Raw genomic sequence first — 72089 nt, forward strand, 5'->3', positions numbered from 1 at the left:
GATAAACGCCAGGGGTGCATGATTCCATTATGGGGAGACCTTTTCCTACTCTACAATGCGGTGTCTAATACATTTTTTATTACGCAGATGGAAAAGGAGAGCTGAGCAACTCTCTCTCGATTAACCACTGTGGGAATACAAAACCAAAAGGGATGAAGATAAACTTTTTTGAGCTGAAAAGTCATCCCCCAGCTTGTTGGAAAATGCTAATAACTCAAATCTACCAGTTTTGAGGATCATTAGTGTACTTCAGAAAGTTCTGCTCTTTCCCAAACGTTGCTCTTAAGTGAAGCCTCACTAGAGGGACCAGCTCTTGAGGATGCCCTGAGAGAGAGGTTCGCAGTGGGATGCTCCATGTTGCTGCCTGCCTGTCTGCAGCCTTACTGCTACTACAAAGAGACCCACATTTACACACCAACTCAAGTAAAAATTACAACGGCATAAAATTAGACATTAATTCGACCAACAAAGAGGGTCTCCGATCGTCCCATGATGTGTACAGTGTGTTGTTAGTAAAGTGTGGTGCTGGATGAGGTCCTGGGAATCCTCTGGTCCAAAGGGCTTTGAAAGGAACCATTCGGAACATGGCTGAACCGGGGCCAAGCCAAACGACGCCTGCTCCTTTCATCACAACATCTGGGGTGCCCCAAGAACATTCCGGAAGGGTCCAGTCAGCAGACAACCAAACAGCTCCCAGCACATCCGTCTCCATCCCTCACCTCCTCCTCCGGCCTCATCCTCCTATCCTTCCCCCATTCCGTGCTGGACACAAGCCTCTCATTCATACCATACTGGTACGGTCAGTTCTGTTCATTGGTGCCAAGGAAACTGTTGTTGTAACACCCCTGCCATCCCACCACTGACAGACAAAGGCTGGTATTAAGATGTCTGTGTATAAACTCTAACTGCACACAGTGCTGTAAGTCAATGTGGCAGGTTAGCCCTGAGCTTCCCTCTGCCATCCATGCTTCTGATGACAAGAGTATGTATGCATCCATCTAGAGTCTGGCTCCTCCAGTGGTTCCCTCATACATACTGAACAAAAATATAAACGCAGCATGTAAAGTGTTGGTTCCATATTTCATGATCTGAAATAAAAGATCCCAGAATTGTTTCATATGCACAAAAAGCTTATTTCTCTCAAATTTTGCATACAAATTTGTTTACATCCCTGTTAGTGAGTATTTCTCATTTGCCAAAATAATCCATCCACCTGACAGGTGTGGCATATCAAGAAGCTGATTAAACAGCATGATCACTAGACAGGTGCACCTTGTGCTGGGGACAATAAAATGCCACTCTAAAATGTGCAGTTTTGTCACATAACACAATGCCAAAGATGTCTCCAAGTTTTGAAGGAGCATGCAATTGGCATGCTGACTGCAGGAATGTCCACCAGAGATGTTGTCAGATAATTGAATTAATTTCTCTACCATAAGCATTTTAGAGAATTTGGCAGTACATCCAATCGGTCTCACAACCGCAGACCACTTGTAACCACGCCAGCTCAGGACCTCTACATCCGGCTTCTTCACCTAGCGTTTGCCAATTTCCTCCCAAGCCCACCCATAACTGTGTCCTTGCCCAGTCATGTGAAATCCATAGATTAGAGCCTAATGAATTTATTTCAATTGACTGATTTCCTTACATGACTGTAACTACTTTAATGGAAGCTATTCCGGCTTACGAAGTCCATTGTTGCCAAATGACAGTGGTGTAAAGTACTTAAGTACAAATCATTTAAAGTACTACTTAAGTACATTTTTGGGGTATGTGTGCTTTACTCTTTATCTTTTACAACTTTTTATTTTACGTGACTACATTACGCCCCAGACCATAACGGACCCTCCACCTCCAAATCGATCCCGCTCCAGAGTACAGGCCTCGGTGTAACGCTCATTCCTTCGACGATAAACGCAAATCCGCCCATCACCCCTGGTGAGACAAAACCGCGACTCTTCAGTGAAGAGCACTTTTTGCCAGGCCTGTCTGGTCCAGCGACGGTGGGTTTGTGCCCATAGCCGACGTTGTTTGCCGGTGATGTCTGGTGAGGACCTGCCTTACAACAGACCTACAAGCCCTCAGTCCAGCCTCTCTTAGCCTATTGCGGACAGTTTAAGCACTGATAGAGGAATTGTGCGTTCCTGGTGTAACTCAGGCAGTTGTTGTTGCCATCCTGTAGCTGTCCCGCAGGTGTGATGTTCGGATGTACCGATCCTGTGCAGGTGTTGTTACACGTGGTCTGCCACTGAGAGGACGATCAGCTGTCCGTTCTGACTCCCTGTAGCACTGGCGTCTCAGGCGTCTCACAGTACAGACATTGCAATTTATTGCCCTGGCCACATCTGCAGTCCTCATGCCTCCTTGCAGCATGCCTAAGGCACGTTCAGGCAGATGAGCAGGGACCCTGGGCATCTTTCTTTTTGTGTTTTTCAGAGTCAGTAGAAAGGCATCTTTAATGTCCTAAGTTTTCATAACTGTGACCTTAATTGCCTACCGTCTGTAAGCTGTTAGTGTCTTAACAACAGGTGCATGTTCGTTAATTGTTTATGGTTCATTGAAGAAGCATTTAAACAGTGTTTAAACCCTTTACAATGAAGATCTGTGAAGTTATTTGGATTTTTACGAATTATCTTTGAAAGACAGGGTCCTGAAAAAGGGATGTTTCATTTTTTGATGAGTTTATTTTACTGGGTGACATTCCCTTTTTTCTTGAGTCATTTTTTATTAAGGTATCTTTGGGTACTTTTTCCACCACTGCCAAATGACCATGTAAAAAAAGTCTATCGGATTACACTTAAAATTCCCCAAAAATGTACCTGTGTGAACACTTCAACCATTAGGCTAGCTGGTGGAGCTATGGAGCCAGTCTGTCTACCCCAGATATGATCCCTTCACTGCCTGACCCTGTTTGTACACTGGCCTCGCTGGGAGATGCTGCATATTTACAGAAAACCACTTGGTTGGACCCATTTCAACATCACCTGTGGGGAAGTGCTGATTCTACAAACGCAGCGTTGGTTTCTTCCTTAATTTTCAACAAATGCACTCAGCACAGACACACACTTTGGAACCTGAAAGTTTGCAACGAAGTTAGTAGTGGTGCATGCTGCTCTCTTGTCAACACGAGCACTGTGGGTGTTCAGGGCTTTTTTAATCTCAGAGTTGGAGACCTGTTTTATGGAGGCGGTTTTGTGTGTATGTGTGTGCAGTGTACGGTTGGTGTTTGGTGGCTGTCTCTCGCAGCGTGAGACGCCACAGGGATCTCGCAGGCAAGCACTTACAAGTAGCAAGGGAGAGAGGCAAATAAAGAGACAGAGCAGAGAGCAGACGCAGCTGGTGGCACGGCGAGGCTCAAACGTATTCTCGCTATCTGTGGGAGGAGAGCTGCACTGTGAGAAGAAAACAACAACAAAGGATCATCCCTCCCCCTGCCTCACACCAACACCATTACAAAAATGACTGGCATAGACTCTACGATCACATTCAGTAACTTTAAACATTTCTCTAGATTCTAGAATGTAAAACATTTGGAACGTACTCTGTAGAGTGACACTCATTACAATAAATAAGGCCATTGACATTGTGTGTCTGTGTAAATGTGGATAGTAGTTTTTATTTTAAGCCACTGCATTATTTCAATGATTGATGGGCACTGGACATCCAGCACAAACAACAATAACAATGTTCCTCCCAGCACTCTATTGCCATTGGGATTCATTTGAAATTTGGATGAAGATTCACCAGTTTATTTGAAGGCAAACAATCTGCAATAATATGATCCTGGGTGTCACGATCGTCGTAACAATGAAGAGAGGAGGACCAAGGCGCAGCGTGATAACAGTACATATTTTTATTTGAAGACGAACACGAAACGAAAACTGACAAAATATACAAAAACAACAAACGAACGTGAAGCTATAAAACGAAAGTGCAGACACACGCAACTAACATAAAGACATAGACAATCACCCACAACCTACCTAATGACTATGGCTGCCTAAATATGGCTCCCAATCAGAGACAACGATAGACAGCTGTCTCTAATTGAGAACCAATCTAGGCAACCATAGACTTACATAAACACCTACAATGAACACAACCCCATGAAATCTACAAACACCCCCTAGACAATACAAACACCCTAGACGAGACAAAAACACACAAACATCCCCCATGTCACACCCTGACCTAACTAAAATAAAGAAGAAAACAAAGATAACTAGGGCCAGGGCGTGACACTGGGTTTCAGTATAACCCAAATACAAATATACTGTACTTTTATTGGCCAGAATCGATGGATTGAGGTTCGACACATGAATAATGCATATTTTTTATTACACAACACTTCCAGTTATTCATTGCACATTCAGCATAAAACAAATAAATTCAAAACTGAGCTAAAGTCCTCTTCGAAAGATCATTCAACTTGGAGTGTGTCGCACTCTTTAAGAATGTTTGTTAAATGGAGAATAGAAATCTAGGCTTTCCGTTAATGAAGAAGTGAGACTCTGACTAACCCAAATGTATATTGCATGAAGACAGAAAATTCACTCTCAATCCCTACTGTATTAGCACACGGTCTTTTGTGGGAACTCATATTAAAGTGGCCATGATGATTTAAAATTAGAATTTCCTCGTCCGAATTTTGCTGCTATTAAGTCGGGTGGTGCAAAGTGTTACATTATTGAAACTGGGCCTGTTTCCGGAGGCTAAATTGGGCCGAAGTGAATGTGGAGATTAATGATATTCATGCTTCAAATCTCGACAAGAGTCCCTTCTAGGTCTCTGCACCCATTATTTCATAATAAAACCATAAATGAAAGGAGTGGAAGTGTAAATGAGACTACCCAATGTGGGCCACCAAATAGTGACGTTGGGTGTCTCACTTTCTCCCCTTTGGAGGTAAAATAGCCCAGGAAATATCACCATCTCGCTCTATTTCCCACTCTCTCTCTCAAACATGCACTCACACAAGTTCAAGTCCACTCAGTACCCAGTAGGCATTCATCTCCCATGAATGGTGTTCTCCTTAAGGTTCCATACTAATTGTATAGAGTTTCATGCCGAGTCACTGACGAAATGGGAGGTGCATACACACTTCATCTTCCCCGCTGACAATCCACACACTGACAATCCACCCAGAGTCAGCCTCTTTGCAGGTATGGTGTAGTAAAAAGAGTGAGAGAGAAGAGAGAGGAGAGAGAGAGGACGGACATGGCAGAGAGCTTGGAGTTAAGATGTCCTTGAAACTTTAATGAAGCAGCACAGGCGTTTCTGAACATGTGAGACAGGAGCCAGCTGATATGACTTAATATTGGGCCAATACATTCAGTATGGCAAAGATGGTTAGGAGTGAAAGATAGCAATGCATAGCTCAAACATGATGAAGGTGATACAATCTCTCAAACCAGATCATGATATTGCACGATAACAATTCACCAAGGAGGATTCATCACGCAGCCTAACTTTATTAGGTTGGATGGAGTGTAAGGTTTCTACCATCCTATGCTTTTCCTCTAAAATGCCTTACAATCTCCCAGGATTTGAGCCAGTTAGACTATAAAGCTCCATAAACTCAGAACAAAAATAACTCCCATTCTAATAGTTATTTGAAATGATCGGTTGCTATGATATGGAGGATAATGTGATATGTAGGTGTCTCTCATCAGATAAATAGAAAATAATACATTCAGTACGGCAAAGACGGTTAGTAGTATACACTGATTTATAAGGCCATATTGGGTAAAATGCCATTTTATCTCTGTTCTTTTTTAGTCAGGTCGGTAAATAAATATCAATTGTGGTCCCATTCTCATTTGCTTCTAACAGTACCACAAATTAGAACAGGTCATGGTAGAAATAGTTTTAGTTACTTAGCTCCGTGGTCCTGGAATTCTCTCCTGAACATTTTAAAATGTGATGATCTAGTTTCGTTGGTGGAGTTTAAACACTTGATCGATGTATATATCATAGAAGAGTGTAATTGTATTTAGGACAGCTGTTTTTAGTCAATACTTTCTTGTTTTTAACGTAAAATGTTTTTGTTGTTGTGTATGTGTGTTTATAGTTTAGTTTAATGTTGTGTTAGTGTATGTAAGTTGTTTTGTCTGAAACGTTGTTACCCCTGCTGCTATTGGACCAAGTCTCTTTTGGAAAAGAGATGTTATCTCAATGAGAAAAACCTGTATAAATAAAGGTAAAATAAAAAATGTATAAAAAATCATATGGTTGTGAGTTCCTGAGATCTGACTGAACCAACCACCGCCTTCTTTGAAGTGCAAATTAGTTTATAATTAGATTTTAAATGCAAGATACAGGAGAAACCATAAATCATTTTTATTGAGACCAAACTGTAAGAACACAAAACTCAAAGTCCACAATTATTAATATTTTTCCAACAGCATGCACAATTAAATGTTGTTTTTCAAAAAAAGGAAGATAAACAACTCAGAATTGAAAGAAGACGATATCTAATGGATTTTTACCTTTTGGAACGCTTTTAGGGAAGTAGCTAACCCATTAAGTTAATGATGGTGCATGATGGTACATAATCGTTAAATGTTAATAAGCTATTATGGAATTGATCTTTAATGACTGCACTTAGTTTTAATTAGTACCTGTACATTGGGTATCAAAATGTATTTGGAATGAATAGAGTAGTGCATTTACCTTATGTGTTCCATTCTATTCGGCTAAACAGATTTAGCACTCTCGCTATCCCTCTGCACGTACACACACATACAATCTCTCTCTGTCTCAAGCATCTCAAATGCACTATGACAAACTCCTTCAAAATGCCTTGGCATTCTGAGAGCATAATACTCCTGTAATATATGCCCGATATCCTTCACAGAGCCCCTTGCAGTGCCACACAGCTAAGACGCGGCTGGCCCATCACAAGGTGTCATGTATTGTGGCATGCCATACAAATGGCCTGATCAACCGACATTTCCAACGCAGCCTTAAGTACTTTTCATAAGCCATGGGGGCTGCAGTGCAGCTTGGACCTCGTCCAAATATCATAGCACCATTGTTTTTATAATTGGCCCCCCATGCTCCCGCGAGGCTGGAACATACTAAGATTCTTAATATCAAAATAATGTGAATATTTTAACTTTTGTTTACTTGTTTTTGTATCACAACTTGATAACTGCTTGAGGTCACTCAATGGGTCCTTGGATAATTCAAAGGGGTGAAGTAGTCCCTTCCACCTTTTGAACGCCACACAACGTTGGCAATTCTCTATTGTTTCTCTCTTTTTTTCCTTCTGCATTGTTGGCAGGGGCCCGTGAGTGAGCATTTCACTGTTGTTCTATACCAGCTGTTTCCGAAGCATGTGACAAATACAATTTCATTTGATTCATGTGGGCTCCCAGCAGCGCTGAGGAGAAATATAACTGCATTCTGGGGACAAGAGAGGACACCGTGACACAATTACGTGCCAATCTGGAAGAGACATGAGGATTATTGTTCCGAGGTGAGATAAGCGGGGCTTGTTTCCTCGCCACCCAGGTGAATATGGCAACACAAGGAGAATAATAATGAGGCTATTAATAGATACATTAAAGGTCTTGCTCACATCGATACCACGGTATGGTGTCTCCCACCAGCTGTTAAACAGGTCACCATTCAGAAGGCCGCGTGGCCAGACGGATTACCAGGACGTGTACTCAGAGCATGTGCAGACCAACTGGCAAGAGTCTTCACTGACATTTTCAACCTCTCCCTGACCGAGTCGGTAATACCTACATGTTTCAAGCAGACCACCATAATCCACGTGACCAAGAAAGCAAAGGCAACCTGCCGAAATGACTACAGCTCAGCGTTCAACACCATAGTGCCCACAAAGCTCATCACTAAGCTAAGGAACCTGGGACTAAACATCTCCTTCTGCAACTGGATCCTGGACTTCCTGACGGGCCGCCCCCAGGTGATAAGGGTAGGCAACAACACATCTGCCACGCTGATCCTCAACAAGGGTCCCCTCAGGGGTGCATGCTTAGTCCCCTCCTGTACTCCCTGTTCACCCACGACTGCGTGGTCAAGCACGACTCCAACCCCATCATTTAGTTTGATGACGACACAACGGTGGTAGGCCTGACACCGACAACGATGAGACAGCCTATAGGGAGGTGGTCAGAGACCTGGCAGTGTGGTGCTAGGACAACAACCTCTCCTTCAACATGAGCAAGACAAAGGAGATGATCATGGACTACAGGAAGAGGAGGGGCAAACACGCCTCCATTCACATCGACGGGGCTGTAGTGGAGCGGGTAGAGTTTCAAGTTCCTTGGTGTTCACATCACCAAACTATCACGGTCCAAACACACCAAGAATGTCGAGAAGAGGGCACAACAATGCCTTTCCCCCCTCAGGAGATTTGGCCTGGGTCCCCAGATCCTCAAAAAGTTCTACAGCTGCACCATCAAGAGCATCCCGAACGCTTGCATCACCTTCCTCGTATGACAACTGCTCGGCATCCGACCATAAGGCACTAAAGAGGGTAGTGAGTATGTCCCAGGACATCACTGGGACCAAGCTTCCTGCCATCCAGGACCTATGTACTAAGCGGTGTAAGAGGAAGGCCCAAAGAATTGTCAAAGACTCAAGTTACCAAGTCATAGACTGTTCTCTCAGCTACCGCACGGCGAGTCTAGGTTCAAAAGGCTCCATAACAGCTTCGACCCCAAACCATAAGACTGCTGAACAATTAATCCAATGGTGACCCATACTATTTGCATTGACACCCCCCCACCACCCTTTGTTTTAACACTGCTGCTACTCACTGTTTATTATCTGTGTACCCCCTGTACATGTACCCCCTGTATATAGCCTCATTATTGTTATTTTATTGTTACTTTTTAATTTGTTTTACTTTATTTTCTTAACTCTATTTTCTTAAAACTGCATTGCTGGGTTAAGGGCTTGTAAGTAAGCATTTCACGGAAAGGTATTCGGCGCATGTGACAAATAACATTTGATTTGAACTAATGAGAGAACTCGGTGAGCTAGGTTGAACGGAGTGGCAATGATTCTTCCTTTCATTATTGTTCCCCTCACACTAAGCAACATGCAGTTGTATTATATATGTATTTCTAAGGTCCTCAAACAGCAGTAGTGGAAAAAGTACCCAATTGTCATACTTGACACAGATGTCAATTCAACATCTATTCTACGTCTATTGCACATTTTCAAATTGTGATTTCCATTGGTGCAAAAACAACCCAATTGTCATACTTGAGTAAAAGTAAAGATACCTTAAAAGAAAATGACTCAAGTAAAAGTGAAAGTCACCCAGTAAAATACTACTTCTGTAAAAGTCTAAAAATATTTGGTTTTAAATGTACTTATGTATCAAAAGTAAATGTAATCGCTAAAATATACTTAAGTATCAAAAGTAAAAGTACAAATCATTTCAAAATCCTTATATTAAGCAAACCAGACGGCACACTTTTCTTGATTTTTTTAAATTTCTGTTTAGCCAAGGGAACACTTCAACACTCAGACATAATTTACAAACGACGCATTTGTGTTTCGTGAGTCTGCCAGATCAGAGGCAGTAGGAATGACCAGGGATATTCTCTTGATAAGTGTGAATTAGACAATTTTCCTGTCCTGCCCAAGCATTCAAAATGAAACTGGTAATTTTGGGTGTCAAGGAAAATGTAAGAAGTAAAAAGTACATTATTTTCTTTAGGAATGTAGTGGAGTAAAAGTAAAAGTAATCAAAATATAAATAGTGAAGTACAGATACACCAAAAAATTACTTAAGTAGTACTTTCAAGTATTTTTACTTAAGTACTTTACACCACTGTCAAACAACCATCTCTCCATCTCACAGGTGCAGTGCATTATAACCATGAAAGAGCCATGTAACCTAGTGTACATCCTTGGTTTCAAATGAACAGAATAGCTAGTAGCGTGGCAATGACTTGTGTTGAAATGAAATATGTTTCCTATACCTACAACCAGGAAGCTGTTATTATCATTGTATAAATCAAGACAGCCGGCCAACAGTGCTGTCCTCGAGCGATGGAAAATTGCCACCTTACTCAAAGTGGGCACCAATCAACACACCTATAAAGTATTTGCCCCTCCTCGTTGACCCCATTAAATTTCTTATGATTTTATAACAAGCCGACGCAATGCAAAAAGTACACAACCTCCTGACAGATTTACTGGTTCCCAACCAGGCAAGATTTACTGTGGTTACATACCAGGGCCCGGTTTCCCGATGCAATGTAGGCTTACAAGTGGTTTAAACAATGCATCGTTCCTAAAACATATGTTTCCAAAAACCCACGCGTAATTGGAGCATGTGCCGATACTGACAGGATCGAAAGAAAGGCAGAGCTGTTCTCGGATCAGCTTTTTCCATTCACAACTTACCTCAACATTATAATTATTGCACACAATACTGACGAAGGATCAGCTCAGAGAGATATATTACCTCCTATACAGCAGCGGCGGTCAGTGCTGTTTATGATGAGGGAGGAGCATGGCCTTGTTTCTATTACACCATATTGGATGACTGTCATTCATATTCCATTCACCCACTTCAATGTAACATCGATAGGTTTAGGCTACTACATGATACTCAAATTTTCTAGCTGATCTAGGGTGTAATCATTAGTCCAGCAGTTGCAAACAAGAGTTTCTATTGGACAAATTCAGGTATGTTCATCCCCGTTTTGTTACGTTTGCTTCCGTTTAAGAAAAGTTTTTCAACAGAATCGGCGGAATGAATACAGCCCTGAGCACATGTAAACTCAGTTCACTTTCTTAGCAGCCACGTTGTATTCCTTCTGGCATCTAAGCACTCTCCTCCTCTCACCTTTTCCCTTCGCTTGTGGACTAAAATAACTTTCTAAGCCAAACCATATCATAACCTCTACATATAGCCTACATCGTTGTCCCCATATTTACAAAAGTAACATCAAAATCAACATGGCTAATATAACTAACACGCTATTAAACCCCGTACAATCATGCAGTACAGTATATAGTTAGTAAGCAGTTAAGCAGTTATACAAGTGGGCCAAGGTGGAAATAAATTTGTCAAACCAAAAGCTTACCTTGGCTTGGAAGAATTCCAGTGTTGTGTTGGATAGTTATAGCCAGCTAACTAACATAGCATCCCTCTGCTTGAGTGGGGTGTTTGAGTAGGCTAAACTAGCTAGATGCAATTGCTAGCTCCCTCTCTTTGCTTCTCCTTCATTTTTGAAGAAATTAATTTGTTCAAAACTGTTCAACTACTGTCTTTCTCTGTCTTTGAGTCAACTACTCACCCCATTTTATGCACTGCAGTGCTCACTAGTTGTAGCTTATGCTTTCAGTAGTAGATTCAGTCTTTGATCCAATGATTGGGTTGACAACATGTCAGTTCATGCTGCAAGAGCTCTGATAGGTTGGAGGACGTCCTCCTGGAGTTGTCATAATTACTGTGTAAGTCTATGGAAGAGGGTGAAAGTCATTAGCGTCCTAGGTTTTGAATTGAAGTCAATTTACCCAGAGGAGAACGGAAGCTAGCTGTCCTCCGGCTACACCATGGTGTTACCCTACAGAGTGATGTTGAGGCTACTGTAGACCTTCATTGCAAAACATTGTTATTTAATAAATTTTTGGGTGACATGGAAATATATTTAGTGTAGTTTTATCTAAAAATGATAACTTTTTAAATGTTTCACAATTTTTATTTTTGGGTGATTCTGCAACTTCGGGCACTTTGGCCCTGCAACTTTCAGAAATTAAAACTTATTGAAACACCATTTTAGCAGTATTATAATTGTTTTTGATTTGTCTAGAAACAATATCTGATAATGGCTGCGATCGTACTTTTCAGCAATGTATATATTTTTCAAATGTTTCGCACACAGTCATAGACAAATGTTATTTCCATCACGTCATTAAAACATCCCTTTTAGTTGAAAATGAAATATCCTACATTTATCACACATGTCTTATACATTTGTAGATGATCTTGTATTGAATATTATTTAAAGTATATTTTTTAGGTTTTCCTAATATTAATAATTCAACATGACGCCTGAATGTATAAACTTGACTTTGTGACAGCTGAAAACATTTATTTATCATGAAAAATAAGATATTTCCACCCAACCTTTTTTGAGATTATGATAACCATTTGATTTCCCTATCTAAAACAAATCAATCAATGTAAATTAGACATAATATGCTAATTTACCTCAAAAATGTTGTGGAAATGACAAGGTGTGGTGGAAATAACATCTACGTAAAAATGTATGAAAACAATATTTTATTGCAAATATTTTGAACAACCACTGTTAAACATTTAATTAATATAAGACAAAGTAAGATTCCAAAAGTAGCCAACAGCCAAAGCTCAAGGAAGTAGGCTTGTGTTTTTGAGAGATTGGCCCAGATAACAGAGGGGTCATCCGCATAGAAGAGCTCAGTGAGCAAAGTGAAACTGTATAATTTTTGGTATATCCAAAATAGGTGTGGAGGGTCACCTGCTTGTGAGAATCACCAAAGTGAACTGCCTGGATATTACGAGTGTATTTACACAGGTAGTTCTCTGCAAAGTCAATATGTGCAATGATCTACTCTTTCCGCAGATTCTCTTTTAATTCTCTCAGTTTGGAGTATTGGTGTCGAATGTATAAACACCATGGGACCACGCAGCCGTCATACCGCTCAGGAAGGAGACGCGTTCCGTCTCCTAGAGATGAACGTACTTTGGTGCGAAAAGTGCAAATCAATCCCAGAACAGTAAAGGACCTTTTTTTTTTTTTTAACCTTTATTTAACCAGGAAGGGCTCATTGAGATTTAAAATCTCTTTTTCAAGAGCGTCCTGGCCAAGATAGGCAGCACCAAGTCATTACAAAAAATTACAGACAGACAACAAAAAAAAACTACAAGTAATCTAGTAAAAACCATTGAGTTCACAAGAGTATAACAATATCAAAAACAGCAAATTAAAAACATTGACAGGTCAGGGAATCAGCCTCAAAATCCTTCATCAGTGATTTAAAAACACCAATCGGGACAAGTTCTTCCAGTTTAAAAGTATTTTGTAAGGTGTTCCAAGACGATGGCGCAGAGTACATAAAAGACCTTTTACCAAATTCAGTTCGGACATTTGGAACAGTTAGCAGGATAAAGTCTAGCGAACGAAGAGAGTACCCACCACATTTCTGAACAATAAAAATGCCCAAATAAAAAGGTAGTAAACCCAAAATGGCTTTGTAAATAAAAGTATACCAGTGACTGAGCCTACGAGTGACTAGAGAAGGCCAGCCAACCCTGGTATACAAAGTGCAGTGGTGCGTAAGGGTTTTGCAGTTTAAAATAAATCTCAAAGTGCCATGGTAAAGAGTGTCAATTGATCTCAAACACTGAGCGGAAGCATTCATATATAAAATATCCCCATAGTCTAGTAAAGGCATAAATGTAGCTGATACTAGCCTCCTTCTGGCTTCAAAAGAAAAACAGGCCTTATTCCTAAAATAAAATCCCAATTTCAGCTTCAATTTTTTTGTAAGTTGTTGAATATGCAATTTAAAAGAGAGGCCGTCATCAATTAGAATTCCAAGATATTTATATGAGGTTACAACCTCAATCTCCTTGCCCTGACAGGTAGTAATAGGTGAAAGGTTCAGAGGTCTATTTCTTGCATTAGAAAACACCATTAGTTTAGTTTTGTCAGTATTGAGGATAAGCTTCAATTGACACAAGGTATGTTGAACAGTATAAAAAGCAGTTTGCAAGTTCTGGAAAGCTTTTGTAAGAGATGAGGCACAACAGTAAATAACAGTATCATCAGCATAAAAATGAAGTTGTGCATTTTGGACATTTTTGTCTAAATCATTTATATAAATAGTGAATAAGAGAGGACCAAGTACAGAGCCTTGGGGCACACCATTCAGGACAGACAATTTAACAGACATAAGCCCATCAAATTGAGTGCACTGAGTTCTATCAGACAGATAGTTAGCAAACCATGCAACTGCATGCTCCGAAAGACCGACACTCAACAATCTCTGCCTTAGTATAGCATGATCAACTGTATCAAAAGCCTTAGAGGAGATGCTGGAGGAAACAGGTAGAAAAGTATCTATATCCACAGTAAAACGAGTCCTATATCGACATAATCTGAAAGGCTGCTCAACAAGGAAGAAGCAACAGCTCCAAAACCTCCATAAAAAAAGCCAGACTACAGTTTGCAACTGCACATGGGGACAAAGACCGTACTTTTTGGAGAAATGTCCTCTGGTCTGATGAAACAAAAATAGAACTGTTTGGCCATAATGACCATTGTTATGTTTGGAGGAAAAAGGGGGATGCTTGCAAGCCGAAGAACACCATCCCAACCGTGAAGCACGGGGGTGGCAGCATCATGTTGTGGGGGTGCTTTGCTGCAGGAAGGACTGCTGCACTTCACAAAATAGATGGCATCATGAGGCAGGAAAATTATGTGGATATATTGAAGCAACATCTCAAGACATCAGTCAGGAAGTTAAAGCTTGGTCACAAATGGGTCTTCCAAATTGACAATGACCCCAAGCATACTTCCAAACTTGTGGAAAAATGGCTTATGGACAACAAAGTCAAGGTATTGGAGTGGCAATCACAAAGCCCTGACCTCAATCCCATAGAAAATTTGTGGGCAGAACTGAAAAAGCGTGTGCGAGCAAGGAGGCTTACAAACCTGACTCAGTTACACCAGCTCTGTCAGGAGGAATGGGCCAAAATTCACCCAACTTATTGTGGGAAGCTTGTGGAAGGCTACCCGAAATGTTTGACCCAAATATACCAAATACTAATTGAGTGTATGTAAACGTCTGACCCACTGGGAATGTGATGAAAGAAATGAAAGCTGAAATAAATCATTCTCTCTACTATTATTCTGACATTTCACATTCTTAAAATAAAGTGGTGATCCTAACTGACTGGAAATTTGTACTAGGATTAAATGTCAGGAATTGTGAAAAACTGAGTTTTAATGTATTTGGCTACTTCCGACTTCAACTGTAGGTCCTGGATGGCAGGAAGCATGGTCCCAGTGATGTACTGGGATGTACGCACTACCCTTTGTAGCGCCTTACAGTCGGAAGCCGAGCAGTTGCCATACCAGGCGGTGATGCAACCGGTTCGGATGTGCTCCATGTTGCAGTTGTTGAACCTTTTGAGGATTTGGCTACCCGTGCAACATTTTTCAGTCTCTTGAGGGCGAAAAGGCATTGTTGTGCCCTCTTCACGACTTTCCTGGTGTGTTTGGAACATGCTAGTTGGTTGGTGATGTGCACACCAAGGAGCTTGAAACTCTCAACCCGCCCCACTACAGCCCTGTCGATGTGAATGAGGGGATGTTTGGCCCTCCTTTTCCTGTATTCCACGATCATCTCCTTTGTCTTGCTCACGTTGTCTTTGGGGAATGTTGTCTCTCCATTTTCTTCATCAGTTGATCATACTTTTTTTTGTATTTCTCAGGTTTCCGTAAAACTCTAAGACCTCTGTATGTTTTTGGGCGACCTCTTCCAACCTTCCAGCAAGTTTTTGGCTTCTCAATCCTGTTGAAGACTATGAGGAAGGGGTGTCAGAGCGTGCATAAGGGGCAGGTAAGTTTGGGGCAGGTATGTTGGCCTCATGTTCTGGCTGCAAGTCATCTGGTGACTGAGGTTGTGTGTTGCCTGATAGATAGGTGTCCATTTCAACTGTTCTTTTTAAAGTCTGTCTTCTAATATGCCGGTTGCCTTTCCATTGCCTTCTCTAGCTTCTTTGTTCTCGCTTTGTAAACTCAGAAATAGATTTCACTTCTCCCTTCTCTTTTTCTTACAGTAGCTCTCCCTGTCTTTTTGCAGATGTTCCTGGTATCATATAGGATATTTTTTTATTTTGTTTCTATGTCTGTGACCTCTGTGCTGTTTTATGTGGCATCTTCTAAAAAAGCAGAAAAATACAACTTAAGTTTCAAATTGTGCACACCTTGGAGCATTTTCTAGATTAAATTAATTTAAAACATGATTAAATAAGCCTAAAGTAAAAAAACAAAATTAAAACTAATAACAATGGATTTTTGTCATTTCCACCACAGTTAAGTTTGTGATGGAAATGACGCTTGTACAGTTTGAGATAAATAACAGACAGCTTAGCCTTTTCATACATGCTGTGGCTAGTATTACAGCTGGCATATAGTTTATACTAAATCCGTAAAATATATACACTACTGTTTGGGGTCACTTAGAAATGACCTTGTTTTTGAAAGAGAAGTACATTTTTATGTCCATTAAAATAACACCAAATTGATCAGAAATAAAGTGTAGACATTGTTAATGTTGTAAATAACTATTGTAGCTGGAAACAGCTGATTTTTTTAATGGAATATCTACATACAGTAGGTGTACAGAGGCCCATTATCAGCAACCATCACTACTGTGTTCCAATGGCACATTGTGTTAGCCTATCCAAGTTTATAATTTTAAAAAGCTAATTGATCATTAGAAAACCCTTTTGCAATTATGTTTTTAACAACTGAAAACTTATGTTCTGATTAAAGAAGCAATAAAACTGGCCTTATTTAGACCAGTTGAGTATTTGGAGCATCAGCATTTGTGGGTTCAATTACAGGCTCAAAATGGCCAGAAACAAAGTACTTTCTTCTGAAACTCGTCAGTCTATTCTTGTTCTGAGAAATGAAGGCTATTTCATGTGATAAACTGCCAAGAAACTGAAGATCTTGTACAACACTGTGTACTACTCCTTTCACAGAACAGCTCCAACTGGCTCTAACCAGAATAGGAAGAAGAGTGTGAGGCTCCGGTGCACCACGGAGCAAGAGGACAAGTACATTAGAGTGTCTAATTTGAGAAACAGATGCCTCACAAGTCCTCAACTGGCAGCTTCATGAAATAGTACCCGCAAAACACCAGTCTCAACGTCAAGAGAGAAGAGGCGACTCTGGGATGCTGGTCTTCAAGGCAGAGTTGCAAAGAAAAAGCTTTATATCAGACTGGCCAATGAAAAGATTAAGATGGGCAAACGAACACATACACTGCACAGAGTAACTCTGCCTATAATTGAACAGTGAAAATGTAGGTATAAAATGCATCTGAAAAGTAGCTAAAATACTTGATAGAGGTGATAAAAAAAATCTGGGGTGAACTTAACATATAAACATATTTTTTTAAATAAAATCCTAAAAATGTACCCTGAGGACACAGAATCAGCCTTTTTTTTTTTTTTCACCACGGGGGATTATCCTCCCCTTCCTCCTCTGTGGAACCTTCATTGCTATACAGTATGGCTGCAAATATTGAGATGGCTTATTTTAGCTCAATTGGAATAAAAGTAATAATATTCAACGACACTTACTTGTAAAGAACAAGTGTTTTCAAGTTTAACTTTAGCAACGATTGTTTTCAAAAAGATCATACCTAGCCTGAAAATCTACCCTGCACCACATCCCCAAAATGAGTGCAGAGCACAGGCAAATTAAAATGACTTAGTTTTGGAATATTACCCGACACTTTCCCAGTACCTCTCTTTTCTGTTCTTGGATATTTATACCAGTGGTGGAAGGTTATTGAACTGAAACAGGTTATTCAATGAATTTCAGCTGAAGAAGGAACACACACAGAGAGAGCAAGTGAGAAAGAGAAAAACTATTCCATCCATAAAGCTATAGCAAAGAGCAGAAGGAACTGGATGTTTCGGTTCATGCCCTGCATTCAAATTGACATTCAATTTCAACGCTAAATACATTTAAGGCTTTTGGCAGTAGGACAAATAGTTCCATTTTATAACAACCCTCTAGGCTTTCCATACCTTCTACTGAATTTAGTTTTTGACAGACCCAAAAATCTAAATCAGTCTTATCTAATTTAGTGAACATTGAGATTTTTCTCCAGACTGAGTCAATCATCTTTTGTGAAATTCAATATTCTGAAAGTGTGCTAGCAGCATGCTATTATTGAAGCAATTTTGTTCACACCTCAAGACATAATTCTATGGACCTAACATCTCAAAGGCCAACTGCTTTCTTCAGTTAAAAAAGCATTCATTTGAGATAAACTCTGCATTCAGGCAGTCTCTATGGCAGACAGGAGATAGAGCCTCCTTCAACTGCATGGAAATACAGATAACTGCCCAAATAAAGGAAATACCAACAAGTGTCTTAAAGGAATATTTCGGGATTTTGGCAATGAAGACATCTACTTCCCCAGTCAGATGAACTCATGGATACCATTTTTATGTTAGAGGTAGTTTCCCAAGCCAATGCTAACTAGCTAGTGCTACTTAGAAATTAAGCTCATGCTCTATCACAAGAAATTCCATCATTTGGTGTTTTGCTGGTGGGAAACGCAGTCTCAGGCGCTGCTCCAGAATCTCTCAATAAGTATTCAACTGGGTTGAGATCTGGTAAATGAGACGACCACGGCATATGGTTTACATCGTTTTCATGCTCATCAAACCAGTCAGTGACCACTCGTGCCCTGTGTATGGGGATATTGTCATCCTATGGGGCCATAGCCATGGTAGCCAAAATAATGGCCTGCCCAGTATTTTCATACATGACCCTAAGCATGATGGGATGTTAATTACCTAAAAGGTCCAATGCAGCCGTTTTTATCTCAAAGAAGGACAGTGTTATTGCTTCTTTAATCAGAAGTTTTTCAGCTGTGCCAACAATTGCAAAAGGGTTTTGTAACACACCGTGCCATTGGAACACAGGAGTGATGGTTGCTGATAATGGGCCTCTGTACGCCTATGTAGATATTCCATAAAAAATGTGCCGTTTCCAGCTACAATAGTCATTTACAACATTAACAATGTCTATACTGTATTTCTGATAAATGTTATGTTATTTTAATGGACAAACTCTCAGAAACAAGGACATTTCAAAGTGACCCCAAACTTTTGAGCGGTAGTGTATATTATGAAGTCAAATACACACAGAAAATACCACTTGGAAACAAACCTAGTTGACAACTTTTTGTACAGTCGGCACAAAACAGAAAATAAGTCTCAGACATGCCTTCTCCCCATGCCTTCTCTTACATTATTCTGAAAACTCGCATAAAAATCATTACTCCATGAGTGACACTTCTGGAGATGCGTATGCTGAAGCATGGCATCACAGTCTGGACCACAAACTCAAGGTTGTCACTAGCTTCTATAGCCACAAAGTCATAATCATGGCTAAACTCTGCCCATTTCCACAATGTATCTTCTTAAAATCTGATTTTAAACAAACACACTGCTAACCTTATGCCTAACCTTAAATTAAGACCAAAAAGCAGATTTGTTTTCATGAATTTTTACAATAGCCAATTTTTACTTCGTGGCTACAGAATCTAGTGGAAACCCAAACTCAAGGAAAAAAACGTATTTGAACAATATACATTTGAGTGAACTTTATTTACAAACACAATTAGGGATTTCCATTCTCCGAAGCGAATGGATTTCTGCTGGATAAATATGTTCTGGGCGCAGACCTGCAAAGGACACAAAAGACAGATTGATAAGAAGGCTTACACAAAGCCGATGACAGAAATCCAATTTCTGAGTAAACACTAGAGATAAATGTGACAGTGACGATTGAAATTCAGCCTAACATCAATCAGATATGTATCAGGGTTGGTAATAAACTATCACATTACCATGCTAATGTGCAAGCTTATCTTAAAAGCTGAACTGAAAATAAACTTGCGTGACATTTGTAACTGTCGCCCACAGACACCGATAATTTACTTGAGGTCTGCTGTAGAATAAGATACAACTACCGACTGCGTGATAGATGTCAAAGTCTGGTAATTGTTCCAATCAGGATGCATGTAAATGCCAAACAGTGCTGACATTCAGATGAAAAATAGAGCAGCGGCAATTACCTTGGAGGTTACGTGGCATGCATTGCCACTTCACTTCTTCAGGAGCTGGTGTCTGACGACGATGAAGGGGAAGGCAAAGCCACTGCCGAAGAACACCACCATCATTGCCAGCAGACGCCACTTGTTGTCCACTGAGAATGGCAGGTTCTATCAAACATAAACACAAAGACAACATAGGTATTTAGAGAGAGCTGACCATGTAATAAGCTTATCACAGTTCCACGTGACTGAATACATGGACAAGGTTATGTCCGTCTAAGTGGGACTGCAGCCAACATCAGCTTGAGGACAATCAGTGTCAACCAGTACAATTGGAACTCAATGCAAGACTTTGAAAGTAACGTTAGCTGTCGGTACTTGCTATTCGGGATCCTACACCATCAATGGACTGGCAGCCATTGAGCCAGGACTAAATGCAGGAAGTGTGCCCTTCAATTGGTGCTGTGATTTGTTGAGTCAACTCAACTGACATTACAAAAATGCAATCCATTGCAAGAGCCACATCAGCTTGCAAAATTTGAATGAACATTATACATTACCATTGTAATCCGGTATCAGTTGACAAAACATTCTAAAATACCATAGAAATTATTGCATCACAAAACCAGGCAGCCATTGGGAGTGTACCCTTGAGTTTCCCTGTCAATTGCTAGGGTTAGAGTTTCCAAGCCTGGTCGCAGATTTGTGACGACGTTGTCTTATATTTTCGACATAGGCTGCAGTTACATGGCATGCTCAGTCTCAGTTTAATCGTACAAATTGACGATTTAACCAATAATGTAGGTAACTACCTCGCTAGCCCTAATAATCATATTTAAGAGGGACGTTAACCACTCCATGTCCTTTATGACGACGTGAAGAAGTTTATTTCACAGTATCTTCTGACAATCCAGGACTAGTTAACGTGAGCAACATTTGAAGAATTCGCTAGAATAAATTAATTGACTAATTTAGCTAGCTAGATGGCTACGGATGGTTTGTAACGTTAACTAGCTACCTACCCAACGTTAAGGCAAGTAAAAACCCCACACAGGAGTCAAATAGACAACGACCTTGACTACAATACGTTAGATATTGGTATGTATCTCGATATGAATCATAACTACCTAAATTAGCACTTAGTTTTGACACGACAAACCTGCAGATTAAGGCTACCTAGCTTATGACCTACACACGCAGGCTAAACCTAAGGTTCTTACTGCGGCTTTATTTAACTAATCTTTATAACCTTTATTTTTTTAGGAAATTACCTGTCCTGGTCCCTCGCCGTAATGCGATGAGCGAACCGCAGAGGTTGTGAATCGTCGTACAACCTGACCCAACATTATTATTATTTGCTTGTTCCTTCAACCAAGAACAACAGCACCGTGGGTTGCTGTAGAGAGAATGTTGAACAGCCCTACAGGAAATCTAAATGCGAGGCTGGGGCTGGGAAATGTGGTTTTCCAGCAGATGTAGTCTCATTGTCAAGGGAGTCATAACAATAATTTATGCAGGCCATAAACTGTCATCCAACATTAAACCAACGTTTTCACTCAGACATAAAGTAATATTTACTGAATGTCAAGTCATTTAAAATTAAAACATTACCGTGTAGCATCTATTCTGAGCAGAACTGGAGGTAGCCTATACAGTTAAGTGCAGGTCGTGTATGATGTGATGTACACTGAGTATACCAAACATTAGGAACACCTTCCTAATATTGACTTGTACACAATCCATATCTCAAGGCTTAAAAATTCGTATTCAACCTTTCTCCTCCCCTTCATTTACACTGATTGAAGTGGATTTAACAAGTGACATCAGTAAGGGATCATAGCTTTCAACTGGATTCACCCGGTAAGTTTGTCTCGGAAAGAGCAGGTGTTCTTAATGTGTTGTATAATCAGTGTATCTGATGTTGGTAAAATGTGTTCCTGTGATCATATGGGTGCATAATTATTTCTATAGATATTATCAAAGAAATCTGTATCTCTATGGCCAGGGATGTGATAGGCTAAACATTCTGGAATGAAGCTTTTCCAGGTAGGACTGACACTGTACACTCCGATAAACCTGCTGAAAGCAATTAATGTTACAATGTTTTATGCTGGAACTGGACCTTAACTTTTATTTATGCTTATGTGTGCAAAACGGTGCCATACACCCACACACCTTCATGTTAAAACACTGCAGGTGATGTTTAATTTATGATATTGAAAGTGCTCTTTTATTCAGAATGTGTGCATAACCCCACCACTCCCATACACATTTTTAATAGCTTTACTGCATAGAAACGTTTTAACCGACTCCCATTTATACCCGATTATCTCTCGCTTTTCATTAGATAGTTAGAATGGTATGAAGCATTCTCAAAGTCTATTTGATTAGGATGACCATGATTAGGATGACCATGAACTCTTAAATTCCCGGATGATGAGATTCCCATTGGCATATTTGTACTGTGCAGATATGCGTGTATGCGTGTGCGCCCGTGCATGCAAGCGCGTGTCAAATAAATGCCTCCCTTTCTTCACTTGGCATGCTCCCTTTCTTCACTATCGGCCTATATCGAATCTTACATTCCTCTCAAAGATTTTAGAAAAAGCTGTTGCGCAGCAACTCACTGCCTTCCTGAAGACAAACAATGTATACGAAATGCTTCAGTCTGGTTTTAGACCCCATCATAGCACTGAGACTGCACTTGTGAAGGTGGTAAATGACCTTTTAATGGCGTCAGACCGAGGCTCTGCATCTGTCCTCGTGCTACTAGACCTTAGTGCTGCCTTTGATACCATCGATCACCACATTCTTTTGGAGAGATTGGAAACCCAAATTGGTCTACACGGACAAGTTCTGGCCTGGTTTAGATCTTATCTGTCGGAAAGATATCAGTTTGTCCTCTGACAAATCAACTGTACATTTCGGTGTTCCTCAAGGTTCCGTTTTAGGACCGCTATTGTTTTCACTATACATTTTACCTCTTGGGGATGTCATTCGAAAACACAATGTTAACTTTCACTGCTATGCGGATGACACACAGCTGTACATTTCAATGAAACATGGTGAAGCCCCAAAATTGCCCTCGCTAGAAGCCTGTGTTTCAGACATAAGGAAGTGGATGGCTGAAAACGTTCTACTTTTAAACTCGGACAAAACAGAGATGCTTGTTCTAGGTCCCAAGAAACAAAGAGATCTTCTGTTGAATCTGACAATTAATCTTGATGGTTGTAAAGTCGTCTCAAATAAAACTGTGAAGGACCTCGGCGTTACTCTGGACCCTGATCTCTCTTTTGACGAACATATCAAGACTGTTTCAAGGACAGCTTTTTTCCATCTACGTAACATTGCAAAAATCTGATATTTTCTGTCCAAAAATGATGCAGAAAAATGAATCCATGCTTTTGTTACTTCTAGATTAGACTACTGCAATGCTCTACTTTCCGGCTACCCGGATAAAGCACTAAATAAACTTCAGTTAGTGCTAAATACGGCTGCTAGAATCCTGACTAGAACCCCAAAAATTGATCATATTACTCCAGTGCTAGCATCCCTACACTGGCTTCCTGTTAAGGCAAGGGCTGATTTCAAGGTTTTACTGCTAACCTACAAAGCATTACATGGGCTTGCTCCTACCTATCTTTCCGAGTTGGTCCTGCTGTACATACCTACACGTACGCTACGGTCACAAGACGCAGGCCTCCTAATTGTCCCTAAAACAGCTGGAGGCAGGGCTTTCTCCTATAGATCTAAATTTTTATGGAATGGTCTGCCTACCCATGTGAGAGATGCAGACTCGGTCTCAACCTTTAAGTCTTTACTGAAGACTCATCTCTTCAGTAGGTCATATGATTGAGTGTAGTCTGGCCCAGGAGTGTGAAGGTGAATGGAAAGGCTCTGGAGCAACGAACCGCCCTTGCTGTCTCAGCCTCCAGTATTCATGCTGCAGTAGTTTATGTGTCGGGGGGCTATGGTCAGTTGGAGGCTGCTGAGGGGTGGTCGTTTGACCACAGACCCGTTACGGATGTAGGCAATGAGGCAGTAATCGCTGAGATCTTGGTTGAAAACAGCAGAAGTATATTTGAAGGACAAGTTGGTTAGGATGATATCTATGAGGGTACCCGTGTTTATGGATTTGGGGTTGTACCTGTGGGTTCATTGATCATTTGTGAGAGATTGAGGGCATCAAGCTTAGATTGTAGGATGGCCGGGGTGTTAAGCATGTCCCAGTTTAGGTCACATAGCAGCATGAGCTCTGAAGATAGATGGGGGGCAATCAGTTCACATATGGTGTCCAGGGCACAGCTGGGGGCAGAGGGTGGTCTATAGCAAGCGGCAAAGTTGAGAGACTTGTTTCTGGAAAGGTGGATTTTTAAAAGTAGAAGCTCGAATTGTTTGGGTACAGACCTGGATAGTAAGACAGAACTCTGCAGGCTATCTCTGCAGTAGATTGCAACACCGCCCCCTTTAGCAGTTCTATCTTGTCGGAAAATGTTATAGTTAGGGATGGAAATTTCAGGGTTTTTGGTGGTCTTCCTGAGCCAGGATTTAGACACAGCTAGGACATCCGAGTTGGCAGAGTGTGCTAGGGCAGTGAAGAAAATAAACGTAGGGAGGAGGCTTCTAATGTTAACATGCATGAAACCAAGGCTTTTACGGTTACAGAAGTCAACAAATGATAGCGCCTGGGGAATGGGAGTGGAGCTAGGTACTTACCCTTTAATCAGTATATGGACCAGGTGTGACAGCAATCCATGCTTTGGTTTAGTTTCCCTGGCACTGTTTCCAAATGTTAATAGCCTAAGCGTCCTGCTAGCGGGACAACTTCCGGTGAATCTGGAGGGCGCGCAATTCAAATAAATAACCATAACAATTATGGATATTAAACATTTAGGTACATATAAGTGTCTTATATCGGTTGAAAGCTTACATTCTTGTTAATCTAACTGCACTGTCTGATTTACAGTAGCTATTACAGCGAAAGCATGCCATGCAATTGTTTGAGGACGGCGTCCCACATCAAAATATTTTTCCACCGGCACAGGTTTCATAAATTCACAAAAATGAAATATTCACTTACTTTGTGAAAATCCTCCTCTGATTTGTCACCCAAAGGGTCCCAGCTATAACATGTCGTGTCATTTCTTTAGATAACATCCTTCTTTATATCCCAAAAAGTCTGTTTAGTTGGCTCCATCGATTTGAGTAATCCACTCGTTCAATTTGCAGAGAAAGGAATCCGAAAATCTACCCCTAAACTTTGTTTCAACAAGTCAAAATATGTTTCTATTTACTCCTGAGATACTCTAAAATGTAATTAAACTATAATATTTCTTATGGAAAGAAGTATGTTCAATAGGAAGCCGATTTTAGCAGTTGTGTCCTGTCTTCATAGTGCTCGCAAACACGAGTTTCCCATAGGAATTGCATCCAGGGAGCTAATTTTCAGTATGACCTTATACTTCCCATTGTAAGAGGATGGTCTCTCTCAACAACAAAAACAATTCTGGTTGGTTTTTCTTTGGATTTTCTCCTACCGTATCTATTGTGTTATATTCTCCTACATTATTTGAACATTTCTACAAACTTCAAAGTGTTTTCTTTCCAATGTTACCAATTATATGCATATCCTGGCATCAGAGCCTGAGCAACAGGCAGTTTACTTTGGGCACATCATTCAGGCAGAAATCGAGAAAAAAGGGGCCTAGCCCTAAGAAGTTTTAACGTTTTAGCATTTGTGGCGTGATCACGTGATGGGACCGATATTAGCATTTTTCGTGAATCATGTTCAAATAATCTATGAGTGACTTTGTTGAGCAACACAATCAATTTGAGATACTTTCAAATGGTTTGGACATGATGCGCGAAATATGCCAATATCGGTCCCATGACTTGAATAGGATTTGTGCCACAAATGCAAAACTATTAGCATTTGGAAACAGTGCCAGGGAAGCTAAACCAAAGAATGGATTGCTGTGATACCTTGCCCATAGACTGCTTACATGGTAAGGAAACAAATATGTAATTTTGTAATTTGGGTGAACTATCCCTGAACCTGTCCCTGGGGGTTCAGGGATAGTAGGTAACAACATCTCCACCCCGCTGATCCTCAACACTGGGGCCCCACAAGGGTGCGTTCTGAGCCCTCTCCTGTACTCCCTGTTCACCCACGACTGCGTGGCCATGCACGCCTCCAACTCAATCATCAAGTTTGCGGACGACACCACAGTGGTAGGCTTGATTACCAACAACGACGAGACGGCCTACGGAGTGAGGAGGTGAGGTGAGGGCCCTCGGAGTGTTGTGTCAGGAAAATAACCTCACACTCAACGTCAACAAAACAAAGGAGATGATTGTGGACTTCAGGAAACAGCAGAGGGAGCACCCCCCTATCCACATCGACGGGACAGTAGTGGAGAGGGTTTTAAGTTCCTCGGCGTACACATCACGGACAAACTGAATTGGTCCACCCACACAGACAGCGTTGTGAAGAAGGCGCAGCAGCGCCTCTTCAACCTCAGGAGGCTGAAGAAATTCGGCTTGTCACCAAAAGCACTCACAAACTTCTACAGATGCACAATTGAGAGCATCCTGTCGGGCTGTATCAACGCCTGGAACGGCAACTGCTCCGCCCACAACCGTAAGGCTCTCCAGAGGGTAGTGAGGTCTGCACAACGCATCCCCGGGGGCAAACTACCTGCCCTCCAGGACACCTACACCACCCGATGTCACAGGAAGGCCATAAAGATCATCAAAGACAACAACCACCCGAGCCACTGCCTATTCACCCCACTATCATCCAGAAGGCGAGGTCAGTACAGGTGCATCAAAGCAGGGACCGAGAGACTGAAAAACAGCTTCTATCTCAAGGGCATCAGACTGTTAAACAGCCACCACTAACATTTAGTGGCTGCTGCCAACATACTGACTCAACTCCAGCCATTTTAATAATGGGAATTGATGGAAATTTATGTAAAAATTTATCACTAGCCACTTTAAACAATGCCACTTAATATAATGTTTACATACCCTACATTACTCATCTCATATGTATATGTATATACTGTACTCTATATCATCTACTGCATCTTGCCATCTTTATGTAATACATGTATCACTAGCCACTTTAAACTATGCCACTTTATGTTTATATACACTACATTAATCATCTCATATGTACTGTATATACTGTACTCTATACCATCTACTGCATCTTCCCTATGCCGTACTGTACCATCACTCATTCATATATCTTTATGTACATATTCTTTATCCCTTTACACTTGTGTGTATAAGGTAGTAGTTGTGGAATTGTTAGGTTAGATTACTCGTTGGTTATTACTGCATTGTCGGAACTAGAAGCACAAGCATTTCGCTACACTCGCATTAACATCTGCTAACCATGTGTATGTGACAAATAACATTTGATTTGATTTGTAAGTGATGTCATTGTGTCATATGGTTACGCCGTGCATTAAAATATCAACCATAGTCACTCGTAGATACGAGCACTCCCTTACAGGGACTAATATATTTATTTACACTTTAAAGAACACTTTATTTACACATATTACCATAAAGGGCATGGAGTGGTTAACATCCTCCAAGAGAACTTCAAAAGAACTTTACTTTTATACTAACTCACTTTCTGCTGTAATTAAACTGTTAAGCATATTTATCGTCCCAGTTTGTTACTTTATTGGCTCCACTCACAAATGCATGGCATGAAAACAGTTTGCTGAATGCTGACTCAAACGTACTGCACAGTAAATAATTGAATGGTGCAATACTTTAAAGAGTGGGTAAGAAAATAAATGTATAATTTATTTTAGGGCTGCTTAGAATCATTGTGAATTGGATTTCTCAAGAGAATATTTTCAAAAAGCAATCATTACCAAATTAAAAGAACTCCTCTCATGGCATTTTAGTCCAATAAAGTAAAGTAAGTCCAAAACAAAATTATCTATCAGCACTATCAGTATGTTCACCTACCTGAACTCTGTGGTGAACTAATACCCATGCACGCCTCCTCTGCCTCCTTGTATGAGGAAGACAGAGTGAAAGGGAGAGAGTGAAAACATATGAGATGTGATGAATTATGTGTTCTCTCCCCCCGGCTGTGTCGTGTGGGAAAGGATGATGGGGCCCACAGGTATGATCGATATGCACTGCAGTAGTAGTTCTACCCAACTGTTTTACCCAACTTTATAAACACTGACTAGTTGGCTACTGCATGTGCCCTTAATGCCTTTGCATGCATATTTAGAAATAGGTTTATTCAATTTATAATCATTTATATATGTACAGCAATCTACAGTATGTGGGCTATACTATATTTAAAAGAAAACACTTGCTTTGTTCCATTTAACGTCTAACTGATTCTGTTGGTGTAGGCAGGTATGCATACCACTGGCTATGCTAGTATAGGCAGGGATGGATACCAATGTATTGTTGCTTCATCAGCATTGACCTCCACAGAGCTGCCCCTTAGAGCTCTGCTCCTGGACAAGCGGGAGCTCTGAAGGTGTCTGTTTGTACGGTGATGGAGCTACGGTACTTACCTCCGTCACTACTGCCACATCCATCAGCCTGGGGTCAAAACCTGGCCTGCTGGCACCTGTCTGCCTTGTCACTCCCACAACCAGTAGGAAAATTAAGGATTGCGAATCAGTTCACCTTCTCTCCGCCATACACCCACCAGCAAAAAACACTATGCTGCATGGCCCTACTGCAAATATTGTATGGGATGTGTTATTTGCTATGTAACTATATTATTAAACTGAACTCTATGGTGTGCATTGATTCATCCAGAGTGTACATACAATGTTTGTTCCAAAGATTTGTTTTTTGTTTATATTTCTTGATTTCCTTCCATTTATTTTCACTGATGTGCATTCAAGGCTTTTAAGGATGAATGCTCTGTCTACAAATAATTAAAGCTCAGCATGAGATTAATACAAATATAGTGGCCTACAAGCCTACTGTACGTCCACAGTGAGATCCTACTCAATAATACCTACCAACCCAAATGACAAAAAAACTAATTGAGACACGGTCATATCACCAAATAAACCTACAATCAACCATGTAAAATATTGTGCATGTATTAACACGCAGATTAGCAATGAATATACCATCACAACAATTTAACATTTCCTCCAGCAGCTCATATGCATGTACCTGTACATCTACAGTCTTAAAAGCACCGTGCAGTCAAACACTTGATTTTCCTGTGTTTTATGTACAGTATATATCCACACTATGAGGTTGAAATGAAACTGTGAAAATTATGATAATGCCCTTTTAGTGTAAAAGCTGTTTGAGAAAACTGCCTGAAATTCCATCCTTTTTTGGTGGGATGAAGTTTTGGCCTGCCTGGTGACATCACGAGGCGGTAAATTAGTTAATAGATCAATAAGAAAAAGAGTTCCAATAACAGCTAGTTTTTCATTTTCCCCTCCCCACTCACAGAGAAATGTATCTTTGCAAAGAAGCAATTTTTGTTACTTTTTAACCCTTTAATTGAAAACAATCATAAGGTAAGGTACTTAATTGTTTTCCAGAAATGATTTGATACTGAGAAGAAAAGTCTGCATGGGACCTTTAATTAATGTAAATACCACTGGCAGCTATCTACTAATCTAGCACTATGATGATGAATGGCACTGAGGGCTGCCAAGGTAAACAGAATCACTCACTTTCTGGATCTGCAACAACTTTACACAAAGGAGAGGAGAGGTAATGGAGAATGTTAATCAATGACGACAGTTCATTTTGGCAGCAGCCCCTCACACGCACAGAGACTTCTGCATCATTCGCATTGACAAGGGCTCATTCAAAAGATTATGTTGCAGAAGGCAAGAGTGTAAAGATGTGCTCTTTTATTTGCAGGGGTGCAACTTTGGTTTTAGAAGTGGGGGGGAGATGTTTTTTTTTTGTAATTATTTTTATCCAGTTGGATGAACACTCCAAACAGCCTACCTGACCGCTCGGAGGTGTCCGCATGGACCTAAAGCATAACGTGGCCTCGTTTTGTATCACATTCCAATTATAAAACTGGGAGGTCCCCAGTGAAAGTTGAGCCCCTGTATCTTTTGGTCTAAAAACATAATTTTTCTGATTCCTTCCTCGTCGGACAGGGCTCAGACTGATGGCCTTATCTCCCTGCGCCATAGGCTGCTAGAGGGGGTTGAGTGATGAGAGGAGGGTAGGTCATGCCATTTCTGAATGTCCTCTCTGTGACCCTCTCTATTTCTCCTTCTATATTTTACTATCTACTTGTTCGTCAGTCAATACTGTTTGTCTCCTTTTCAGCCTGTTTTCCAACTCTCTTTGTTCAAGGTCTTGACCTAGAGTGTGGTCCCACATTCCCACTGATCTCATCCTCTAAATGCACAGACATGTACAACACACACACACACGCGCGCGCGCTGATACACACACAGGAGTTCATAACACACACCTAGCAGTGTGGCTGACATTAATCTTTAAAGTGGATGGAGGGAAAATTGCATGGGCTTACTGCTGACCTAGTCCCCTTGGGATAGCTAACCTGTGGCCTGATAGAGTGAGTCTTTGACTTCATCTAAAATGACCTCTTTCTCTGGATTTGTTTTCATGCAATATCACTATTGCTCAAAGATATAGAATCAGTACACCATAATGTCATGAATTCATTTTGTTCAGCCTTAAGCATTACTGCTCTTTCCCAATAAGAATGACTGGTGATGATTGGGTTCAAGATTAAAATTCTCAAAGTGGAATTGGATGGGAACTTATTCCAGAGGCCAGTGGTAAACATGACAGATTTGACTCATTTCTAGTTCTCCTTTTTCAGCACCCATTGCTACTGATAATCGAGCTCTTTTATGAGGTCCATATTTGTATGTTATGTAGGGTGTGCAATGTCCTCCTGCCTACCCATGATATTGCTGTTTCTCAAATATCAGCATCTTATTTAATGTTTCTTAGCAATGAGTTTTGCTTCAAGTTGAATGTCTTTGAGCTGTTGAGATGACAGAAAGTTACCTATTTTTGGGACACGTCATAAGCGTGACAGTATGACACATTCTGTTTGAATTAATTTAATCTACTGCTATAGCAAAGCATGTAGGCAATGTGATTGCCTGGTTTGGATTACAGAAAAAGATTTGCAAAAGTTATTCTATACAATTATGTAGGGAAATCAACTCTGAAGATGAACTAGAAGTAAAATAGTTAGTAAGTTGGCGTCACCCTCTACTGTACCTTTGCGTTCAATTCTTCAGATATTCTCCTGTCTGTATAGGTGCCTTTGAGCCTCTCGCATTAAAGCATCAATGCACTTTACCCTTCAGACTTCCAATTGCAAAGGAAGCGTGAAAGGTTTGGCAGAAAAATACACATTTCTCTTTTGCCCAAGCTTCGTAGGCCTGCAATGTTTTGGCATTCTTCAATACATTGATTTTCTCTGTTTTCATTTAAGCAAGGTGGGTGGATGAAGTCATAAAGATGTTAGAAATAATGCATAATTCTCTGTGTGTGTGTGTGTGTGTGTGTGTGTGTGTGTGTGCGTGTGCGTGTGCGTGTGCGTGTGCGTGCGTGCGTGTTTGTAATTATGTGTGACTGGGTGTGTGATGCTGTGAGCTCAGTTCTTCTCAAACATATGTGTGAATACATAATCAGTAGGAGTGTTTGTGATATTCCTGTGTGTGAATCATCTGTCAACTTTGGCATTCCATAGAAAATTAGCCCTGCTTTGCCAACCTGTCAAACATGAGACACAGAGCCACCTGTCAGAAGCAGCCGGGCCCACGACTGACCGGGAGCATCTGTATCAGTGTTTGTGTCTAATTCCCTAATGGGAGCTGTCAAGCAGTGACATCACTCCTGCTGCCCCAGAAGCTAACAATGGCACCTTCAATTTCCCTCTCATGGGGCACATTACAATCACACTGGCTTCAAGACTCCAAGGCAAATGCAAAATGCGTACACAAAAAAACATGTAACACTACCTCAGGATGGTTGTAATTAAATGATGTTTCTCACCTTACCACGTCAATGTTATGTGTTGGTCTTCTGTTGCATTTGTGTGACGTGTAATACTGAAACAATTTTTTTTTTTGTATCTAGGGTGTAAGGGAGTATTCAGCACAAGTAACTGATAATATTTTCTGCAATTTATTTTACCTTTATTTAACGAGGCAAGTCGGTTAAGAACAAATTCTTATTTTCAATGACTGCCTAGGAACAGTGGGTTAACTGCCTTGTTCAGGGGCAGAACAACAGATTTTTACCTTGTCAGCTCAGAGATTTGATCTTGCAACACTTTTGGTTCCTAGTCTAACGCTCTAACCACTAGGCTACCCTGCCGCCCCAATTCACTTACCAGCCAATAGAGGACAGTAGTGTTTAATCACTGCAGCGAACCCCCAAATCAAATCAAATTGTATTGGTCACGTACACATGGTTAGCAGATGTTAATGAGAGTGTAGCTAAATGCTTGTGCTTCTAGTTCCGACAGTGCAGTAATATCTAACAATAAATCTAACAATTCCCCAACAACTACATAATACACACTAGGATAGGATAAAGTAATCCTTCTAACCCCCCCCCCCCCCCCTTAAAAGAGTTAGATGCACTATTGTAAAGTGGTTGTTCCACTGGATATCATAAGGTGAATGCACCAATTTGTAAGTCGCTCTGGATAAGAGCGTCTGCTAAATGACTTAAATGTAAATGTAAAGGGATGGAATAAGAATATGTACATATACATATGTGGATGAGCGATGGCCGAGTGGCATAGGCAAGGTGCAATAGATGGTTTAAGGTACAGTGTATGCATATGAAATGAGTAATGTAAGACATGTTCCTAGCCACAACAGTGCAGTAATATCTAATTATACAAAATAATACACGCAAATCTAAAAAGTAAAAGGATGGAATTAAGAAATATTAGGATGAGCAATGTCAGAGCAATGTCAGAATATATATGTATATGATGGGATGTATAGACATTATGGACAGTATATGGATAGCAAATGTAGTATAGAATAGCATATGTACAGCTAAAGTTAAATAGGAAAGGCTTTGAGTTTAATACAGTTCCGGTCAAAAGTTTGGACAGACCTACTCATTCAAGGCTTTTACTTTATTTTTGCTATTTTCTACATTGTAGAATAATAGTGAAGACATCATCACGATGAAATAACACAAATGGAAACAGGTTGTAAGCAAAAAAGTGTTAAACAATATATTTGAGATTTGAGATTCTTAAAAGTAGCCACCCTTTGCCTTAGTGACAGCTTTGCACACTCTTGACATTCTCTCAACCAGCTTCACCTGGAATGCTTTCCAACAGTCTTGAAGGAGTTCCCACATATGCTGAGCACTTGATGGCTGCTTTTCCTTCACACTGTGGTCCAACTCATCCCAAACCATCTCAATTGGCTTGAGGTCAGGTGATTGTGGGTGCCAGGTCATCTGATGGAGCACTCTGAGCCCTTACATAGCCTGGAGGTGTGTTGGGTCCTTGTCCTGTTGAAAAACAAATTATAGTCCCACTAAGCGCAAACCAGATGGGATGGTGTTGGAGTCGTGCCTGGCCATGCAGGCACAACCTTTAATGAGTCCGACGAGCCCGACGTGAATTATATACTGCTTTCGCAGGAACAGGCCCAGATCCCTGTCATTTGCGTGAAGAGAAGGCAGAGAAAAAGAGGGCCAGAGGGCAGGCTGCCTTCTGAGAATTCGAAGGCGATCTAATAAACCCCCACTTCCTTCCATTCTGCTAGCAAACATGCAATCTTTGGAAAATAAAATCGATGACCTACGCGGAAGATTAAACTACCAATGGGACATTCAAAACTGTAAAATCTTATGCTTCACGGAGTCGTGGCTGAACAACAACATTATCAACATACAACTGGCTGGTTACACCCTGTATCGGCAGGATAGAATAGCGGCATCTGGTAAGACAAGGGGCGGCGGACTATGTATTTTTGTAAATAACAGCTAGTGCATGATATCTAAGGAAGTCTCGAGCTATTAAGGTAGAGGTAGAGTATCTCATGATAAGCTGTAGACCACACTAACTACCTAGAGGCCGCAGGGCCAGACGGATTACCAAGATGAGCATGCGTTGACCAACTGGCAAGTGTCTTCACTGACATTTCAACCTCTCCCTATCTGAGTCTGTAGTACCAACATGCTTAAAGCAGACCACCATAGTCCCTGTGCCCAAGAACACTATAGTAACCTGCTTAAATTACTACCAACCCGTAGCACTCACATCTGTAGCCATGAAGTGCTTTGAAAGGCTGGTCATTGCTCACATCAACACCATTAAACACCCAGAAACCCTAGACCCACTCGAATTTGCATATCGCCCCAACAGATCCAGAGATGATGCATTCTCTATTGCACTCCACACTTCCCTTTCCCACCTGGACAAAAGGAACACCTATGTGAGAAATCTATTAATTGACTACAGCTCAGCGTTCAACACAATAGTACCCTCAAAGCTCTTCACTAAGCTATGGAACCTGGGACTAAACACCTCCCTCTGCAACTGGATACTGGCCTTCCTGACGGGCTGCCCCCAGGTGGTAAGGGTAATTAACAACACGACCGCCATGCTGATCCTCAACACCGGGGTCCCTCAGGGGTGCGTACTCAGTCCCCTCCTGTACTCCCTGTTCACTCATGACTGCATGGCCAGGCACGACTCCAAAACCATCATCAAGTTTGCCGATGACACAGCCTGATCACCGACAACCACGAGACAGCCTATAGGGAGGTCAGAGACCTGGTCGTGTGGTGCCAGGACAACAACCGCTCCCTCAACGTGATCAAGACAAAGGAGCTGATCGTGGACTACAGGAAAAGGAGGACTGAGCATGACCTCATTCTCCTCCTCGGGGCTGTAGTGGAGCAGGTTGAGAGCTTCAAGTTCCTTGGTGTCCACATCAACAAAAAACTATCATGGTCCAAACACACCAAGACAGTTGTGAAGAGGGCACAACAACACCTGTTCCCCTTCAGGAGTCAAAAAGTTCTACAGCTGCACTAGAGCATCCTGACGGGTTGCATCACTGCCTGGTATGGCAACTGCTCGGCCTCCTACGCAAGGCATTTCGGAGGGTAATGCGTACTGCCCAGTGCATCACTGGGTCAAGCTTCCTGCCATCCAGGACCTCAGTACCAGGCGGTGTCAGAGGAAGGCCCTAAAAATTGTCAAAGACTCCAGCCACCCTAGTCATAGACTGCTCTCTCTGCTACCACACGGCAAGCAGTACCGGAGCGCCAAGTCTACTGTAGGTCCAAAATAATTCTTAACAGCTTCTACCCCCAATACATAAGACTCCTGAACAGCTAATCAATTGGCTACCTAGACTATATGCATTGTCCCCCCTCTATTTTACACTGCTGCTACTCTATGTTTATTATCTATGCATAGTCACTTTAACTCTACCTACATATTCTGTACATATTACCTTATTACCTCAACTAACCGGTGCCCCTGCACATTGACTCTGTACCGATACCCCCTGTTTATAGTCTCACTATTATTATTTTACTCCTGCTCTTGTTACTTTTATTTCCAATTTTTTTGGTATTTTTCTTAAAATTCCTGTCATATGGGATGACGCTGGAGAGACGAAGCAGGTACGGGGAGTAAAAACATTTAATATAGAACGGACATGGAAGGAGACAGTAACAGCATCAACAAACAGGTAACAGACAAAAAAACAATCAATGCAGAAGCGGGGAACAGAGCTGGGGAACTGACAAATATAGGGGAGGTAATAACACGTGATGAGTGAGTGCAGGTGAGTCAAATATCGCTGATGAGCGTGACGAGGGAAGGCAGGTGTGCGTAATGGATGATAGGAGTGCGTGATGCACGGCAGCCTGACGCCCTCAAGTGCCGGGGGGGAGAGTACTCTTGTTGGTTAGGGGCTTGTAAGTAAGCATTTCACTAAGATCTACACCTGTTGTATTCAGCACATGTGACAAATAAAATTTGATTTGATCTGTTAGTTGGACTATTGCACCTGTTTCTGAAATGTTTGTTCAAGTTTAGATGGTTTAGGTAGTCTCATTTATACATTTTTCTAACCCTGCCAGTCATTCTGAATTCAGCTTGTGGGTGAATGAATACAAGTACACATTTTTTTATTTCAAAGTCAGGCTGGATTCCAATAGGAATTAGACATCTCTTTGCAAGCCAGCATAATGTGACTTGATGCTGGTTTTGCGGGTGACCCGCTTATGTGTCCAAAACACAAATAAAGGCTGGTCTCCAGCAAAATCACAAAGAAGGCTGGTCTCCAGCGAAAATGCAACAAAGGCTGGTCATCGCTGGAAACACAACAAAGGCAAGTCTCCAGACCATGATTGTCTTTTCTGGGTTTTTTTCAGCAGGGGTGGGACAGATCCATTTCCACATCCCATCCTTCAAACCAAACTACCTGGCTGAGATCACAGAAATCACATCAGTAATTTTGTCTGAGCAATCTCTGTGGATGTGCTGTGACAATGAAAGGCAGAACCACGAAGTCCTTGTGCCACTGCCCTAGACAACAACAATCCATAACCACCTGTGACAGACAGTCTTCAAATGTTCCTCTCTCTCAAACCCCTCTCAAATTGTCACACATCTGTCAAAGTACCTTTGCCTTCCCCTCTACCCCCCTCACAAGTGACCTGACCCCATTCCGGAAGAGAAAGATCTCCCTGGTAAACAAGTGAGAGGGTGGGAATACAGAGAACCATTTCTTCTTGATCTAAGTGGAAACATTGCTTGCTCCTCCTTCTGAAACATCAATTTGAGCCACTTAGCAGTAGCAGTGAGTCAGACCTTCCTGTTCATACTTACCCTCTGAGGAAGGAATAGCCTGATGCATTTCCTGGCATGTAGCCCCTCAACCTGTAATGTTTCTCTGGGTACCACTATATATTCGTACAAGACACTAGATTTAATCAGAAGCAACTGCCAGACAGTCTGACCAATGTTTAGAGAAGATTTAGGAGGTCTGTGACGTGATATGGTTTTATTTGGGATATTGACTCGGAATTCAATATCCGTAGGGTTAGAGAGCAAGCCTCACATCCTTCAATTACAGATCTGGCTATACTCAGTCTAGAGTCAAGGTTGCTCTGTCAACATATCTGTTACCATCTCATCTAATGGACTTCCATATCTTCAGTCATGGGGTACATGCTTTCAAGTTGCTGATGCACATCTTTTGAGAGCACCCAAGGTTACAAAAAAATGCAATAAGATTAGATGTGTATTATGCAGTATAATACTTCACTTGGAGTTGCACCTGTATTTTAATGTAATGAATTCCAAAGTTTGATCTGATTCAGCACATCACTTGCCAGTGATCAGAACATAGGTAATGTCCTGTAGTGATAATGTGATATAACACTATTGTTCTACAAGAGTATCATTTACCTTTTGAGTGTAATTGTTTCCCCCCTGCTGGCGGTTTTCTAAAAGCAGCAAGCACATACACAGGTAGGGGTTTACTTGTTCCCTCTCACCTGACCCTTTACCCTCCCACTCACCAAGTGCCCTTTAGGGTGATGGTATACTACTTTTTTTGTATTCAGCTTTTGTAGTTGTTGTTCTGAACCCACTGCTCTCAAGTAGTCGTGACGTTGTTAAGTTCCCCATCCCCCACCCCTATCCTGTCCGTTGGTCTCACCTGTACGGAACTCACTTACATAGCCTTATGAACTTGTTCCAGTCTGCCCTATATGGAGATTGAGCGTGCCCGGTATCCAAACATGCATGGTTTGAGATGCAGTCACCGGTCAAGTTTGTGTAGCAATCTACCTAGTCTAAATATCAATAATAACATTTGATTAACACTTGATTTACAGCCTGCACAAACCATGTAATAAGTGTTAGCCAATTGAAAATGACCACCTCATTGACAATACTCTGCAATAAAGGGCTCTGGAGTCTGATGGCCAGGCCCAGCTTTCATTTCAAATTCATAGAAGCTTATTTGCAAAAACGGGTTAATTTATTGTTGAATAATTTAATGGTGCATTTAACAATGGGTCAATTACTTTAACTATCAATTAAACATTTTTAGACATATTAATAAACAGTTAGGGTTAAAATTGGGAGATTTGCTAAATTGTAACCCTATTAAGCTTGTTTGAGTATTGGTTTATAAATGCTCTCAAAATGGTCATAATACAAAGTCTTATTCCATCATGTAACATTGCAAAGGGTTTCAGTGTTGGATTCTCACTTCTGGATGGGATGCATTCGTGCAATTATTTATCCCAGCAGTGCAACACTCCTCAAATAACGACGACCTCGAACGTGCCCACCTTTGTCACTAGCTACGTTTCCATTTCATTGTCCAGTGATTTTTAGAATGTTTGCATAGAAAGTAGATGCAACAATTGTCTGCTACGTTTGGTTTCCATTTAATTATCTTGTGTCGATAAAAACATTTGGATATACAGTGATCCCTCGCCACTTCGCGGTTCACTTATCGCGGATTCGCTATTTCGCGGATTTTCATAATGCATTTTTTTTTTTTTTTTGGTGCATTGTGCTCTGCATTCTGATTCGCTAAAAACTCACTCCCGCTTCTTGTATCAAAACATGCTACGAATTGTGCTATCATTTTGTCGTCTCGTGCAGTTATGTGTACGTACATAAAACAGCTTGGCAAATTTACATTAAGTTGGCCAGGAAGGAAGGAAGGACTAACGCTTGGTCGCTTAGCAACCATGGTGCGAATGGCCACTGAACTTAAGCGAGTAGCTGAGGAATGGGACCCTTTGATGAGCCGTTCATTACAGTTCTCCAACGTAATCGATGGTGGCATGTCGGTGTACAAGGATCTTTTTGCAAAGAAGAAAAAAGAGCGACAACAGCTGCCTATCACTATGTTCTTCTCCCGAACAAACACACCTGCACCGCGGGCTTCAGAAGAAGAGAACACTGCAGAGCGCAGTCAGGATGCAGCGGCCCAGTCTGAAGAGCAGTGAAACGGCCTACACGTGAGTCACTGTATTTGTATACATGTAATAGTTGCTAATTGTAAAAAAAAAAAAAGTTTTCTATTTCGCGGATTTCACTTATCGCGGGTCATTTTCGGAACGTAACCCCCGCGATAAACGAGGGATTACTGTAATGACTTCGCACCCCCCCAAAAAAATACTTTTGAGCATACTTTTGAGCAACAACCTACAGTGTTGAAAAATAATGAAGTGGTTAACGTGTTTCCGTTACCCGTTTAGGCAAATTGCACATTAATGAATTGGCAACAGCCTGTATGCCCTCCCAACTTTCTGTTTCATGACTCAGGTAGCCTGCAAAAGCCAGCATGGATAGAATGCAATAATTTACAAATATTTGCCATATTCTAATAGTTTTCATGTGCCAACATATCTCCACTGTCCATGCCATGGTGAAAGTTGCACTCGTGTAGATCTGAAATAATTGTACAGTGAAACTTGCCAGTCAACCAGAAAAGCCAGGTGAAGCAATTCAGGCATTTTTTAAAGTCAGGACAATCCTTGTCCTTCAAAGAAACATTACTTTAATCGTATAATATTTTTGTTGTTGCAATTAGTAGACATTTATAATTATATGTGGAGTGGAGCTTTATAGTTCTGTAATGACATCATATTGCCACGCATACCTTCAGAATTATTCAGCAATCATAATGTATTCGAAAAACACAGTTTCCATCATCATTTGTTGCAATAAAGAAAGTTTGACCAAAGAAAACTTCACCCCTGTCAAACGGATAAAATTTTTGTCGATCTCCTATATATGCCGTTTCCATTACACTTGTAGCAAGTACAATTTTTTTGCGACATTGCTTTTGTCGAATAAACCTGGCTCAATGGAAACCTGCATAACGACATCATGTGAGAGTGTGCAAAGAACAGGGTCGAGAAGAAGGTCAGTATTCAAAATTCAGACAGGAGAGATTGCCACGAAATAAACAATGTTGTAGACGAGAAAAAAAAGTAAACACAGGAGAGAAAAAGTAAGTTTTACATGCTATTTGTTTAGCTTTTTTGGATACATATTTTCTGCTGGATGATTTAGCATAGGTTATCCTCATTGTTGTCTATCCTCATTGAGTTACTATATCAATCTTTAAGCAAGTGTGTATAGTTATCTAGGCAGTTGATTCTCTTTACAGAAGATTTATAACAATGTGCTGTCAGTATTTCAGCAAGTGTATGTAGCTAGTCAGGCACAAGGTAAGTGAAGAGAAAGGAGGCGCTTGGGGTTTATTTGATATTCACATCAGGTACACTAGAAGTAAGAAGCCATTCTCATTTGGCAAAATCTATTTAAACCAACAATTTGTTTGTATTTGACGTCAACTATTTGTACTTGTGTATTTAAAAAAAAAAACAGATCAATCTCATAAGAGAACAGTCTGTATCTGTAATCTGCAGGCAATAGGTAGTATACATACATCAAATGTTCTCGGACAGAAGCATATGATGAAGCACGGTGTAAGCTGCCTATGGCTATGGTCCATCCAATCTTCAGACACCAGTGAGGGTTGAGCCACTAGCCAGAGCCTTTAACAGCAGCCTTTTCCGCAGCAGCCAATGTGTGATAGTAAGTGTTACATGTGTGAGATAAAAATAAATAAAGTTGCACACTCAAAATATTCTCACAACAATGTTTCGGTTGTACCCATTTGAATTGTAAGGAACACATTTAGAGTGTGCGACTTTCTTTTTATACAGTTGACTTTCCGTTAGTCAGCGCCTCTACCAAGATTTTTAGGTGTGCGTCAGCTCATGCTTTTTACTAGACATGTGAGGGATAAACCACCACTGGTTGGACACTTAGGGGATTAGGAGAAAGGAGAACTTGTTAATGGTTGAACCAGAGGTTCTGGACGTGACCAACCTTGGGTTTCCAGTGTCCTCACTTGAAGATAGTCAAGAAAAGGATTGCTGGGCAACCAAACCTAAAAAATAACCAGGTATGGGAAAATGTTAAATCATTAAATGTATTGATGAAAAGTAATTCACCCGAACCAAGCCCTGTTCAATCTGACCCGGAATTCCATTCCACCTCGAAACTCCAGCCCTGGGTTTACCATCACCTTGGTGCTTTACCCCCTCTGATAAATAACCCTGTTCTGAGGCAGTACTGTTATCTTCATGAGATACTAGTTTGTTATCTTTCAGATAACATCTTTTGGACAGGCTGGAGAAATGACAACAAAGGAGACCGCGTGGAGAATACTAACAAAACTCCTGACAAATGCCCTGGCTTTGAAGATGAACTGGAGATGGGCCAATGGGAAGCAGGCATTCAAACCACTTGTCCTGAAAGGCATAGTTCTCAGTAACTTTGCTTTCAGAGCTACTGCATGGGGAAGACAGGAATAATTTCACAATTATACATTAATCATAAAAAGAGTGAAATGTGTTGGTTTACTCAGAGCATTCAAGCTATCTCATTTTTCAAAGGGGCTGTCCGGCGAAACCACCATAGTACCAAAGCTTCTGATGGTGAAATTGAAAAATACATCAAGAGGTGGATGCAGCTGGCCTCTGACCGAGACGGAGGGAGAAAGAAGAGAGTGCAGGTCAGGGCGTGACAGTACCCCCGCCTCCCAAAGGTGCGGACTCCGGCCGCAAAACCTAAACCTATAGGGGAGGGTCTGGGTGGGCATCTATCCGCGGTGGCGGCTCTGGTGCGGGACGTGGACCCCGCTCCACCTTAGGCTTGGCCCACTTAGGTGGCGCCTCTGGAGCGGGGACCCTCACCGCCGACACCGGACTGGGAACCCTCGCAGCGGGCCCCGGACAGGAGGGCGACTCTGGCAGCTCCGGACAGGAGGGCAACTCTGGCAGCTCCGGGCTGGAGGGCGACTCTGGCAGCTCCGGGCTGGAGGAAGACTCTGGAGGGAGGAGATGCAGAGACAGCCTAGTGCGTGGGGCTGCCACATGGCCCACCAGGCTGGGGAGACCTACAGGAGTCCTGGTGCGCAGAGGAGGCACCGGATGAACCGGGCTGTGGAGGAGCACTGGAGCTCTGGTGCACAGCCTTGGCACCACTCCTCCAGGCTGAATGCCCACTTTAGCCCGGGCCCCTCCAGAGTGCAGGCACAGGTCGAACCGGGCTGTGGGGGAGCACTGGAGATCTGGTGCTCAACGCTCGCACCTCTCCATTAGGCTCAATGCCCACTTTCGCCCGGCGCGGGCGGAGCGCAGGCATAGGACGAACTGAACCCTCCCAGCGCCCCGGAGACACAGTACGCAGAGCCGGCGCAGGATACCCTGGGCCGAAACGGCGCACCAGAGACCAAACACGCTGAGCTGGCACAATCCGCCCTGGCTGGATGCCCACTCTCGCATGGCACTTGCGGGGGGCTGGCCTATAGCGCTCCGGGCTATGCCGACACCGTGCGCTTCACCGCATAACACGGTGCCTGACCAGTACCACGCAGCTTCTGGTAAGCACGGGGAGTTGGCTCAGGTCTATCGGCGTGACATCACCCCTTGACTTTTTTCACATTTTGTTACGTTACAGCCTTTACCTCTGCTTACCTCCCCATTTACCTCTGCTAGATCACATTTATCAATAAAAGCACTATTCGTTTTTTATTTATAATAAAGATATGGGTGGAATAAATCATGTTTATCTTGAACAAAAATACATTAAACAAGGTTTTCATCACTATTTATTGTTTATTGCTTTCAACTGAACAAATTGGAAGGACACATTTTACATGAATGATTTTATGGAAATGATAAATGAGCCCCATTGAACACAAATTAAGGCCGGCCTACACACCACATGAGGGACAGAGTTTGTGTGAGTGTTTCTTGAACTTGATGCATATGTACTGTGTCTTCCTTTCCATCTTGGGTCCACACACATGGCAGCGCTTCTTCTTGTTGCTACTGGCTGCAATCTAGAATGAGGAAAACACTTAGATCAGGAATTGTACTAACGAATTGTAGATGTCGAAGATGTTGAAGAATATCACAAGTGGCCAGCGTAGGGTTCTTTTTTTGCAGCTGTAGCCAGTCACCAGTTTGTCTAAATTGTCCACCCTTCCTTTTGTGACATTGTAATCCATTATGATTTCTGGATTTTGATGGTCCTGGTCTGGTTTTTGATGTTCCTGGCCACAGATTCTCCCGTCCCTATGCAGCGTACTAATGAGTACCACATTTTGCCTTTTTTGACACATAGGACACTAGGGACGTGTCGGTCGTGAACACAGACTTAGAGCAATTGATAGGCCTGTTCCGTGTATTCAACAGCTGAGGTGGGAGCTCTGGCTTGTTTTTTTTCGTACTGTTCCTACCATCGTCAGCTACCTCTTGAGGAGCTCCTGTCCCAGCCTCTGCGAAGTAAAAAAGTTATCGAATGTGATGTTGTGGTGTCCCTGTGTCACGTACAGGACAAACCACATCCCTTGGTTCTTCTCAGGGGCTCCTCCATCTGGCTTCCCCGTATACACTTGCAGGTTCCATGCATATGATGAAGCAGCATCACAGGCAGCCCAGATCTTGATTCCATATTAGACGGTATGTACTGCCTGAAAGGCCAGCTGCCCTTAAATGGCATAAGCTGCTCCTCAACAGTAACGTTGGGTCCAGGATTGTAAAACACTGACCTGATTGCAGCTAGCTTGTCTCTCTGCCGCCGAGCTGGTCTGGTGTGTTGGTTATCGAAAGCGGATAATCCTGGAAATAATGTGGAAGTTTTCCAGTTCTCTGCCAGTTTCTGAATTCCCCATTGGATTCCCCATTGGCTCTGAAAACACCAGCAATGATAAAACCCCAAAGTATGCATGTAAATCAGTTTGGTCCATCTCCTTCAATCTCTCTCATAAAAACACGCCTTCCCTCCAAATTAGTGCAGTCCAGAATCATTTTCTGGATGGTGTCTGGGATGAACAGTTCAAAAGAAGACTTTATGTCCTGCACATGAGTAACCACCATCCGCGTCGGCCTTGGTTGAATCTTTATCACATTGGCAGCATGCTGGGTGGCTAATTTCTTGGGCAAGAAGATCATTCAATGTCATCATTTTTTGACATCCATATTTCTTCTCCTGCAGGCTGCTGATGAGCTGGTTTCTGGTGTGTTGGTCGTGGGGCTGGCTGAGGGTCAATCTCACCCTCTTCTTCCAACTCACTGTCAGACTCCGAATTGACAGAGACATGATCCTCAAATTCTGAAAAATCTTCATCTTCCAAAGTAGTAGTAGTACTTCCACACTAGCCTCTCTCTCTACAAAAAAGTTCTGAGGCCCTCTGAGCAAAGATGATTTTTGCCGTTCTGATTGATTGTGGTAAGGAGCCACACATGCAAAGTTATTTATTTGTTGTGTCACTCCCCCAATTTGCACCTGGCTGGGGTAGAGTGTGGGAAAATACAGATTTTTTCATACAATGTATTGGAATAATGTATTGTAATAACATTATGCAGGTTCCCGTAAGACATTGTGTAGTTTCACACACTACAAAGGGTGAAGAGTGCGAGAAAACCAAGAGAAGACAGGCAGGCAGGGAGACAGACATGTTATTGGTGCTATGTTGAAACAGCAGGTCCAGGGAGGAGGAAGACAGAGTGAAGGCACACAACAAACCTTTTTGTTACATTTTTACTTGTTTTCACCTACACCCACTTTTCCACACTTTTATTATCCTCGGGTCCAGTGGACCCAAACACCACATATGCAATATAAATGTGTAGGGGGGTGCACAGTGTGCATTCAATGAAAATGTGTTATTTTACATGTTATTCACAGAAAAGGAGCCGAGGCCAATGAGTCTCAGGTTGAAAAAATAATGAATTGTATAATTTTTTATTTTTGTTAACATTGAAAATGGGTCCCACAGACCCGGACACCACAAGGGTTAAAGCCACACTACGTAATTTGAGTACATTGGGTAGTCAAAAACATTTATGACAGAAGTGAACTCATTATTCACAACATAGAGATAGAAAAATAATAAATGTATCTAAGCCTACGCTGTAATCAAAATGCAGAAAAGAGAGAGCGCTGCTTTGGCATCAAGTATGAAGACAAAGAGAGGTGTTCATCAGAGAATGGGGTATAACTTATAGCGACCAAATGAAGTTGCAGCTGTTTAAAAACATCATACTTCAAAAAATCCAAGGCACTCTCGTGGAAAAGTTAAAAACCCTTTATTTTAGTGGCTATTGCAAAGTGACATTGTGACATGTGACATTGTGGAATAGGACCATCATTGTGAGATGTTTTCACATGGTATTTCACTACAACCATCAGAGGTTGCATGTTCAAATTGAAATATCTTTCCTGTTACCGCAAATCTGAGCAGTGAGAAATTGTCTACGTGTTAAATTTTTAAGGTTGTTATAGCTGTTTTATATTTTGATATAGTATAATGCAACTGAATTGTAACCATCATATAATATATGTAATATTATACTGAACAAAAATATAAACGCAACATGTAAAGTGTTGGTCCCATGTTTCATGAGCTGAAAGAAAAGATCCCAGAAATGTTCCATCCGCACAAAAAGCTTATTTCTCTCAAATTTTATGAACAATTTTGTTTAACATAGCATTTGTTAGTAAGCATTTCTCCTTTGCCAAGATAATCCTTTCACCTGACAGGTGAGGCATATCAAGAAGCTGATTAAACCGCATGATCATTACACAGGTGCACCTTGAGTTGTGGAAAATAAAAGGCCACTCTAAAATGTACAGTTTTGTCACAAAACACAATGCCTCAGGGAGTGTGCAATTGGCATGCTGACTGCAGGAATGTCCACTAGAGTTGTTGCTAGAGAATTGAATGTTAATTTCTCTATCATAGGCCGCCTCTAAAATAATTTTAGAGAATTTGGCAGTGTGTTTAACCGACCTCACAACCACAGACAACGTGTAACCACGCCGGGCCACTACGTCCACATCCGACTTCTTTACCTGCGGGATTGTCTGAGACCCGCCACCCTGACAGCTGATGAAAATGTGGGTTTGCACAACCAAAGAATTTCTGCGCAAACTGTCAGAAACCGTCTCAGGGAAGCTCATCTGCTTGCTCTTCGTCCTCACCAGGGTCTTGACCTGACTGCAGTTCGGCGTTGTAACCGACTTCACTGGGCAAATGCTCACCTTCGATGGCCACTGGCATGCACGGTTTCAAATGAATCCACGTTTTGTATGTCATCATGTGGGCGAGCGGTTTGCTTATGTCAACCTTGTTAACAGAGTGCCCCATGGTGGCGATGAGGTTGTGCTATGGGCAGACATAAGCTACCGACAATGAACACAATTGCATTTTACTGATGGCAATTTGAATGCACAGATCTACCATGATGAGATCCTGAGGCCCATTGTCGTGCCATTTATCTGCCGCCTTCACCTCCTGTTTCAGGATAATAATGTATGGCCCCATGTCGCAAGGATCTATACACAATTCCTAGAAGCTGAAAATGTCCCAATTCTTGCATGACCTGCTTACTCACCCATTGAGCATGTTTGGGATGCTCTGGATCGACGTGTACGACATTGTGTTCCAATTCCCGCCAATATCCAGCAACTTCGCACAGCCATTGAAGAGGAGTGGGACAACATTCCACAGGCCAAAATCAACAGCCTGATCATGCAAAGGAGATGTGTTGCGCTGCATGAGGCAAATGGTTTTGATACTGACTGGTTTTGTGATCCACGCCCCTACCTTTTTTACACAATGAACCCAAAATTAACTCAGTATCCATAGATTAGGGCCTAATGAAATTTTTTAATTGACTGATTTCCTTATTTGAACTGTAACTCAGTAAAATCTTTGAAATTGTTGCATGTTTCATTTAGATTTTTGTTCAGTGGAGTATGAATTTGCATCGGCCCACTTCTGGGGGGATTCTGGCAAGACACCGGCAGTTTCGGCTTAGTTTTGGCAGATGATTCTGGGCAGTCATTCAATATGACGTCAGGCCGATCTCGGCAGCCAAACACTGGCTGATTAAATCAGTTCTGACGCACCGGAATGTGTCCACAATTGGGCTGCATCCTCTTTGCTAGCTGGGGTACTTGTGGATTTATCCTCTCACTTGGATGGAAAGGTCCAGGTTGCCATAATGGGTAACGTACACATTAGTTATAAGTACACCCGTACAGTAGACCCCAGTCAGTGAGGTTGACCTATATCTGATCTGTTTATGTAAACTCAACCAAGTTAACCCAGATGGTACACTTTTTGGGGATAGGTGCTGGCAACAACATCGAGTGTCGATTCCACAGGTAGGTAATTAGAGCCAATTGAGCCTCCAACCTTCGTAATCTCGGACACCCAGCCCATCTGTCCACAAGAGATTACAACCTTGTTACAGTTGTTACTGAATCTGATGCAACTGAGTAAAAACAAAAACACTAGATTGGTGAATTTAGTGTCAACGTACCCATTTGTAACAAGCATGGTAACAAGCATTCGTTGTTACACCTCTGTAATTACAGACTACAGTTACCACCAGTACATGTTGTTATTACAGTGTAACTATGAGTTATTAAAATTAACTACAATACTTGTTACAGTGTAATTACACTGCATTAAGGACCCATTAAATTAAGTATTACCATTTTAACGTTACTATTTTTTAACACAAAAAAAACATTTTATTAATAAAATACTCGGTTGTCTTCAAATGAAGGGGATGATGATGGAATCTGATTTCATTGGTCCTCACCTCGAGGCTTGGACACTTTATTCAGGATAAATGGAGTTAGCCCTGTTTAACAATTCGATTGGTATATACAGTCTGAAACAATACAGTGCAAAATCATGTAAACGTTCCTTATAAGACCGAATGTTGAATAAAATTCCATTTGAACTTACTCTACTGGTTGTAAATTCAGCCCTAAGTTAGCCTGCCCCGGAGCAGGTTAGTTCTGAAGGATTTGTTGCCATAGAAATTTACTTGGCTAAAAGGTGTGATACTTTCGTGTCACCGGTTATCCTAAGTTGAACTCAAGAGTTGACCAAAGTTACCTTGCTAAGTCATCAAACCAAATTCGTAGTATAGGGCTCTGACTATGCCAGCTTTGTATGAATATTTGATTGGGCTCCTTTGGTTGTATTAGCCAACGGATTAACAGAAGATTGTTGATTTACTGACTCCAGAGTCTTTATGATGAGGTGTTTAGCTGCCTGTCAAGTCAAACCCAGCTAGGTTTAAGGAGGAAAGAAGAGCTCTTTGCAGATGTTGATGATCATATTGTGGTTGTGTCTTGCAAATTGATTCCATTATACTTCTTGGTGATGTCTTTTTTGCTGAAGGCCGTGCATATTGCTACTGTATTATTGACTGTGTGTTTTTTTATTCCATGTGTAACTCTGTGTTGTTGTATGTGTCGAACTGCTTTGCTTTATCTTGGCCAGGTCGCAGTTGCAAATGAGAACTTGTTCTCAACTAGCCTACCTGGTTAAATAAAAGTGGAAAAGTATTGCTACTCCCTCATAATCAACATCAGCAGTAGATATATGCAACAATATGTACCTAAAATGTAATAACACTGTACTTACATGTGGTTACTATGGTATATGTATTATAAAGTGAACGGGCAATAACACTTGATTTGATATTTGAACGGGCAATAACACTTGATTTGATATCAAAACACTTGATTTGATATTGATTTATTGGGATCCCCATTAGCCGACGCCAATGGCGACAGCTAGTCTTACCGGGGTCCGACACATAATGAAAAAGACATTACAGACAAAAGACTTTAAAACATGAACATGTAGTGTGTGTGTGTTTGCATCTATTAGTTACACATACTGTACATGTCAATACATACACACAACAAGTAGGTCACATGGGGTAGAGGCATTGTGCCGTGAGGTGTCGCTTTTTTTTTTTTTTTGTAACCAGGTTTGGGGTTAACTTGTGCTATGTAAGAAGGAAGGGAGTTCCATGCCCTCATGGCTCTGTATAATACTGTATGTTTCCTTGAATTTGTTCTGGACCTGGGGACTGTGAAAAGACCTCTGGTGGCATGTCAGGTCTGGTAAGTGTGCCTGTCAATGCTGTGTGTAAGTTGACTATGCAAACAATTAGGAATTTCCAACACATTAATGGTTCTTGTAAAAACAAGAAGTGACACTAAGAGTTCAGGAAAAACTTAATCGCACATGAAAATTGTGACCCCCCCCCCATCTCTTTTCGGTCCTATGTTCCAAATTTGATTTTTTTTTTCTTTCTTCTATTGGATAAAAATACAAATTCAGAGCTTCAAAATGCTATATCATACACTGTATTTGGAAAAAACATGGGAAAGTAATGCTGCTTTAAGTGTTGATAAACGTATAATCCTGTAACGTTCGTCTTTCGGGGAGAGAGTGGACCAAGATGCAGCGGGTGATAAATACATGATGATTTAATAGACAAGACGAACACTGACACCAAAGACACTCGATAATTTACAAAAACAAACGACGTTAAACAGACCTGAACTTGTGAACTACATATAACGAAGAACGCACGAACAGGAAAAAAACGAAACAGTACCGTAACAAACACAGACACAGCAACAATCACCCACAAACAAACAGTGAGAACAGCCTACCTTAATATGGTTCTCAAACAGAGGAAACGTCAAACACCTGCCTCTAATTGAGAACCATATCAGGCAACACATTTGACCCAACATAGAAACACATAACATAGAATGCCCACCCCAACTCACGCCCTGACCAACTAAGCACATACAAAAACAACAGAAAACAGGTCAGTAACGTGACAGAACCCCCCCCCCCTCAAGGTGCGAACTCCGGGCGCACCCCTAACACTCAAGGGGAGGGTCTGGGTGGGCATCTGTCCGCGGTGGCGGCTCCGGCGGTGGACGAGGACACCACTCCACCACTGTCTTTGTCCCTCTCCTTGGCGACCCTCGCACACGACCTTGGCCTAAGAATCCTCCCCAAGGCCTCCACATGATTTAGGAGGTAGCTCAGGACAGAGAGGCAGCTCAGGACAGAGAGGCAGCTCAGGACAGAGAGGCAGCTCCGGACTGAGTGGCAGCTCATGACTGTAGGGCAGCTCATGACTGGAGGGCAGCTCATGACTGGAGGGCAGCTCATGACTGGAGGGCAGCTCATGACTGAAGGGCAGCTCATGACTGAAGGGCGGCTCATGACTGGAAGGCGGCTCATGACTGGAGGGCGGCTCATGACTGGAGGGCGGCTCATGACTGGAGGGCGGCTCATGACTGGAGGGCGGCTCATGACTGGAGGGCGGCTCATGACTGGAGGGCGGCTCATGACTGGAGGGCGGCTCATGACTGGCTGGCGGCTCATGACTGGCTGGCGGCTCATGACTGGCTGGCGGCTCTGGCGGCTCCTGACTGGCTGGCTCATGACTGGAGGGCGGCTCATGACTGGAAGGCGGCTCATGACTGGAAGGCGGCTCATGACTGGAGGGCGGCTCATGACTGGAGGGCGGCTCATGACTGGAGGGCGGCTCATGACTGGCGGCTCCTGACTGGCGGCTCTGGCGGCTCCTGACTGGCTGGCTCATGACTGGAGGGCGGCTCATGACTGGAGGGCGGCTCATGACTGGAGGGCGGCTCATAACTGGCTGGCGGCTCATAATTGGCGGCTCCTGACTGGCGGCTCCTGACTGGCATGCGGCTCTGGCGGCTCCTGACTGGCATGCGGCTCTGGCGGCTCCTGACTGGCTGGCGGCTCTGGCGGCTCCTGACTGGCTGGCGGCTCTTGACTGGCTGGCGGCTCTGGCGGCTCCTGACTGGCTGGCGGCTCTGGCGGCTCCTGACTGGCTGGCGGCTCTGGCGGCTCCTGACTGGCTGGGGGCTCTGGCGGCTCCTGACTGGCTGGGGGCTCTGGCGGCTCCTGACTGGCTGGGGGCTCTGGCGGCTCCTGACTGGCTGGGGGCTCTGGCGGCTCCTGATTGGCTGGCGGCTCTGGCGGCTCCTGACTGGCTGGTGGCTCCTGACTGGCTGGCGGCTCCTGACTGGCTGGCGGCTCCTGACTGGCTGGCGGCTCCTGACTGGCTGGCGGCTCCTGACTGGCTGGCGGCTCCTGACTGGCTGGCGGCTCCTGACTGGCTGGCGGCTCTGGCGGCTCCTGACTGACGGCTCTGGCGGCTCCTGACTGATTGGCGGCTCTGGCGGCTCCTGACTGGCTGGCGGCTCTGGCGGCTCCTGACTGGCTGGCGGCTCTGGCGGCTCCTGACTGGCTGGCGGCTCTGGCGGCTCCTGACTGGCTGGCGGCTCTGGCGGCTCCTGACTGGCTGGCGGCTCTGACGGCTCGGGACAGACGGGCGGCTCTGACGGCTCGGGACAGACGGGCGGCTCTGACGGCTCGGGACAGACGGGCGGCTCTGACGGCTCGGGACAGACGGGCGGCTCAGACGGCGCTGGGCAGACGGATGGCTCAGACGGCGCTGGGCAGACGGATGGCTCAGACGGCGCTGGGCAGACGGATGGCTCAGACGGCGCTGGGCATACGAGCAGTGCAGGCGGCGTTGAGCAGACGAGCAGTGCAGGCGGCGTTGAGCAGACGAGCAGTGCAGGCGGCGTTGGGCAGACGAGCAGTGCAGGCGGCGTTGGGCAGACGGCCGACTCTGACCTGCTGAGGTGCACAGTAGGCCTGGTGCGTGGTGCCGGAACTGGTGGTACCGGACTGAGGGCACGCACCTCAGGGCGAGTGCGGGGAGAAGGAACAGTGCGTACAGGGTTCTGGAGACGCACAGGAGGCTTGGTGCGTGGTGCCAGAACTAGAGGTACTGGGCTGGAGACACGCACCACAGGGAGAGTGCGTGGAGGAGGAGCAGGGCTCTGGAGACACGCACCTGAAGGCTAGTGCGGGGAGCAGGAACAGGGCACACTGGATTCTCAAAGCGCACTATAGGCCTGGTGCGTGGTGCCGGAACTGGTGGTACCGGACTGAGGGCACGCACCTCAGGGCGAGTGCGGGGAGAAGGAACAGTGCGTACAGGGCTCTGGAGACGCACAGGAGGCTTGGTGCGTGGTGCCGGAACTAGAGGTACTGGGCTGGAGACACGCACCACAGGGAGAGTGCGTGGAGGAGGAACAGGGCTCTGGAGACGCACTGGAAGCCTGGTGCGTGGTGTAGGCACTGGTGGTACTGGGCTGGGGCGGGAAGGTGGCGCTGGGTATACCGGACCATGCAGGCGTACTGGCTCCCTTGAGCACTGAGCCTGCCCAACCTTACCTGGTTGAATGCTCCCCATAGCCTGTCCAGTGCGGGGAGGTGGAATAACCCGCACTGGGCTGTGTTGGCGAACCGGGGACACCATTCGTAAGGCTGGTGCCATGTACACCGGCCCGAGGAGACGTACTGGAGGCCAGATATGTTGAGCCGGCTTCATGGCACTTGGCTCAATGCTCAATCTAGCCCGCCCAGTGCGGGGAGGTGGAATAACCCGCACCGGGCTATGCACACGTACAGGAGCCACCGTGCGCTCTTCCGCATAACACGGTGTCTGCCCGTACTCCCGCTCTCCACGGTAAGCATGGGAAGTGTGCGCAGGTTTCCTACCTGCCTTCGCCACACTCCCCTTTAGCCCCCCCCCAAGAAATTTTTGGGTGAGCCTCTCGGGCTTCCAGCCGCTCTGCCTTGCTAGCGCCTCATAATGCCGCCTCTCCGCTTTTGATGCCTCCAGCTCCGCTTTGGGGCGGCGACACTCCTCTGGCTCTGCCCAGGGTCCTTCTCCGTCTAGAATCTCCTCCCATGTCCATTCCTCCTTGTACCACTGCTGCTGTCGCTGCTGCCCGTTAACCTGTTTGGCGTGCAAGCCCGACGTCGGTACACTTATGACAACAGCCAGCTCAAAGTGCAGGGCGCAAAATTCAAAATATATATTTTTTTAAATATTTAACTTTCACACATTAACAAGTCCAAGACACCAGATGAAAAGGTACACATCTTGTGAATCAAGCCAACATGTCCGATTTTTTAAATGTTTTACAGGGAAGACACAATATGTAAATCTATTAGCTTACCATGTTAGCAAAAGACACCACTATTTTTACTCCATCCGTTTTTTACTACATCAGTAGCTATCACAAATTCGACCAAATAAAGATATAAATAGCCACTAACCAAGAAACAACCTCATCAGATGACAGTCTGATAACATATTTATTGTATAGCATATGTTTTGCTAGAAAAATGTGCATATTTCAGGTATAAATCATAGTTTACATTGCAGCTACAGTCAGAAATTGCACCGAAAGCAGACAGAAAAATTACAGACACCAACGCCAAATAACTAAATACTTATCATAAAACATTTCTGAAAAATACATAGTGTACAGCAATTGAAAGACAGGCATCTTGTGATTCCAGACAATATTTCCGATTTATCAAGTGTTTTACAGCGAAAACACAATATAGCGTTATATTAGCTTAGCACAATAGCAAACATAACAACAGCATTGATTCAAGGCAAAAATAGCTATAACGTATAAACCACCAAAATATATTAATTGTTTCACTAACCTTCTCAGAATTCTTCAGATGACAGTCCTGTAACATCATATTACACAATGCATATAGAGTTTGCTCGAAAATGTGCATATTTAGCGGCACAAATTGTGCTTATACAATGAGAATAGTGTCCATAACGTCAAGCAATCTGTCCGGCGCCATCTTGGAAAGCCACCTACTCTTATCGAAAACTATTCATAAACTTGACTAAAAAAATACAGGTTGGACAGCAATTGAAAGACAAATTAGTTCTTAATGCAATCGCCGAATTACATTTTTAAAATTAACCTTACTGCGCAATACAGGCTGCGATAACACAATGCTACACTGCAAGCAATGGCGTTTCATGCATTTTACATTTTTCAACAGAACAATGAATTATCAGCATAAAGACTGCTTACTATTAGCTGAGCTTCCATCAGAATCTTGGGCAAGGTGTCCTTTCTTCAAAACAATCGTCTTTGGGTTGAAAGATGTCCTCTTGTCCGGTCGAATTAGCCGCTAAACGTTAGCCGCCAACTGGAGTGGTGTCCAACTCGTGAAAGCGCATGGCAAAGAAATCCCAGAAAATCGCAATAAACTGCTATAAACTGCTATAAGTCGGTTTAAATTAACTACCTTATGATGTCTTTAACACCTATAACGAATAAAAACATGACCGGAGATATAGAAATACTAAAAGGAAAGCGTTTGCAGGACGCCATTCTGATGTCTTCATGCGTCAAGCGCACTGTTGAAAAGAACGGTACTTCCTGTTCCACGGTCTAATATAAGGTCCTAGATTGCGCAATCGACTCCATTCAAAGTCTCACCGCTTACTGACATCTAGAGGAAGGCGTATGCAGTGCATGTACCCTCATAGCTTGCATGGGGACTTATAAACTGATCTCAGAACAGGGACCTGGATTTCTGAAATCTCACTCCCTGACAGGAAAAGTGCTGCAGAATGAGTTCTGTTTCACTCAGAGAAATAATTCAAACGGTTTTAGAAACTAGAGAGTGTTTTCTATCTAATAGTAATAATAATATGCATATTGTACGAGCAAGAATTGAGTACGAGGCCTTTTTGAAATGGGCACCTTTTATCTGGCTACTCAATACTGCCCCTTGAGCCCAAAGAGGTTAACCCGCTGCTTGATCCTTCGTTGGTGGGTGATTCTGTAACGTTCGTCTTTCGGGGAGAGAGTGGACCAAGACACAGCGGGTGATAAATACATGATGATTTAATAGACAAGACGAATACTGACACGAAAGACACTCGATAATTTACAAAACAACAAACGACTTTAAACAGACCTGAACTTGTGAACTACATATAACGAAGAACGCACGAACAGGAAAAAAAAGAAACAGTACCGTGTGGTGTAACAAACACAGACACAGCAACAATCACCCACAAACAAACACTGAGAACAGCCTACCTTAATATGGTTCTCAATCAGAGGAAACGTCAAACACCTGCCTCTAATTGAGAACCATATCAGGCAACACATTTGACCCAACATAGACACATAACATAGAACACATAACATAGAATGCCCACCCCAACTCACGCCCTGACCAACTAAACACATACAAAAACAACAGAAAACAGGTCAGGAACGTGACAAATCCCATTTAGGAGAAAAAGGCATTCAAACATTTTGCTGCAATTTTCACACTTGCTCTACATTCATCTTTGGGAGACATATATTTAGTAAAGGAACACTGTTACCAAATTGCCTAAATGGACTAGCTGAACATTATCTCACCAAGTTCCCCCATTAGGCAAACCATTGAATTGCCTATTGTTGTATAAAGATAACCTTGCCCACTGAACAGCTAGAGTGCTGCTCTTTGTTGATGCCTATTTAATTAACATCGTTCAGCATTGTTCACAGCCTCTAAAGCCTTAGACTCACCAATCTCTTAAAGAAAGGCATAACTGTGGCCATGTGCTAAAGCAGGGAGGTAGTACTTGAAAAAACGATAAAAGATTTCAAGATTAAAATACTTGATTAACTTCCTGTGTTAAGGGTAGTAGCCTACAATTAGGGACAAATGTAAACACATAAAGGCTTAGGTAAAAACTATGACCTAGGACTATATCATGAGATCCTTTTTGTGACTTTGGTTTAGGTCATGTTATGATATTGTCACGTTCTGACCTTAGTTCCTTTTTTATGTCTTTATTTTGGTTTGGTCAGGGCGTGAGTTGGGGTGGGCATTCTATGTTCTATTTTCTATGTATTGTTCTATGTGTTGTATTTCTGTGTTTGGCCTAGTATGGTTCCCAATCAGAGGCAGCTGTCAATCGTTGTCTCTGATTGAGAATCATACTTAGGTAGCCTGTTCCCACCTGTGTTTGTGAGTAGTTGTTTCCTGTTTTTGTGTTTGTTTCACCATTCAGGACTGTTTTGATTTTTGTAGTCATTCACTTTGTTATTTTTGTCTTTTTCCCGTGTTCAGTTAATAAAGTTAACATGGACACTTACCACGCTGCATTTTGGTCTGATCCTTCTTACTCCTCGTCAGAAGAGGAGGATAATCGTTAAAGATATAAACAAAGGAATCTAGACTTTGGAGCAGGACATGTAGGGCCGGTTTCACAGACAGGACTTAGATTAAGCCAGGAGTAGGCCTTAATGTGTACTAGTTAAACTAGGACATTTAAGTAGCTTTCATGCATTTGGCTTAAATTTGGCTTAGTTAGTCAGAGACTATGGAGTCCTGGGGCCTGTTGCACAAAAGTAGAATTAAGACATCCGGGATAAATGACTCAGCTGAGCTCAATGAAGCCAAAACATGTGCGTCCAGGCTTAATTGGTTGCACAAAGACCAAGCCAGGATGAGCAGACACGGATTCATTAAGCCAGGTGAAACCAATCCTGGATAGGTGCGCGCTCACGGCTCACTCAAATAGACCCCGCCACAGATCACAGATTAACTGATTTACCATGGCAACTAGAGCCGCGTACTTTTCCCCGTCGGAAGCACAAATCCTCATGGAGGCATACGAGGAGGTAAAAGATATAATTAAGAAGAAAGGCAACACCGCCACAGTGATAAAGCAAAGAGAAAAAGCGTGGCAAAGTATTGCAGACCGCCTGAATGCGTAAGTAGTGCACAATTACACACTCACCGCTCCGCTGAAACATCACAATTACAATTCAAATATTTAATTCACATCTCCAAAAATGCAGTTGTACTGTAATTATGAAACGGTTAAATTTTTAATTGAAATGCACTGCAGATATGAGTGAAATTGTGTAAAGTAACTCCATCACACTGTATAAAGCTATGATACATTTTTTGATATTTTTACTGAAAACAAGACAAAAATACCAAGTAATTTTTTGCAGTGTGACTCCATTAAATGTGTGTGTGTGTGTGTGTGTGTGTGTGTGTGTGTGTGTGTGTGTGTGTGTGTAGATTAAACATGAACGGGCCAAAACGGACATGGCAGCAGGTCAAAATCAAATACAAGAACATTCTGCAGAATGGTATGGTCCCTGACTAATATTTAACAAAGCACAAGCATATATTGTACCCAGAAGGTGCCTGCTCACACATTGTCTGTACTGTTTTAGCAGTGAAAAAGAATACCCACAGACAAGGCACGGGTGGTGGGTCACCAAAGGCTGACCTTACCCCAGCAGAGGACATGGCCTTGGAGCTAAATAAAGGCAGGCCCGTCTTAGAGGGGATCCCTGGGGGGAAAGAGACGAGCATAGGTTCCTCCCAAGATGCCACCCGCTTCATTCAAGGTATGTCCTTCCATCTCTACATGGGATACAACCACATTCATATTGAATCAATTTGGACTGTCTGACTTTGGTTTACCTATTGCCTTGCAGTGTCTGGCAGCACTGTGTTCCTGTTAGAGCCACCAGCACAAGCACCAGACGATGCTGATCCAGTGAGTACTCCATCAAAGGCATACTGTAGGCCTGGCATGTCTTGTCTACTAGCTTCAATATGAATCCGATTAAATGTGATAGGGTGAAGGCCCCAGTGCAGCAGCAACAGCACATGATGGAGACGATGATGAGGAGGAGACCATCTCTCTGGATTCCAGAAGGCATGAGGTATCATGTTAAGACTGTGAAAGTACTATTTACTCTACAATGGTGAGGAGTCCTCATCAAAATCAAAAAATCTAATTTCTTTTACAGGACCCAGATGCTATACAGTGGGAAAACCAGCCTGGCAACATAGTGCGTATTAATAAAAGGACACCACATCCTGCCAAATTCCAGCTGCGCTAATTGTATTGTGTTCACAGAGCTCACAAGCTATCAGAAAGTTGTATGGCAACCACCTCCGGCGCCAAATAGAACTGGCAGACATAGACATTCAGTACAAGAAGAAAAAGATGGAAAATCTTGCACTGGAGTCCGAAATAAAAAAGAGGACAATTAGGAAACTGGACCTTGAAATAAAAAAACTTGAGAGGGAGGTGAGATATGCCTTCAATGTACACTGTATGCTAACTGTAACACAAATGTATTAATCATTATTTTTCTTTCCTCCCCCAGCTCCAAGAAGATGACACAGCTCAAAATAAAAATTAGGTATATTCTCGTAAAGTCAAGTGAGCCATGACATATGAGCTCTTATTGTGAGCACACAGGACGGTGGCATCTTTCTAAGGTTTTTTTTATTTTCCCAGCAATCAGTACAACCAAGTCATCGTTATAAGGCATCGCCCTCTTTTGCCCACCCCCCCAGCACCAGGTGTGGCCACTAGCCTATATGAAGGCCCAAAATTGTGTGTTCCTTTCTGCTCTGACAATGGCATGCCCATTCGTGCGAGATGTGGTGGATGAAGAAGCACTTGTGCTGAGGAGAGCCTTCAGGCGAGAAAGGGTCTTCAGGGACCGGTTGGACCCACTGGCCTTCCCTGATGACCATCTATATGAAAGATACAGGTTTTCTGCAGATGGCATCAGGTATCTATGCAGACTACTGGGTCCCAGGATTAAGCACCGCACTGCACGGAGCCATGCACTGAGTGTGGAGCAAATGGTTTGTGTGGCCTTGCGCTTTTTTGCTAGTGGAGCCTTCCTGTACTCAGTGGGGGATGCAGAACAGCTGAACAAGGCCACAATTTGCCGCACAATAAGGAGTGTGTGTCTGGCTATCAAAGCATTAGCAGATGTCTTCATCTCCTTCCCTGGCCACAGAAGACTCTGTGACATCAAAGAGGAGTTCTATAGGATTGCAGGTAAGAGGATCTACAAATTACAGGACAACTGTTAACACATAGTAGGATACTCATTACTTTGTGTGACAGGTTTCCCCAATGTCATTGGTGCAGTGGACTGCACACACATAAGGATAAAAGCCCCCTCAGGTGCCCATGAGGCCGATTTTGTGAATAGGAAATCCTTTCACAGCATTAATGTTCAGGTGAACATAACTTTTTGATATTGTCCATTGACGAACACTCTGCATTGCCAGTGATGTGCATTGATTGGTGTAATATTCCTCATCTTATGATTTCAGATGGTCTGCAATGCTGACTGTGTGATCAGCAATGTTGTGGCAAAATGGCCTGGCTCAGTCCATGACTCCAGAATCTTTCGGGCCTCTGAAATCTATCAGTGCCTATCACAAGGTAAGCCACACAACCCCTATTTATAACCATCATGGCTGTGTCAAGAATATCACTGTGTTTATGAGGTAGTAATGATGAGATTTTGTGTTGACAGGTGAATTCTCTGGTGTGTTGCTGGGAGACAGGGGGTATGGCTGCCAGCCTTTTCTCCTGACACCTTTCACAGACCCCCAGGAAGCACAGCAGGCCTACAACCATGCCCATGCCAGGACCAGGGCCAGAGTTGAAATGACCTTTGGCCTCCTGAAGGCACGCTTTCACTGCCTTCACAAATTAAGGGTCAGCCCTGTTAGGGCATGTGATATTACTGTGGCTTGTGCTGTCCTCCACAATGTGGCCTGCCTGAGGAAGGAGAGGGCCCCCAGAGTGCCACCAGCCATGGACTGGGACAATCCGGCAATCTTCCCTGATGACGACAGTGGTCGGCTGCTGAGGGACCAATATGTGTTGAATTATTTTAGTTAGTATGTGTGCTTTCAATTTTGGTTAAATATGTCCTGCGGTGGCAGAGGAATTTGGGTTTTTTTGGGTTCGTTTTTTGACGAATTTGGCCTCTTATGATGTTTGTGCGGTATACTGTGTGTAATACAAGGCTGCAGGGAGGCTACTGCATCCATTCATTTGTCTGTTCAGTTGATGTGTATGGATTTGTCCTGCATTTATTTTAGTGTGCAGACATGCAGGGTGTGTTATATACAGACCTTTGAATGTGTATGTATCATTTTGTATAATATGCTTGGATTCTGTGCTTTCCATCTTGTAGAGTCACTGTGACTTCAGTTTCGAAAGGAGCTGATGGTTTACCTGCTTTGTTTTGTCCTTATTCAATAAAGGAACATAATGTTACACATTGTGTTTTTATATTCATATGGAATGTGTATTTGTTTATATGACAGAGTACTAGGGCCACACTGAAGAAAAAGGATAAAGTCATAAATTTATGAGGCTGGTTCTTTCTGCAGAAAAGCTACATATTGTTTTTACAGTTTTGATACTTATGACAATGTGATACTTAATATTCTGGCACATCAGCATGTCTTTGTTTATGAAACCATACTGAAGTACAATTTCACGAAATGCCCCACATCTGTCATTTTAACAACTGTCCTCCTTTAAAACAACTGGTTACAATATTATGACTTGTGTTTTTTTCCCCTCTGTGGCCCTAATATTCTATCATTTTATATATAGCCTTATAGTCTATGGGAAACTGTAAATTATCTAATGATAGCAACATCATCTAAAAATCATTTTTTATCCAAAATCATTGAAATTAATGATCACAAACGTTTAAATAACAGTGGGTCTAGTTATATGTGATAACAATGTATAGTGAGCAGTGAAATAACTATTGGTTTCCATTTGTGGTGACTGCTGACTGACATTAGGGATGAGATTAAATAGATCCTGGAATTTAGCCTGGTCTGGAGCAGGCTAGCTCCACAGAATAAATCTCCATGGTAATTTATACCATAACATATCCTCCTGCCCCCTATCCATCTTTAGTGCAACCGGATTACGGATCAATTGAGCCAGGATCACCAAGATATCCTGGCTTAATCCCTTATCCTAGTTTTGTGCAACAGGCCCCTGGAGTAAGGTAAGTAAGCCTAAATGAGAACACCTGGGTTAAGCCTAATTAGGTTAAGTATGAGCACATTCTGTTGGTCTAATGGTGCTCATAAAAACTCTGAATGGAATAGAATACACCATTACTGGTGTGAATCTTGAGACAAACAATGGCAGAGGCAAAAATAATTAGTTCAAAAAACTTTGAGTATGAAAAAATGCTACTAAAACAAATTTTGTCAAACCATCCAGTTATTGAAAGGAAAAACCGTACTACTGCTACTGAGCAAAATAAAATAAAAAGTGGTTGGGCTGCAATTTGTAGTGAATTCAATGCAAATGAAAATGTAACCACAAGAAGAGTACGACAACTTGAGGTGAGATATCTTCATTATCAGTATTTCTCATATTCATATGTTTGTGACATCACTTATATTGAATGATATCTGCCTTTATAGACTCTGTGGAAGAACATTAAACTGGCTTTAAAAAGAGAGAATGCAGAGTTCAGAAGAGAGCGATTTACTACTGGTGGTGGACCACCAAAAAAAGACAAGACTGATGAATTGAGTGACTTCCTGTCTGGAAAAATAGAGCACCAGCAACCTCTGGATGGTATACCAGACGATGACCATTTGGACAGTTCAGATGAAGAACTGAGCACAAATGGTACATAAACCAAAGAAAGTATATTGGTTACTTCCTTTGGTAAATATATTCCACTGTCTGTGTCAATCTTTATTATTCTTTCATTCTAAGGACCATATGAGTTTATTTGTGCTTCTAACTGTTCTTTTTCCAGAGGAAAGGAATGTGAACAGGTTGGAAGAGCCAGTGCACAGTGAGTGTGTACCCTCCACATCTGCTATGGCATCCCTGAGAGAAGATGCTGCCACCACCTTTCAGCAGAGAACAAAAAAGATGACCATGCATGAAAAGTTAGCCAGGGAATTTCATGAGAATAAAAATAAATATCTGAAGGAAGAATATGAAATTAAAATTAGAATTCTACAGGTTGAATTGGATATGAAGTTGGAAGAGCGAGGTATGATCCAAAAAAGATACAGTATTCAGACAATTGTGATTACCAGCCATGGTGAACAATATATGTAAAAAACAAATGTTTTGTCATTTGGATATTCATGTGTGAGAGTATTTTAATCACCACAAACTACATTTTAAACCAGCCTTAGTCACTTATTTAATTTTGCTGCAAACTATTTGAATTTTGTACAGAACAAACATTATCAAAGCAGAAATAAACCATAATGAATACATTCCATATTTAAATGCATCTCATCTAGTTGAAGTGCTGCAATGTGAAAGCAACTCTGTGTGCAAGTCCTCGTTGGTCATTGCCTTCCTCAGCCATGGGCACATCTGCTAGATCCTGATCTTCCATTGGAGGAGGTAGTTGTGCAGCACAGCTGCAGCAATGATCACCTTGCAGCATCTTCTTGGCTTGAAACGAAATATATTGGGTAAACACTGGAATCGATTTTTCCAAACTCCAAACATACGCTCGACCATCCCTATTCGAATATGGGCTTGGTTGTATCTTTGCTGCTCAGCTGTTGTGGGATTTATGTATGGAGTGAAAAAAAAGTTACTCTTACCATATTGTCACGACTTCCTCTGAAGTCGGCTCCTCTCCTTGTTCGGGCGGCGTTCGCCGTCACCGGCTTTTTAGCCATCACCGCTCCATTTTTCATGTATCCATTTGTTTTGTCTTGTTCCCTGCACACCTGGTTTTCATTCGCCAATCAATCCATATGTATTTATTCCTCTGTTCCCCATCATGTCTTTGTGTAAGATTGTTTGTGTTACGTGTATTTTGGAATTGTGGATATTGTTACGCGCATTACTTTTTGTCTATGTTCCGTGTTTGGGCACATTGTATGTTACTTTGTGCTGTCATTTTGGACCGGAATAAAAAGTGCGCCTGTTCACTACACTCTGCTCTCCTCATTGCATCGTGAGTTGCACCTTTCCAACGTGCAACAATGTTTGAAAACTCTAAATTAGGAGGTCATACACCCTGAACATTGATGGTAAACCAGTTATTACGGTTCCTGTACTCCTCAGAATCAGGAGTCGATGGGAACATGACATCCATCTATACAGCCAATCTCTCCTGGGAAGTGCCCATATTCATAGAATTGTACTTTATAGTTGGCTTGGCCAGCCGCATCAGGGACCTTGATGTAAAGACTCCTCAGTTCACAAATGGCCCTGCAGACTTAGTGAACTATATTACACACAGTTGCTTCACTGGCACCACACAAATCACCAGTTTTATGATGAAAGATTCCAGATGCCAAAAACTTCAAAGTGATCAGAACTTGGAGAGAATTGGGTAAAGGCCTTCCTCTTTGAGACAGAGAGGAAAGTCTCAGCTCAAGCAAAGATATTATCTCCAATGCATTTTCTTTGTACATACGAAAGCGGTCTCAAAGCTATTTCATCAAAGTAATTTAATGGATTACTCCTATCCACAAGTAATCGTCTGGCTGGCCTCTGTAGTGCATGTTGGTCTTCATTTAGATATTCCAAATAGTCCATGCTCCCTCACAAACAGTACTAAGCAGAAGTTGTTTTGACCAGAACAGGCTAAATCTACGACTATTTTAAGATAAGTCTGTGCAAGTCTCTTTGAGTTAACTTCTTATGGCTGCAGCCCGACACCGGTACACTTATGACAACAGCCAGCTCAAAGTGCAGGGCGCGAAATTCAAAATATATTTTTTTTAAATATTTAACTTTCACACATTAACAAGTCCAAGACACCAGATGAAAGGTACACATCTTGTGAATCCAGCCAACATGTCCGATTTTTAAAATGTTTTACAGGGAAGACACAATATGTAAATCTATTAGCTAACCACGTTAGCAAAAGACACCACTTTTTTTACTCCACCAGTTTTTTACTCCATCAGTAGCTATCACAAATTCGTCCAAATAAAGATATAAATAGCCACTAACCAAGAAACAACTTCATCAGATGACAGTCTGATAACATATTTATTGTATAGCATATGTTTTGTTAGAAAAATGTGCATATTTCAGGTATAAATCATAGTTTACATTGCAGCTACAATCAGAAATTGCACCGAAAGCAGACAGAATAATTACAGACACCAACGCCAAATAACTAAATACTCATCATAAAACATTTCTGAAAAATACATAGTGTACAGCAATTGAAAGACAGGCATCTTGTGATTCCAGACAATATTTCCGATTTATCAAGTGTTTTACAGCGAAAACACAATAGAGCGTTATATTAGCTTACCACAATAGCCAAAAACACAAGCAATTTCCCAGTAGCAAAAGTTAGCGATCGTAACAAACAAGCAAAAGATATATAATTTTTGACTAACCTTGATTTTCTTCATCAGATGACAGTCCTATAACATCAGGATATACATACACTTATGTTTTGTTCGAAAAAGTGCATATTTAGAGCTGAAATCAGTGGTTACACATTGTGCTAACGTAGCATCTTTTTCCCACAACGTCTAAACAGCAACGATATTTTTCTGACACGTTTTCTGACACACATATTCTGACCAAATAGCTATTCATAAACATAAGTAAAAAATACATGTTGTATAGGAAATGATAGATCCATTAGTTCTTAATGAAATCGCAGTGTTAGAATTCTAAAAAATAACTTCATTACGACATCCAGCTTCGGTGTAGCTGAGTACCCCAAAGTTGGGCGCCCACGACTAATTCACATGCACGACAGATGTATGAATTAGCATCATAAAATGTTTCTTACTTTTGGTGATCTTCCATCAGAATGTTGTAGAAGGTGTCCTTTGTCAAGAACAGTCATTGTTTGGATTTAGAACGTTCATTTTCCCTCTCGATTTAGCACGCGCACTTGCCAAGTGGCACGAATCTCTCCATGTCAACAAACGGAAGAGAACGGAACACGGCAAAACTCCCGAAAAATTTTCAATAATCTGATGAAACTATATTGAAAAAACATACTTTACGATGATATGGTCACATGTATCAAATAAAATCATAGCCGGAGATATTAGTCGTCCATAACGACAGCTAAACAGAAGGCAAATCCATGTCCCCTTTCGCGCGCTCCAGAAAACAGAAAATGAACGGTCACGTCATACAAAGAGCTTTTATTCCACCTCAGACCAAGATAAACACGAAATTTCTTCTCTCACCGCCTCTTGACATCCAGGGGAAGGTGTATGAAGTGCACGTAGACTCTTACGTATCATGCCCATGTATAGGCAGGAGGTAGAACAGAGCATCGATTTCAGTCTTTCCACTTCCTGGTCAGGAAATGTGCTGCAGAATGAGTTCTGTTTCACTCCGAGAAATAATTCAAACGGTTTTAGAAACTAGATAGTGTTTTCTATCCAATAGTAATAATAATATGCATATTGTACGAGCAAGAATTGAGTACGAGGCCGTTTGAAATGGGCACCTTTTATCTGGCTACTCAATACTCCCCCTGCAGCCCAAACAGGTTTTAAGACAGCTCGAACAGGCATTTTAGTCTGGGACTAGGCTTAAGCCTTGTCTGTGAAACCGGCCCGTAATGTCCATGGCCTTTTCATTGCAAAAGTCCTGATCTTCTCAAAAATATATGTTTGCCGGGTTGTGTCCAGTCCAGGGGATGCTTGCACATCTCTGGGAGGAAGGATTTCAGCGTTGCACAGCAGCTGAAACCTGGTTCTAACTGAGTGAAAGGTCCTTGGCCACAACAACACCAGGCTCCAGACAACTGAAGCTGTAAAGGGGAAAAGTAGACAAAACTAAACAAGACATTAAAACATTGGCATAGCTACCAGCAATAACATTCATTGACACCCAAGTTCAATAAGCTTATCAAGTACAAAGACAAAATACAATTAATGCTTGTTCACCCTTGATCATCTCTTTGTACTGGTGGTGGATAGCAGGTTCTTCTTATGATGAAACACAGATTCCAGAATCATAGGCTAAAACAGGAATTCATTCATTTCCTATAGCTTGTTATTGCCCTTTGACTGCTACAGTACTAAAATGCCCTGTACACATTCAACCTGCTTCCAGCCAAACAATGGCAATGCAGATATTATAAGATAACTAGCTCAATTTAGAAAACATGTAACTTCATAATTATCAGCTGGCTAAGTTAGATGTAAATGCTATTCATCTAGCTAGCCAGCTAGTTGAACATGCAAAAAGTATCAAGGCAAAAGGCGAGACCCAGATGCAGGTGCGTCACTTGAGTGGATTGAGTGACTGACGTGGTCTTCCTGTCTGGGTTGGTGCCCCCCCCTTGGGTTGTGCCGTGGCGGAGATCTTTGTGGGCTATACTTGGCCTTGTCTCAGGATGGTAAGTTGGTGGTTGAAGATATCCCTTTAGTGGTGTGGGGGCTGTGCTTTGGCAGAGTGGGTGGGGTTATATCCTGCCTGTTTGGCCCTGTCCGGGGATATCATCGGATGGGGCCACAGTGTCTCCTGACCCTTCCCGTCTCAGCCTCCAGTGTTTATGGTGCAGTAGCTTATGTGTCGAGGGGCTAGGGTCAGTCTGTTATATCTGTAGTATTTATCCTGTCTTATCCGGTGTCCTGTGTGAATTTAAGTATGTTCTCTCTAATTCTCTCTTTCTCTCTTTCTTTCATTCTCTCTCTTGGAGGACCTGAGCCCTAGGACCATGCCTCAGGACAACCTGGCATGATGATTCCTTGTTGTCCCCAGTCCACATGGCCGTGCTGCTACTCCAGTTTCAACTGTTCTGCCTGCAGCTATGGAACCCTGACCTGTTCATTGTGATTACTATTATTTGACCATGCTGGTCATTTATGAACATTTGAACATCTTGGCCATGTTCTGTTATAATCTCCACCCAGCACCCCCTAATAGCCTGGTTCCTCTCTAGGTTTCTTCCTAGGTTTTGGCCTTTCTATGGAGTTTTTCCTAGCCACCGTGCTTCTACACCTGCATTGCTTGCTGTTTTAGGCTGGGTTTCTGTACAGCACTTTGATATATCAGCTGATGTAAGAAGGGCTATATAAATACATTTGATTTGATTTGAGAATGGTCGTGGATAGGCAAAAGGTCAAAACCAGATCAGAGTCCAGGAGGTACAGAGTGGAAGACAGGCTCGTGGTCAAGGCAGGCAGAATGGTCAGGCAGGTGGGTACAAAGTCCAGATAGAAGCAAGGGTCAAAACCGGGAGGACTAGAAAAAGGAGAATGCAAAAAGCAGGAGAACGGGAAAACATACAAGACGAACTGGCACAGAGAGACAGGAAACACAGGGATATATACACTGGGGAAAACAAGCGATACCTGGAGGGGGTGGAGACAATAACGAGGACAGGTGAAACAGATCAGGGCGTGACAGTACCCCCCTCTAGGGACGCCACCTGGCGTTCTACCTGGGCGCATACTTGGTTGACCGGGGTGTCGGCGGTGGAAGTCGGTGATAAGGGCTGGATCCAGAATGTCTCTAGTGGGAACCCAGCACCTCTCCTCCGGGCCGTAACCCTCCCAGTCAACCAGGTACTGGAAACACCTGCCCCATGGTCAAACACTCAGGAGACGTTTTACCGTGTAGGCCGGATGGCCATCAATGACACGGGGACGGGGGTGGGCCTGGGGACAGAAGACAAAGAACAGTGAGACACGGGCTTAATCTTAGACACATGGAAGGTAGGGTGAATACAGAGGGTATGGGGTAACACAAGACGGGCAGCAGTGGAACTTAGAACTGTAGAGATGGGAAAAGGACCAATGAAACAAGGGGACAGTTTGCAGGACTCTACCCAAAGGGGCAGGTCTCGTGTGGACAGCCATACCCTCTGCCCAATGCGGTAGCGGGGAGCTGGGGTCGGGCGACTGTCCGCATGTTGACAATACCTGGAGTTGGTCTTGAGAGTAGCTTGCCTTGCTCTTCTCCAGGTATTTCGACAGCGGTGGACAAACATCTGGACAGAGGGTACGCTGACCTCCTGCTCTTGTTCAGGGAAGAGTGGAGGCTGATACCCCATGGAGCACTCGAAAGGGGAGAGTCCCGTGGCAGAACTGGGAAGAGTGTTCTGGGCATACTCCACCCAGACCAGTTGATGGCTCCAGGTAGTGGGGTTGGTTGAGACCAGGCACTTTAAGGTGGTCTCCTGCTCTTGGTTGGCTCGCTCCGACTGACTGTTCGTTTGGGGATGGAATCTGGATGACAGGCTGGCCGACGACCCAATAAGGGTGCAGAATGCCTTCCAGAACTGAGACGAGAACTGAGGACCTCGATCAGAGACCATGTCTACCGGGAGTCCATGGATCCGGAAGACATGCTGCACCATAAGCTGGGCCGTCTCCTTGGCAGAAGGTAGTTTGCGGAGAGGGATGAAATGGGCGGCCTTGGAGAACCGGTCGAATACCGTCAGAATGACAGTGTTATCATCAGACAGAGGGAGCCCAGTGACAAAGTCCAGAGATATATGAGACCAAGGACAATGAGGGACCATAGTGGCTGCAGGAGGCCGTGGAATCTTGTTTTGAGCACACACAGTGCATGCGGCGACGAAGGCAGAGACGTCAGGGACCATTGTGGGCCACCAGAAACGTTGTCGAAGGAAGGCAAGTGATACCTGGAGGGGGTGGAGATAATAACGAGGACAGGTGAAACAGATAAAAAAATCCCCCCAAAAATCGAAATCTAATTTATTTGTCACATACACATGGTTAGCATATGTTAATGCGACTGTAGCGAAATGCTTGTGCTTCTAGTTCCTACCATGCAGTAATATCTAACAAGTAATATAACCTAACAATTTCACAACAACTACCTTATACACACAAATGTAAAGGAATGAATATGAATATGTACATTAATATATGAATGAGTGATGCCCGAACTGCATAGGCAAGATGCAGTAGATGGTATAGAGTACAGTATATACATATGAGATGAGTAATGTAGGGTATGTAAGCATTATATAAAGTGGCTATTGATAAATTGATTACATATATTTTTCCTTTATAAAAGTGGCTAGAGTTGAGTCAGTATGTTGGCAGCAGCCACTCAATGTTAGTGATGGCTGTTTAACAGTCTGATGGCCTTGAGATAGAAGCTGTTTTTCAGTCTCTCGGTCCCCGCTTTGATGCACCTGTACTGACCTCGCCTTCTGGATGATAGCGGGGTGAACAGGCAGTGGCTCGGGTGGTTGTTGTCCTTGATGAACTTTATGGCCTTCCTGTGACATCGGGTGGTGTAGGTGTCCTGGAGGGCCGGTAGTTTGCCCCCGGTGATGCGTTGTGCAGACCTCACTACCCTCTGGAGAGCCTTATGGTTATGGGAGGAACAGTTGCCGTACCAGGCGGTGATACAGCCCGACAGGATGCTCTCGATTGTGCATCTGTAAAAGTTTGTGAGTGATTTTGGTGACAAGCTAAATTTCTTCAGCCTCCTGAGGGGGGTTTGATTAGCTTGCTAATTGATTACCAGTCGCACCACAGTGGCTATTTTTGGTAACTAGTTAAACATGACAAACTGACAAACATGACAGAGAAAAGCATCGTGTTTTGCATGGCTTTGCACATCAGCAATCAACATTAACAGCAGAATGCAACTGGCTAGCACTTTTCACATGAATGTGGATGCTGTTTTTCTCTTTGAAATTAGTGTTAGTGAAATTAGTGAAATTATTGTGACACGCATATGCATGTTCAAAGAGAAAAAAGTTCCACATTTAAGTAAAAAGTCAGAAATACAACAATGAACTGCTTGCAAAGTTAAATATAGCTGTCCTCGGGTTGGCAGTTTCACTTTACATACCTTTTAACACACCTTCCTCCACACCACTTCAAACTGCAAACACAAAAATGGTAATAAAGGAATTCAGGTAAACTACAGCTCCCTCCTGTTGACATCAACTGTTTGATTTGGAGCTGGAGGGCCAGTGCAGCTGATGCCAATATACCCCCTACTCTTCAGCGTTATCTGGGGAGAAAACACTCTGTTCTGTCTGCCTGGTTAGTCTCTGGAGCTTTGTGGCGTGCCGAATCAAATCAAATGTTAATTGTCACATGCGCCAAATACAACAGGTGTCAGCTTTACAGTGAAATGCTTACTTACAAGCCCTAACCAACAATGCAGTTAAAAAAAAGAAGTTACAAATAATTAAAGAGTAGCAGTAAAATAACAGAGGCTTGACAGAGTGCCTTCTGCCAGAGAACAGGCTCCTTCCCTGGGCGTGAAGAGAGGCGAATGCCTGCCGATGGCAGTACACAGGTGGAACTGTCACTTATCTGCATGCCAGTTGATTGTGATTCCTTTCCCTTGTTTTGATTTTGTTTGGAACTGTTTGAACACCTGACATAAGGAGGGTACAGGTGTGGAGGAGACAGTGGGGGAGATAATAGACACAAACATCTGCACACAGTTCTCTTTGCCAATCTAAAATATGGAATGCTGTTCCTATCAGAACGGTTGACATTCAAAACGTGTTCATAGAGTGTTGTCAATTTATATTTTATTGTAGAAGGAGATTTTTTTTACTGCAATTCCCACAAATGAGAAACATTCTCACCATTACACAATTTAATTCTTAATCCATGTTTATGTGTTCTATGTGAAGGAATAAGACATGAGCAAAATGATTTCCAGATACAGCAGCACACTTCAAAGAAGTCAGGGTTGTTGTAATTAAATAAACCATAGGAGTCATTGTTATTCTCGGAAATCTCCACTTGATTTCCACTTTCTCAACACAAACTGGCAGGGCTGCAGCTGCACTTTCATACTGGCTACTGTATGTATACAGTGGGTAGGTGCTAAAAGTAGGATGGTGTTGTCCATAGAACACTGCTCAGTTCTGTGTCCTCATCCCCCAATGGTGAAGGTTAAGATTTGGGAAGGTAAACTGATCCTATATTTTAGCCGAAGGGCAATTTTTTTACAAATACACAAAGTCATCCTAAATAGAGGCAGGACATGAATGGTAAGACAGTGGTCCTTCCATCTTTCTTTCAACTCTTTCTCAGACACAGCTAGATGGGCTTCTGACCTCCAACAAAGTCTTTCTATTCTGTTAGCAGTGTGTCTGCTGTCCCCTACAAATCTAGGGGAGTTATATAGGGCTCCCAAGTGGCGCAGCGGTCTAAGGCACTGCATCTCACTGCTTGAGGCGTCACTACAGAATCCCACTACAGACACCTTGGTTCGAATCCAGGCTGTATCACAAACAGCTGTGATTAGGAGTCCCATAGGGCAGCGCACAATTGGCCCAGCGTCGTCTGGGTTTGGCCTGTGTAGACTTGCCTGGTTAAATAAATAAAATGTAGATGAATATTAAGGGGGCATTTGGCTGTCTATGCTACGTGACTGAGAGGCACAGAAATATTTGATGAGTCCCCAGATAGCGATACTTTAATGATGTAGCAGTGTGTACAACACAAAAGCACAATGCCAGCCAAAATAAAAGTTTGGCAGTTTGGACTCGATGGAAGTTAACAAGCCAAGTGTAGTGGTATTGCCGAGGGACATTTCAACTCTGAGCTGAAACATACTTGTATGTCAAAGCAGAGATTCTGTCAATGCGGTGTGTGTTCCAGGTCCCGCCAATATCCAGCAACTTCGGACAGCCATAGAAGAGGAGTGGGACAGCATTCCACAGGCCACAATCAACAGCCTGATCAAGTCTATGCGAATGAGCTGTCGCGCTGCATTAGGCAAATGGTGGTCACACCAGATACTAACTGGTTTTCTGATCCACACCGCTACCTTTTTTTTAAGGTATCTGTGACCAACAGATACATATCTGTATTCCCAGTCATGTGAAATCCGTAGATTAGGGCCTCATGAATTTATTTCAATTGACTGATTTCCTCGTAACTCAGTAAAATCTTTGAAATTGTTGCAGGTTACGTTATATATATATTTTGGTGTAATTTTTGTAATCCAAGAAACAAAGAGAACAAAACATGTAAAAATGCAAAAGATCTGAGGTTAAGTATGATTGCTTCTGCCATGCTAAATCTATCAACATCAATCTTAAAAGCTCTGACCTTTATCCAACATTGACAGAGTGTATGTAGGTAGCTGATTGGTGGGACATAAAGCCACCATTGGGGCTGTAAATCTAGCTCTCTTTACTGACTTCCTGATAGATATTGTACTGGGGGCTCTAAAACCACAGCAGCTTCATACTCACACTGAAGCTCTAATTTGATGGACTGGTGGTCAAGATATATTGTTTTAGGCGATGTAAGAATTGGGTGTTTCCCTTGCATCAATATCAGGATGATACCCAGAACTCATCACAAAGAAAGGAGTAGGAGGAAGAGAAGCGGGAAAAGAAGAAAGATGAGGAAGAGAAATTCACACCTGCATTCAGTACCTTTGCTGTATTTAATTTCGCATAATTAGTCCCAACCATTTTCCTGTGGTTACATTCATTGATGATCCATCCCTGCGTTACAGTTTTTTCCAACTGCTTACACACGTTTTCAAAACTGTCTCCTTTTTTCAAAACTCTACACACAATTCCCAAAACTGCACACACAAAATGCAAAATGCCTCACATCTCCTTCAAAAAGTAACACTGCATTCAAAATGCCATAAAC

The 72089-nt window shown here is 42.6% G+C and overlaps 2 protein-coding genes across 7 annotated transcripts; one reads left to right on the top strand and one right to left on the bottom strand.

Annotated features, from left to right (window-relative positions):
• Positions 1 to 19386: 19386 nt before the first annotated feature.
• Positions 19387 to 21337, bottom strand: LOC139545751 (cytochrome c oxidase subunit 7C, mitochondrial-like). Its single transcript, XM_071353865.1, has 3 exons — positions 21126 to 21337; positions 19876 to 20022; positions 19387 to 19482 (listed from the first exon to the last, which is right to left on the bottom strand). Exons 1-2 carry the CDS (start codon positions 21198 to 21200, stop codon positions 19906 to 19908), a joined length of 192 nt encoding a protein of 63 aa, XP_071209966.1. The 5' UTR covers positions 21201 to 21337; the 3' UTR covers positions 19387 to 19482; positions 19876 to 19905.
• A 34707-nt stretch (positions 21338 to 56044) lies between these two features.
• Positions 56045 to 59802, top strand: LOC139545750 (putative nuclease HARBI1). Of its 6 annotated transcripts, none has more exons than XM_071353861.1 (11): positions 56045 to 56818; positions 56906 to 57082; positions 57173 to 57234; positions 57317 to 57403; positions 57491 to 57532; positions 57601 to 57774; positions 57854 to 57889; positions 57988 to 58542; positions 58612 to 58727; positions 58824 to 58935; positions 59030 to 59802. In XM_071353861.1, the coding sequence occupies exons 8-11, from the start codon at positions 58071 to 58073 to the stop codon at positions 59398 to 59400; spliced, it is 1071 nt and encodes a 356-aa protein (XP_071209962.1). In that variant the 5' UTR covers positions 56045 to 56818; positions 56906 to 57082; positions 57173 to 57234; positions 57317 to 57403; positions 57491 to 57532; positions 57601 to 57774; positions 57854 to 57889; positions 57988 to 58070; the 3' UTR covers positions 59401 to 59802. The 6 variants fall into 6 exon arrangements, with proteins under 6 accessions (XP_071209962.1, XP_071209961.1, XP_071209965.1 ...); XM_071353860.1 differs by having other exon boundaries at positions 56045 to 56430; positions 56748 to 56818; positions 57491 to 57774; XM_071353864.1 differs by lacking the exon at positions 58612 to 58727 and having other exon boundaries at positions 56045 to 56430; positions 56748 to 56818.
• Positions 59803 to 72089: the final 12287 nt, after the last annotated feature.

Source organism: Salvelinus alpinus, chromosome 19 (genome assembly GCF_045679555.1).
Source record: "Salvelinus alpinus chromosome 19, SLU_Salpinus.1, whole genome shotgun sequence".
NCBI lineage: Eukaryota > Metazoa > Chordata > Actinopteri > Salmoniformes > Salmonidae > Salvelinus > Salvelinus alpinus.

What these genes read in the sequence shown, in the direction of transcription:
- LOC139545750 (XM_071353859.1), top strand. Translation starts at nt 58,071, where the DNA reads ATGAAGGCCCAAAATTGTGTGTTCCTTTCTGCTCTGACAATGGCATGC. An exon ending in GGAGTTCTATAGGATTGCAG is followed by an intron (nt 58,543 to 58,611) that starts GTAAGAGGATCT and finishes TTTGTGTGACAG; the next exon opens with GTTTCCCCAATGTCATTGGT. An exon ending in TTCACAGCATTAATGTTCAG is followed by an intron (nt 58,728 to 58,823) that starts GTGAACATAACT and finishes TTATGATTTCAG; the next exon opens with ATGGTCTGCAATGCTGACTG.
- LOC139545751 (XM_071353865.1), bottom strand. Translation starts at nt 21,200, where the DNA reads ATGTTGGGTCAGGTTGTACGACGATTCACAACCTCTGCGGTTCGCTCA. An exon ending in ACGGCGAGGGACCAGGACAG is followed by an intron (nt 20,023 to 21,125) that starts GTAATTTCCTAA and finishes TATGTTTGATAG; the next exon opens with AACCTGCCATTCTCAGTGGA.